A 72089-nucleotide genomic window follows, 5' to 3' on the forward strand; every position below is an offset into this window, starting at 1 on the left:
AGTGGTTGTGGCAGAGCCCTGTTTTATCGTAAAAATCGGATTTGTAGCAGAAATGTAAAAAAATGTAGCTGAATCCTGTGGAAAAGAGAGTTGCAGAAATTAGGCAACACAAATATATATAAAACATAAAAATGTATTTCAACGTAACAAAAAGTGACTTTTTTATATATTATTAATGGACAGCAAATTCTAAAGCAATTCTAAACTCACTTAATTTTCAGTATAGTGAACATCAATTTGACATATAAGTGGCATCTTTTTTCGTGATATTTTTACCCGCCCAGGATGCACCCAGCATCAGCTTGATTTATCTCTGGAATCCAGATGTTTAAAAAAATAATCACATATTTTTGCACAAAACAAACTCCATTCTCCTGCTGGCATAGGAAAAATAATAATTTATTTATTTAGCGCACACAGATTAAGCAGCGCTGCACAAAGCTTGCCAAATCAGTCCCTGTCCCCAATGGGGCTCACAATCTAATCAACCTACCAGTATGTTTTGGAGTGTGGAAGGAAACCAGATGACCCGGAGGAAACACAGAGATAATATACAAACTCTTTGCAGATGTTGACCCTGATTTTAAAAAGCTGCTCATAATTTTTGTAAAACATTGTTAAAAAACAATGGACTCAAATGGCACATTTAACATCCTCTGAGAAAAATTTTCCCACTGAAAAAATTGCAGATTAAGGGCCAACTTTATGGTGCAGGTGATGATTTTTTGGGGGCTTACTTACACAACCTTAAAGGGGGTCATAATCTGTCCGCACAATTTGTGGACAGCTAAAGGCCCCCGTTGAGGTATATGGCATCATGACATGTTGTGGGGAGCACACTGAGTTGTGTGCCTTCCACGCAACATATAGGACATGTCCTACATTTGGCCAGATTTGCAGTGAGGCCACTTGTTCTATCGAGGTGGTAGGGGTATGCTATGCTTGGTTTCCAGCCTGGAGAACATGAGGCCATCTGAATGTAGCATTAGGCAGAGGAAACTCAGTTAATGGTTACTGTATCTGTAATGAATAGTTTAGCAGTTTACCAGTAACTGTATGCAAAAAGTCTTTTATTGAGATTTATAGGACAACACAATCCTCTGGGGGCCAGGATCTGACAAAGAGGCTCTTGCCTGAGCTTTTCTTGATGTTATTGTTCTAATGGAGGCCTTCCCCTACCACTGAATGCGATCTTATTGTTGGGTTGTGAAAGCCCTGCCTTCCCTTGGAGAACTATGTTAGGCCACTAACTTTTAGGAATCCTAGCATTGTGAACATAAAATACACGCCTAGTTTCCTCTTTTAATTACCATGTTCCCCCTAAAATAAGACCACCCCCCAAAAAAAAAATTAGGGAAAAGTGCAATTTTTTTCAAGCTAAGAAATTTAAAGCGTAACTGTAAAGTTACTGACAAAAATCACAGCTGGAGAGAGCCTTTGATAACAATTCCAACGATACCTGTACAATGCTGCTGGCTTCTTCCTAGCCTGATATATATATCTAGTGTATTAACATTAGATTCAGATTGAACTATTCCTGATGTGCGTGGATACTTCCAGGTTGTGACATCAGCTCAGGGCAATGAAGCCAGAACAGGACAGCATGTTTGCAATTGGCCAATCTGAAGCATTTGATGAGTCATCTACAGGTTCTACAGCCTCTCTCAACAAGCCTCCTGTCATCTATATTTGTACTATATGGCTTCCCATAGCAACCAGAAAACTTGGCAAATGGCCTGAAGGGCAAGGCAAAACCTCTTCTAGATGCTAAACAGCTGCAGATAGCTAATTATTGTAAAATAGGGAATTGTTTATTTTTGCTTAGTACTGATTTAGGCAAAAGTTTTTAGTCCTACAATAACAACACATCAACAACAAATACAAGGACACAATAACACTGTCCACACCCAATGCATTTTTCCATATTATCTTTATTTATTTATTTATTAAATTATTCAAAAAGTTTAAAACACATTGCGCATCACATGACATCTTTACATGTACATAATAACTCTTACAAAAAAGACACTTTCATTACAGCTGTTCATTTTGTATATGAAATGTCGGGGAATCACTGCATGTCCCACAGCCGTCCTGTGGTAATGATTGCTGAAGCCAGGAAGTCAGGCAGGACTCAATAGCACATGTCTGGCCACCGCTGCCAGATTGTAAGGTGGTCGTATCCGAGGAAGCTATCACATTTCTAAGGGACAACATGGCTACGTTTATGAGAAATTATCTTCACACAGGAACATTTGTTTTAATAACATCTAATTGAAGAAATGTTTACATGTGGCAAATGAATAAAATAAAATGTGAATGCCCAGATGGGAATACCCCTTTAAGTTTATTGGGTGTGCTTAGTGCTATTGTGTACTTATTGTTAGTATGAAATTCAGACTTTCCAGAGTTATAAGGATATCAGAGAAATTGTTGACATAGCGGTTTTTAAATTAAAAAATGTACCATAGATTGTTGTACACGGCAATAGAGTCACAAGACAGTCTTGATGGTATTCAGATGGTTATGCTGATGTGTGTGATGTAATTTTTTTCAACAATAAATGTGAATTCTTGTTTAAGGACAACCTAGTGCTTTTTGGGAGCAAATATTAATATGTGACACGGTCTTATTTTCATGGAAACACAGTAGTTCACAGCAACAACACCAAAGGTGCAAATACTTTTAATTAAGGTGTAAATAAGTAATTTTTTTTACATCAGCACTTTTTGGGCACAGCATGCAGTAATTTCTGAAGAGCACACTTCATTTCATTATTTCTTATACTATAAATAAAAGGATTTAACAGAGGAGCCAAAACTGTATACAGCACAGACACTACTCTGTCTTGTTCTATCTCATACTTTGACTTTGGCTTGAAATATACAGAAAAAATTGATCCGTAGAACACAGAGACGGCCATTAAATGAGAGGTACAGGTTGAAAACGCCTTTTTCCTTCCTGTAACTGACTTGATTTTCAGTATTGTAGAGATGATTTTAACATATGACACCATTGTTAAAATGAATGATCCTATTATAACCAATCCACTTATAAGGAAAAGAGTAAGTTCATTTACCTTGGTGTCAACACATGCTAGTTTTAGTAAAGGTGGAATATCACAGTAATAGTGGTTTATGTTATTAGAGCCACAAAAAGGTAATGTGAAAGTAAGAGATGTGTGTATTACAGCATTGATTGCACCAATGAGCCATGAGCCAGCTACAAGCTGCATGCAGGAGACCTTGTTCATAATCATATTGTATAACAGAGGTCGACAGATCGCACTATATCTGTCATAGGCCATGCTGGCGAGTATGTAGAACTCAGTGCCAGCAAAGAGCAGCCCACAGTACATTTGTGTAACACAGCCATAGAAGGAGATGGATTTATTATTCCCGACTGAATTAGACAGTAGTTTGGGACAAGTATCTGAAACATAACATATTTCCAGGAATGAGAAGTTGGCAAGAAGGTAATACATAGGACTTTGAAGATTGGGACTATGCTTATACGCGATTATTATGGCAGTATTTCCAAGCACAGTTATCACGTAAATCAATATAAATATAACAATAAGAAAAATGTTCAGAGTTGGTGTCTCTGAAAGGCCGGCAAGAATGAAATCCTTAACTGTGGTCTTGTTGGTGCTCCTCATCTTATCTTGGACAAATAGTGATGGGGCTTTCAGGCAAGTGGCTTTCAAGGTAAAAGGAGTTTTGTTTTTATGAAACATTCATTACGAAAGCATCTTGTGACATTCAGGCATTTTTGACTATGAATTTTTTATGGTTATGTGGAGGTCTTCTCCTTAAGACTTGTTTTGAATAAAGAATAGAACAGAATATGGCTGTAGTATTTCTAAGATGTTCTGTACTTGGAGACAACATTGGAGAAGTATTATTTACTGCTCAATGTGACACCTCTAGGACTTTGAGAATGTGTCTTTGCTTTGAAGAATGCTGCAAATGACTCCTTTGAATACACAAAATACTTTCATGGTCAACTCATTCAACAAGATTTTTGTAGGACAGTTGAAGAAAGACTACTATGATTCACATCTCTGTCTATGCTCTGAAAACTGGGAATGAGCAATAAACAAAAGCATTCCTTTAAGTAGACGCTGAAGGTTATTTTTATTCAAGTGGCACAACAAATATAATGTAACTACATATCTATGGTCTGAGAACTATAAGTAGGTGAGATAAAGCAGACACATCTTAGCATAGTGGCTATTATAATGACAAACGTTCTCAGTCAGAAATAGGCGTAAAATAACAGCTAGCTAATGAAAATTTGGGAAAAAGTAAAATGTCCATAATATTCAAATTTCATTCAGAACTTTACTTTTAAATGCAAAAGGTTTCCAAAAAAACACTTTACAAATGAAATCTTATGAAATTAATTTTCGTTCTAAATAGTTTTTTTTTTTTTGGTGGTTCATTTCTCATGATCCGCAACACTGAATATCTAAAGTGACTGCTACAAATTTTTAATCAATAGTTAACTTTTTGTATAGATTTGAATTATTGAAAAACATAATTAAATGTATTGTTAGAGGATCATGTATATATGCTGCATGTCACCATAGGATTGTCAAAGAGGAAGGTTTTCCACACATGATTCCCCTCTGTAAGCTATAGTTAGAAAAAAGGAAAAACAATGGACGTTGTCTGTGATTAACACACCATCATCAATGAAGATTTTTGTGCAAGCGATAAGTGGTGAAGTAATTCAAAAATGTAAATAGCTGGTTATATTATTAACTTTACTGGTTTTCTGATCAGAAAGTTTCAAAAATATATTAGAGATATGTAAAAATTTAGGAACTCACTTTATTTTTAGATTTCAATTTCATTAAAGTTTTGAATATGTCTCAGAAGATCTTATTTGAAAATTTGTTTTTCAAGTATCGGCAACTGGAGTAAAAACCTTTAGTAAGTATCTTGGCTGACACGGCATATACTTATATCTCATAGAGTACCTTAGGGGCAAATTCCCCATGTTACCTCTGTAACATTAAATTTATAAAAATGGAAATAGGGAATAGACATTGCAAGTAGTTAATTTTCCCTTAGATATTTATTATGAGGCAATAGCTGAGAATCTCATGAGAGATAAAATTTTTTCTTGAACTATTGTAAGAATATGGAAGAACGAAAGGTGAAAGCTATGCATAGCCAAAACAATGTAATAGATCAATCAAAAGTATATGTTATGATGATATTATGTCTTCAGCTTTTATTAAAGAAGATCACCAATGGAAACAGTACTTTCCCTCCCAGCACCTCTCCACGGTTCTGTAAATCACGTTTGTACATTTCTGCATCCCCTGTAAAGTGTAAAAAAAACCCATTGGTGGCCGGGAGGGGACAAGTAAAAGAAAAACAAAACATATACTTACCTCCGCGGTGCCTCCCGGCGTCCTGCGCTACCATCTCACCGGTCCGTACCCCATGTCAACAATCAGGGGCACGGATGCCACTTTGTGCTCAGCTTACGGCCATGCCTACCTCTCCCGCATTATACAGCAAACGCAGTGCGGCTTCTATGCCCATTTGTTTACTTGTGGCACAGACCGGAGAAATGGCAGCACGGGACAACGGGAAGGACCATGGAGGTAAGTAAATGTTTATTTTTTTAAACAGCCCCCTCCCAGCCACCAATGGCTTTTTAACGCTCTTGGACAAGCACTTTAAATATTAAATCCTTCCTTTTTTTTGCTATCAATCCAAAGAGGTCCGAGTACAGCTGCACATGACCAGCCAAAATTAGAACCATCTCTACTAGCTAGGAGTGCCTATGATTTTCCTCTATACCTGTATTCTCTATAACAGAAGTATACAATCAGGATTTATTAATGTGTAATTATTATTATTAATTATAAAGGAGTTTCATCTTTTCCACCCATGCCATTACCCCAGCTTTAATGCAACAGGATCCAGTTTTTTAAATGAATGAAACCTTTTTTGTGTGACTACTATGATATTATACTTTGTGTATGTGATTACAATGATAAATATATGTTTATTAGGAAAAGCTGTACAATTTGAAGGGGGCTCTAGTACCCTGTTGGAGAGCTTAGAAGATTATCACACCAGCAATTTGGTAAGGCTATATGCACACTGCCGTGGGCAGAGGAGGGAGAGGTGAGCGCTGCTCACCCCGCCCCTCTCCATAGGGATGTATGGCGCACCGCGCCGTAATACGGGAAAAGATAGGACATGTCTTATCTTTTTCCCGGGTACGGAGTGGTACGGTGCTGCACGTGTGGGGCGTATATCAGCCGCATATACATCCCCCTTGCGGCAGTGTGAATATAGCCTTAGTGTCCTACTTCACAGCAAAAAGCCACATGGCCTCTTTGCTCGATCCTGATCATCATTTAATACATACAGAAGCTGAAGTATTTGCTTATAGTCATTTACAGGATCTGGTGATACTTATTTCGGGTCCTCAAAATTTAAACACGCTATACTTAGCTTAGCTCCAGCACTCTGGTTCAGCTTGCCATCACCCCTCACTGCCAGCCTCTATTTGTATACAGGATGTAGCAGGTAGGCAGCTGTTGACATGATGTCGCTGTTAAGCTTCTGTATGCAAACATAGGCCTGTAGATACAGGATTTATAGCCCTCAACCAGAACACTGAAGTGGGGTGAGTATATTTTTACAGCTACTGTGGCACACAAATCCCAGTTAACTCCTTTAAGCTTATGTGGTTCATGTCCATATCAGTCTTGGATTCTTGTCCACAATAGCCTGTAAACCAAGTTGATAGTGGCCCCATAACAATGAAAGGACACAAATGGGCTCTGAGCTGCATCTGGCAGGAACCTTTCGAACCACAGAGTTAAAATAGGGGAATCTATATCTATAGTGCACACTATATGCACAGGACACAGAGAGTAGACGTCTGGAGGCTGTGTAGGACCGGTTGGTGATGATTAGGTATTACCCCTCTCTATTTCTGCTCAATTTGAAACTGCATGGAGAGGTAAAAACTGTGCTGGCTTATTAACCTGCTTTGGAAGTGCGAGCAAAATTACTATTGTATTGAAATAGTCAAGAGCCAGAAACAAGGGTTTCTTGTAAAGTTGTCACTTGTGTCTGGATCGTTAATAACAAAACTTAGGAAAATACTTGTGCTTTACGTCATCTTAAACAATCCTCTTTCCCAGTGGTCTACCAGGGCCTTCCAGAACTTTCAGAGTAAAATTATTTAATATCCTCTATTAAGTGATTTATTCAATGGTCTTAATTTTCTCATTTGCTGGTTTCTTCATAATTCTGGCAAATCACTTGAACCCGAATTTAAATCTATGTCAGCCAGGTGCTAGCATTCATTTGAGCTATAACCTATGCCTGTTTTCTGCCTTGTTCCCCCCTGCATGACCCACTTTTCTCTAAAGTGCCAAGAGGCGCAAAAACACACAAAAAGGCCCAATTATTATGTCATGTTTTTAAATTGCGATATTTCCATGCCTGCTGCCAAAAGCATGCAACATATAGAAAAAGAAGATTCTACAACAAACACTGAATTTTAACACCACCATAGATATCAATTCTTGGGTTGGTGCAACTATCCGGCATATACGAGCTGTTCACAAATAATACACTAAAAACATCTACTTTTATAAATCAAGTTCCTGTTAGGTTTATGACCTAAACTTTAAAGGGGGATAAAACTTTTAACAAAACTGTATGAATCAATTTTTGCATATAATAATAGTAAACTTTGCAATAAATTTTAAGAAAAAAAAAAATCAGTTTTTGTGTCCTTCCTTTGCTTATTTAAGCAGTATAAAATATATTCGGTCTGCACTATCAGTATCGTTGGTACGTTTGATCAAGGGATCCAACCCCGTATCTAGTAAAGTACGTTTCGGACCATGCACTCAGTTGGGTTTCAATATGCGTTTTTTAATATCTTAAAGGTAGTAAATTACAGCAGTTAATTGTGTGACGTTTCGGCCCAAGGCCTTTTTCAAACACTGTGAATCGAACATATATACATTATTAATATCATGACAGATTATGTTTAGTGGATATAATATACATATTTACATATATACATCTCAACAGAACAAATCGATGTGAGACCAGTAGAGGCAGATTATAGCGTGGAATCCATCAGTAAGTTTCAATTCTATAGGCAAGTGTACTTCAAAGGAGCCTGGATAGGCTAAGTAGTACAAGGACAGACCAATCATAGATATCTAGAATCAAAGTACATGGGTTAATGCTTACCAATGCTGCACACAGGAAGATTTGCAAGTGAGTCTGGGCACGCGCCGGCTATTTAAACCGGAAGTATCGGCCAATAGGGTGGGATCAGGTGATGTGTGGAATGTGTCACATGGGTTCAGAGGCGCGTGCGCCACATTTGGTGGGACTGCGCCACGGGCTGTGCACATGTTTATGTGTCGCACCTGAAGAAAGTGGCGCATGCGCTGAATGTAATACCTGTTGAACAGTATATGTACCAATATGGTTAAATGGATATTAGAGGCCCAGAGTCGATCAGATATACTGAATTGGAGTGTACTCGAGTTATGTGGCGCCATATTGCTTAATCTATGTGTGGAGTCTTACCCAGTGGATAACAAGGAAGAAACTTAGGGTTTCTGTGGAGAGAAATAAAGAGTAACGTTACCACCAGGAAAATAAGGTACAACACAGTTAACAATCAATGCAGAAGTGAAATATCAAATCAGGTCAGATGAAACTGTGTAGGTCATATTCTCGGTTAAGACCCCAAAGTTCCAATGTTAGTAATGTGTGGAACTAGTATGCCTCAAGTATTTTAGCAGCTGGATCCTGTTGCCACCCCTTCTTGGAGGTGGCATATGTTCAATAACCTGGAACTTGAGTTGTGCCAGGTTCTGGTGCATAGCATGGAAATGTGCTGGTAGGGGTAGTAGAAGATTTTTATTCCTTATGGTGAACTTGTCCTGTCCAATCCGTTCCTTCACGCTCTGAGTCGTTTCACCTACATATAAGAGTCCGCATGGACATTTGATCAAATATACCGCGAAGTTGGTGTGGCATGTATAGTAGTCTCTTATAGGGAATCTTTTCCCTCTGAACATTTGAGCATTGCATACAAATCAGACACGGGAATGTGACCTTTCTGGGTGATCTGAGAAACTGTTGTCTCGGTACCTTGGAGCTAGAACCAATGATTGGTGAGAGTAGTTCTCTCAACAATCTTTTTTAGGAGCACGAGGACGACCAAGATCCCGCAGACGAGGAGGGGCCGGGGGTACAAGAACCTCTGGAGACCCGATGATGACCCGATCCCAGGTAGGACTGATTCCAATGACCCCGCACACTCCTTAGTGGTAAACATTTCCTTGTTCTCCCTAAATCTAGTCGAGTACTCCATCTTACACAAAGTTGTCTCCTTCCGCCACACTTATCAGTTGAATACCTTTCAGATGGAGATGGACTTACAAAGGTTCTACAGGAACCTCAGGCTAAAAGCCCATTTTCAGGGCTCTACAGAGACTCCTGCCACTACAAGCAGATCGGTATCTACGTGCATTAGCACCAGGGACCTTGGACTATGAACTAAGATGCATACATGCCTCCGAGGTCCAATGCTCCAGTGGAGACTTACATACAGTTGGTCACAAGAGACCTAGAGAGTTTAGACATGGCTTTCAGTTGGGCCAATATAAGACTCATTCCAACATGAGCGAATTGGATTACCAAGCCCTTAAGTCTCTTACCGACAACAAGAACTTGGTAATTAAACCAGCTGATAAGGCGGGAGCGTTAGTCATCGTAGACAAACAAGACTACATCAACAAAGCCCTAAGACAACTTAACGACACCAACGGATACAAGAGAATTCCAGGTGACCCCATTTTTAAGATCAGGGAAAAGATAGAACACACTATGAGACATAAGTTACAAATAGGAACCATTGATGATCCCACAGTCAAATTCCTCACTAACCCCCACCCAGTCACTCCTGTCTTCTATACACTACCCAAAATTCATAAAACATTAGACAAACCACCAAGTAGACCCATTGCAGCCTCCACGGACTCCATCCTATCCCCGTTATCCATAATGCTGGAAAAAATCCTCACTCCTCTCATTAAAAAACACATTCCTTCTTACTGGACACATCCGCTTTCCTTGACCTTATCAGATCCTTCAGGATCATACCACTCGACTGCCTACTTGTGAGTTGGGATGTGACGAGATTGTACACCTCCATACAACACGAAAAAGGTGTACAGGCTGTGTCAGACCTCTTTGGTAAAAACAATTTTGAACCAACACAAAAAGTCTTCATTCTTGATATACTACAGCTAGTCTTAGGTGAAAATTACTTCATCTTCCAGGACCAATTCTTCTTACAGCGACAGGGATCAGCCATGGGCTCCAACGTGTCCCCCCTTCATATGCTAACTGTTACATGGATGCTTTTGAAACCAAGTTCATACACAAAAATCCACTATTCACAGAGCATTCCATCATTTGTAAACAATATATCAATGATATATTCTGCATATGGGCAGGCTTATATTTCACCAGCACATAAATTCTATCTTTCCAGAACTTAAGTTCACACTCCAGTATAGCCACACTGAGATCAGCTTTCTGGACACCATGGTTTCCAAGAACCAAGGGGTCCTCTCCAAACTGAAATCTTTCGCAAATCCACAGACCGTAAAAGTCTGTTACATTTCAGTAGCTGCCACTCCCCATCTACACTCAACTTTATTCCCAAGTCACAATTTACTAGAGTAAGACGATTGGTATCTGATCCTTCCATATGCACACAAAGATTAAATAAAATGGCTGAATGCTTCAGGTCACGAGGGTACCCCGAGTGGGTCATACAACAGAACTTACATGAGTTAAGGTCACAAAACAACAGCAAACAACTCAAAACAAAACATATTCCATTTGTACACGCATGTCATCCTACAGCCAATAAAATACTGAACATCCTCAGAGATCACTGGCGCATACTTACCAAAGCTTTTCCACACATAGAAGAGTTTAGGACCCCACTTCTTCCATGCAGATGCCATCCCTAGAACTTGAGGGATAAATTAATAAGAGCAGACATTGGTTCTAGCTCCAAGGTACCGAGACAACAGTTTCTCAGATTACCCAGAAAGGGCACATTCCTGTGTCTGAATTGTATGCAATGCTCCAATGTTCAGAGGGGCAAAGGATTTTTTCACCCACATACATTGAAAGGATTACCTATAAGAGACTACTATACATGCCACACCAACTTTGCAGTATATTTGATCAAATGTCCATGCGGACTCTTGTAGGCGAAATAACTCAGAGCTTGAAGGAACGGATTGGGCAGCATAAGGAATAAAATCTTCTACTTCCCCTATCTGCACATTTCCATGCTATGCACCAGAACCTGGCCCAACTCAAGTTCCAGGTTATTGAACATGTACCACCTCCAAGAAGGGGTGGTAACAGGATCCAGCTGCTAAAGAAATGTGAGGCATACTAGTTCCACAAGTTACAAACATTGGAACCTCGGGGTCTTAACCGAGAATATGACCTACACAGTTTTATCTGACCTGATTTGATATTTCACTTCTGCATTGATTGTTAACTGTGTTGTACCTTATTTTCCTGGTGGTAACATTACTCTTTATTGCTCTCCACAGAGACCTTAAGTTTTTTCCTTGTTATCCACTGGGTAAGGCTCCACACATAGATTAAGCAATATGGCGCCACATAACTCGAGTACACTCCAATTCAGTATATCTGTTCGACTCTGGGCCTCTAATATCCATTTAACAACATTGGTACATATACTCTTCAACAGGTATTACATTCAGCGCATGCACCACTTTCTTCAGGTGCGACACTTTAACACGTGCACAGCCAAATAAGGTGCACACACTTCTGAACCCATGTGACACATTCCACACATCACCTGATCCCGCCCTATCCCCGATTCCTAACACCATATCCAGACACATTCCACAAACAGCCTTGGTAAGCATTAACCCATGTACTTTGATTCAAGATATCTATGATTGGTCTGTCCTTGTACTACTTAGCCTATCCAGGCTCCTTTGAAGTACACTTGCCTATTGAATTGAAACTTACTGATGGATTCCACGCTGGGGACCCTACATTATAATCTGCCTCTACTGGTCTCACATGGAAATTGTTGATACGCTTTGGATTTGTTCTGTTTAAATGTATATATGTAAATATGTATATTATATCTATTAATATTATTAATATTACATATTAATAATTGTGGGAGATTTGGCCCAGTAGAGACCGTGGTAGCGGGGTGCTGTGATGCAGTTCACGACAGTGACACCAAAGTACAGTCCAAAACAGGTCTAGCCTGTGTTTATTTCAGCAGGAACAAAATAAAACAGCCTTTACATTCAGGCATCAAAAACAAAATAATATCCTACCCGTCAGGGTGCTAACTAAACAATGGTTCTCTGACTCACCACTAACAAAAACACTTTTGCTGCTCCAGGCACAGAGGTCAAGGCTGCGTGCTCTCCAGCCTCCTTCCAGAGAGACCACACTTCCAGCTCTGCTCAGCCACTTTATGCAGACTGATTAGGCTGCTCCCACCACCTGTGTCCAAGGTGCTGGACACAAACCTCAGCACTAAGGCCTTGCATAATAGCAAAACCTAGGGGAAACATACCGCCCATCCACAGTTAACCCCTTCAGTGTCTCACATACCCTCCCCCTCTGTTTGACCCTGTGGGGGCGAACACTTTTGGCCATCAGACAGTGGGTACGAGACAGGGCATCGGCATTCCCATGCAGCTTTCCTGCTCGATGTTCCACCATGAACTTGAAATTCTGCAACATTAGGAACCACCTTGTGACCCTGGCGTTCCTCTCTTTGACCTGACTCATCCAGGTGAGGGGAGAGTGATCGGTCACTAGTGTAAACTGTCGCCCTACCAAGTAATACCTCAGGGATTCCAGAGCCCATTTTATCGCCAAGCACTCCCTCTCAACTATGCTATAGTTCTTTTCAGGAGGTGTGAGCTTGCGGCTCAGGAATGTCACAGGATGTTCCTCACCCTCCACTACTTGGGACAGGACAGCCCCTAAGCCCACGTCAGAAGCGTCAGTCTGCACAATAAAGGTCTTGGTGAAGTTAGGGGTGATCAGTACCGGTCCTTCGCACAAAACCGTCTTAAGTCGCTGAAACGCCCCCTCAGCCTCTTCACTCCACTTTACAATCACCGCCCTGCTACCCTTGGTCAGGTCAGTCAGGGGTGCCGCTATGGTAGCAAAATCGGGAATAAATCGGCAATAATAGCCCACTATGCCTAGGAAAGCCCTCACTTGCTTCTTGCTCATAGGTCGTGGCCACTGCTGGATCGCCTCTACTTTATTTACTTGGGGTTTGATGACACCTCGCCCAATACGGTACCCCAGGTAACGGGCCTCTTCCAGACCCAGTGCACATTTTTGGGGGTTCGCTGTCAACCCTGCTGCCCTCAGGGAGTCTACCACTGCTTGTACCTTGGCTAGATGACTCTCCCAATCGTTACTATAAACTATGATGTCATCCAGGTAGGCCGAGGCATATCTCCGGTGAGGTTTTAGCACGAGATCCATTAACCTCTGGAATGTGGCGGGAGCCCCATGTAGCCCAAAGGGGAGTACCACGTACTGAAAAAGCCCATCAGAAGTAACAAAAGCGGTCTTCTCTTTGGCCCTGTCAGTAAGGGGTACCTGCCAATACCCTTTCGTCAGGTCAAGGGTGGAGAAGAACCTAGCCTGTCCAAGTCGTTCTATCAACTCGTCAACCCTGGGCATGGGATAAGAATCAAATTTGGACACCTCGTTCAACTTCCTAAAATCATTGCAGAACTGTAGGGAACCATCAGGTTTGGGAATCAACACAATAGGACTCGACCAGTCACTTTTAGACTCCTCGATAACCCCCAGGTCTAACATCTGCCTGACTTCTTCGGATATGGCAAGCCGGCGCGCTTCGGGGACCCGGTAGGGTTTTTGGTGTACCCGGATGTGGGGTTCGGTTATGATGTCATGCTTGATGACTGAAGTACGTCCCGGTAACTTAGAGAACACATCCACATTTCGGAGCACAAACTCCTTCGCTTCCTGAATCTGGGCCCTGGAGAGGGACTCCGAGATCCGTACTTCAGGCACCTTGGCATCGGGTACACCTACCTCCGGTGTCCCCTTCTTGGGGACAGACGCTTTTTCTACTCCCACGGCCATCAGGGACTCTCTTTCCCTCCATGGCTTTAGGAGGTTCACGTGGTATATCTGTTCGGGTTTCCTCCTCCCCGGCTGAGATACCTTGTAGGTTACCTCCCCCACTTTCTCCATGACCTCATATGGTCCTTGCCATTTTGCCAAGAACTTGCTCTCAACAGTGGGCACCAGAACTAGCCCTCTGTCGCCTGGGTTAAAGGTCCTAAGTCTGGCTGACCTATTGTAGACCCTAGACTGGGCCTCTTGTGCCCTTGTCATGTGCTCCTTTACAAGGGGCATTACCGCCGCTATGCGGTCCTGCATAAGGGAGACGTGTTCTATCACACTACGGTGGGGGGTCCTCTCCTGTTCCCAGATCTCCTTGGCTACATCCAAAAGCCCACGTGGGGAACGGCCATATAACAGCTCAAAGGGTGAGAAACCCGTGGAGGGCTGGGGAACTTCACGTATGGCAAACATCAAATAGGGCAACAAACAATCCCAGTCCTTCCCATCTTTGCTGACCACCCTCTTTAGCATCCCCTTCAAGGTCTTATTAAACCTCTCGACCAGGCCATCTGTCTGAGGATGATACACAGAGGTGCGGAGCTGTTTAACCTGCAGTAACTTACACATCTCCTTCATTACCCTAGACATGAATGGGGTACCCTGGTCAGTCAAGATTTCCTTGGGGAGGCCTGTGCGTGAGAACACCTGGAACAGCTCCCTAGCAATATTTTTGGAGGAGGTGTTCCTTAATGGAATCGCCTCGGAATACCGCGTAGCGTAGTCCAGGATATCTAGGATGTATTGGTGCCCCCTTGAGGATTTGACTATGGGGCCAACCAGATCCATTGCAATCCGTTCAAATGGCACCTCTATGATTGGTAGCGGGACCAAAGGACTCCTGAAGTGGGAGACCGGGGCAGTAAGTTGACACTCAGGGCAGGAGCTACAATACCGGTTTACCTCCTCCCATACCCGGGCCAGAAAAATCGCTGCAGGATCCTCTCTCGGGTCTTCTCAGCACCTAAGTGCCCTCCCAGCACATGTTTGTGTGCCAACTCTAGCACCAGCCTACGGTGAGATTGGGGTACTACAAGTTGCTCAACCTCCTCACCCCGTATCTGGTCGACCCTGTACAACAGTTCCCCAACAATCACCATTCGGGGGTAGATTTTGTTAGCCCCTGGTAATTGGAGTACCCCATTTATCACCTTAACATTCTCCCGTGCTTTAAACATGGTAGGGTCCTGTAGCTTCGCAGCCCCAAAATTTTCACGGGAAATCTCAAGGTCCGGCATGTCGGCCACCTCCTTGTGGCCCTCGACCTCACCAGCTAGGACCTCTAGGGGAGAGAATTCATCACATGGGGTCACCCCTACTGCTGGTGTGGGTACATCGGCCTCAAAGGGTTCAGGGGCCAAGGCCGGACATACCTGATGTCCATTATCTGCAACAGCACCTGAGGTGGGTCTTCGTCTCCAGAGGTCCCAAAACACCGTTAAGTCTCTGCCGATAATAGCCTCATGAAACAGGGTCCCCACCACCCCCACTTCATGGGCAATAGTACCACAAGGGGTATGTAGGCTGATGACATCAGTGGGATATTCGCGAGTGTCCCCATGTATACACAACACTCCCACTCTCTGCCCACTGTATAGTCCAGGATCAACCAAAGTTCCCCGCACCAGGGTGAACAGACTCCCTGAGTCTAGCAAGGCTTCCACTGTGTGACCACCGATTGTGACCATGCACACTTGGGGTTCTGCTTCCGTTACTGACTCGGCCGCCAGAACCGGCCGGGCAAACAGTGACACTCGCCGGGTCTGGTTGCAGTCCATTGGCTCCACTGACAGTGGACAGTTGGCAGCAATATGGCCCATTTCATGGCACCGCCAGCACTGGATACGGCCATGACCTCTGTCACGAGCCTCACTGGGTTTCTGGGTATCCACGCCCCCCAATAAACCCCCTCCCAACCTGACATGTCTCCCCTTTTCCGCAGTAGCAGTCTTACCAGCTGGTTTGGTGGCCCTGTCACTCGCACTGCTTCGTGTGGGAGAGGTAAGTAGAAGGTCCTCCGTAGCCCGATATCTCTCTACTAGGGACACGAGTTCCTCAGCATTTGTGGGACCGGCCTGTCCAACCCATCGCTGGAGCCGAGAGGGCAGAGAACGGGTGAACTTGTCAATAACCACTCTCTCGACCATCTGTGCTGGGGTGCAGTCCTCGGGTTGTAGCCACTTCCGGACAAGATGGATCAGGTCATGCATTTGGGAGCGCGGGGGTATTTTTTCAGAGTATGCCCACTGGTGGACCCGGCTGGAACGAACTTGTATGGTGACCACAAGACGAGCCAGAATCTCCGCCTTTAGCTGGGGGTACTCACGGGCCTCTGTTTCACTCAGGTCAAAGTAGGCCTTCTGCGATTCGCCTGTCAGGAACGGCGCCAGGACATCTGCCCACTGCTCAGCTGGTAACTCCTCTCGCTCAGCTACTCGCTCGAACACAGTGAGATATGCCTCCACGTCGTCGGTCGCCGTCATCTTTTGTAAAGCCTTCTGCACTGCAGCCCGTGCGAAATGCTGGAGAACCGGGTACCCTTGCAAACCAGTATGGGACCCCTCAGTAGCCGTTGCTTGCGGTGCTGCCATAATGACGGAAAACTTTTCCATCATCAGCTGGAACATGGCTCGGGACTCTTCCTGCTGCTGGCGGGACCTCTCCTCCTGCTGCTGGAGCATGGCTTGCTGCAGCTGTCGATTAGCCCGGGACTCTTCCTGTTGTTGCTGGAGCATGGCTTGCTGCTGGCGGGATCTCTCCTCCTGTTGCTGGAGCATGGCTTGCTGCTGGCGGGACCTCTCCTCCTGCTGCTGGAGCATGGCTTTAATAAAGTCCTCCATCTTAGCTTTATCCTGCAATTTGCCTTCTGCTTTCACCCAGGACATGCAATGTTGCAGGATGTAGCAAGCCTTTCAGGTGTGTGTCTTTTGAACAACCCGCATCCTCCACCATATGTGGGAGATTTGGCCCAGTAGAGACCGTGGTAGCGGGGTGCTGTGATGCAGTTCACGACAGTGACACCAAAGTACAGTCCAAAACAGGTCTAGCCTGTGTTTATTTCAGCAGGAACAAAATAAAACAGCCTTTACATTCAGGCATCAAAAACAAAATAATATCCTACCCGTCAGGGTGCTAACTAAACAATGGTTCTCTGACTCACCACTAACAAAAACACTTTTGCTGCTCCAGGCACAGAGGTCAAGGCTGCGTGCTCTCCAGCCTCCTTCCAGAGACCACACTTCCAGCTCTGCTCAGCCACTTTATGCAGACTGATTAGGCTGCTCCCACCACCTGTGTCCAAGGTGCTGGACACAAACCTCAGCACTAAGGCCTTGCATAATAGCAAAACCTAGGGGAAACATACCGCCCATCCACAGTTAACCCCTTCAGTGTCTCACATAATGTATATATGTTCGATTTACAGTGTTTGAAAAAGGCCTTGGGCCAAAAAGTTAGTGATGTAATTTACTACCTTTAAGATATTAAAAACACATATTGAAACCCAACTGAGTGCGTGGTCTGAAACTTACTTTGCTTATATGCATCATATTTTTCAGGTACCTTGTTTTCAATGTCATCACATTTTCCAGATTTATTTATTAAAAATAATTGTACCCATAACATCAGATCTGAAGGACAAAATGTGGTATTGGTTTTATTTTGTAAAAGTTGTAAACTTTTATATTGTGAAATGTGACTTATTATGTAAGTCTGTTATTGAGTAGGCAGTAATCCCAAATATTTGACATTTTTCAAAAATAATTGAAATTTTTTTTTCAATTTACTCCTTTTAAATATTCTCCTATATTTCTACCAAATGTCCATCTTGTTGCTTCTATTTTCGTGTATTGTATTTCCTCTACCTTTCTTTAAATTTTTACTATATTCAACCTTTTCCTTCTACTTCTCTGTCTTCTCTTTACAATGTTTCTGTTTTATTGGGCTTCTATTCACTTTTTCAACATAGAGGGGCAGATTTACTTATCTGGTCTTGTCACGATCCCACAGTGCATTGTCCGACGAGGATTCGGGTCTGCCTCGATTCACTAAGTCCAATTTCCTGCATGTGTTGCTTCCGCGCTTAGATCCATCGGAGTTCACCTTCTTCTTCCTGGTGCATGTGAGTGCTTGATCTTGTAACACAATTTCGTTTTTAAATTCTGCGGTTTGTCCAAATCAGTCAGGTTGTCCAACGACACACACACCCCGATTTCTGTCGCATGCAAGCCAGCGCCGATGCGCCACAATCCGATCGCGTGCGCCAAAAACCTGGGGCAATTTGGCACAAAACGGAAATATTCTGGAAACCCGACAGAATCGCGGTCCGCGGACCTTTAGTAAGTGAGGTATGTTGAGTTTTTTTTATTTATCTCTAAATAACTTAATAAATCAGGAATTATTTATTTACATCTTATGCACAATTTTTTAACAGCACATTTCACTTCATTATTTCTTAAACTGTATATAAATGGGTTCAACAGTGGTGCAATATTAGTATATATAAGTGACATAAACTTATCAATATCTGTACCATAACTTGACTTTGGCCTCAGATACATTACAGTACCGGACCCATAAAATAAAGTCACCACTATTAGGTGAGAGATACATGTAGGAAAAGCTTTCTTTACCCCAGTTGCAGAATGATGCTTCATAATTGTCCATATAATCTGTGTATAGGAAACCAATGTCAATAGGAAAGAACCTACAACAACATATATAATAATTATAAAAGGGGCAATTTCATTAAATTGTGTGTCAATGCATGCCAAAGCCAGTATAGGTGGAATGTCACAGTAAAAATGGTTTATTTTATTGGGTCCACAAAAGGGTAAAGAGAAGGTAAGGGATGTCTGTATTATAGCAACCATCAAGCCAATGATCCAAGTGGCCAAAATAAGTGTAAGACAAGTGCCTTTACTCATAATGACAGTATATAACAATGGCTGACATATGGCGTTATATCGATCATAAGCCATGGCTGCCAACATGTAACATTCTGCACTTCCTATTTGTAGGAAACAAAACATTTGTAAGGCACAGCCATAGAGTGTGTGTCATGGGTGCTCCCGCGATCCCTGTCTCGGATCGCGGGCGCATCCGTGCACCCCCGTTTGCCCCCGCTGCAGGCCGGTCGCTGAACTCACCTCTCCCGGCTCCTGCTCTCCTCCTAGGGCGGCTCCTGCCGAAAATTTAAAGGGCCAGCGCACCGCTAATTGGTGCACTGGCTGAACCTCCCCTTTAAGAATCCTGCCTCTTCCTGTGTCCCCTGCCGGATCTTTGTGCCTCATAGCCTTAAAGAAAGCTTCCTAGCGATTATTCCCGCGTTCCTGTGTATTCCTGCGTTCCTGTGTATTCCTGCGTTCCCGTGTATTCCTGTGTGTTCCCGCTCCTGTGTCCTGTGTTACCCGAGTTCCTCCGTGTTGCTGTGTTCCCGTTCCCACCTGCCTGGACCTCCTGTTGCTGACCCCGAACTTGGACCTGACGTTGCACCTCTGCCGCCTGCCCTGACCCTGTGCCTGGACCTGTCTACGAGATTGTCATCCGCTAAGGTACCTCGACCTCGGCTGCCACCGTGGGCTAGTCACACCTGGGAACGACCTAGTGGTATCCTGCCGCAGCAAGTCCAACCCGCTTTGCGGCGGGCCCTGGTGAATACCAGGTGCCGCTAGGCTCTGGTTCCGGGTGTTGGCTAGTTACATCTCCCGTGGTGGTCCAGAGGATCCACTGATCCTAACAGTAAGATCCGGCCATGGATCCCGCCGAGGTTCCGCTTCCCACTCGACCTAACTTTGCCGCCATAGTGGTCCAGCAATCCCGGGAGATTGCCGCTCAACGCGAACAGCTGGATCAAGTCACCACCATGCTGCAACAGCTGCTAGCCGCCCAGCAACAGCAACAGGTTCCCGTGTCTGCTCCCGTGGCTCCTGCAACCCCGGTCTGCCTTCCTGTTGCTGAACCACGACTACAGCTGTCTATGCCCAGCAAATTTGACGGAGACCCCAAACAGTGCAGGGGTTTTATTACTCAATGCTCCCTACAAATAGAACTTATGCCTACGCAATTTGTCACGGAGCGTTCCAAGGTGGCATTTTTCATCAGTCTTCTCTCTGGGAAGGCCCTGGCCTGGGCCACTCCTCTTTGGGACAGAGGCAACCCGGTCACGACTACTCTTGCGGCTTTTCTGGCGGAGTTCCGGGCCGTTTTTGAGGAACCAGCATGGGCTTCTTCTGCCGAGACTGCGTTGTTGAATCTGCGCCAAGGCAACTCATCTGTGGGAGAGTATGCTGTTCAGTTCCGCACCCTGGCCTCTGATCTTGCCTGGAACGATGCAGCTCTCATCGCCACCTTTAAGAAAGGACTCTCGCCGCAGGTCAAAGATGCGCTGGCGGCTCGGGATCTACCGTCAACTCTGGGTGGTCTCATCACACTGGCCACTCGGATAGATGTCCGGTTTAAGGAACGCGCTGAGGAACTTCGCATCTGAGCATCCTCAAGCTCAGGTAAGACATTTTCCTCGCCTCGCACCTGCCTTCCAAAGACCGCTCCAGCCTCCGCCTGTATCGTCTGCTGAGGAACCCATGCAGGTGGACAGAATCCGGCTCTCTCTACAAGAGCGTTCCAGAAGACGACAGGAGAACCTTTGTCTGTATTGTGCCAGTCCAGGGCACTTCATCGGGACTTGTCCTGTTCGTCCCCCACGTCCGGGAAACGCCAGCACCTAGGGCTCTTGGGAGAAGCGTCCCTAGGTGTGTGCCAAGCTTCTCCACGTCTGATTATTCCTGTGCTCCTCAGCGTAGACACCGGCACCCAGATTCAAGTTTCTGCTTTCCTGGATTCGGGCTCTACAGCGAACTTTATGGACGCAGCCCTGGTCTCCCAGCATCACTTCCCAGTGGTTCGTCTTGAGAAACCATTGTCCATTGCCTCAGTCAGTGGCCAGATTCTTTCCGTGCCCATCCGGTTTCGCATGGAACCCCTGTCCTGCAAGTTGGAGCCTTGCATAAAGAAAGACTTTCTTTTTTTGTACTGCCCCAAAGCACTTCCACCCTCCTGTTGGGTCTCCCCTGGTTACAGCAACATGCCCCTGTGCTGGACTGGTCCTCTGGGGAGATTCTCCGTTGGGGCCCGGCTTGTTCTTCTCATTGTATGAATGTCCCTCGTCCGCTCCCTGTCTGGACTTCCACCTTGTCTCCCAAGCCCCTGGAGGGGCTCCCCGCTCCATACTTGGATTTCGCAGATGTGTTCTCCAAAAAACAGGCAGAGACTCTTCCTCCACATCGTCCCTATGATTGCCCCATCGACTTGCTGCCCGGCTCTTCTCCTCCACGGGGTCGGGTGTACCCGCTCTCGGTACCCGAAACAGCCGCCATGTCTGAATATATTAAGGAAAATCTGCAAAGAGGTTTCATACGTAAATCCTGCTCTCCAGCTGGCGCAGGTTTCTTTTTTGTCACCAAGAAAGATGGCTCTCTTCGCCCCTGTATAGACTATCGCGGTCTTAAGTCACGTTAAGAATCGCTACCCCTTGCCGCTGATCACGGAGTTGTTTGATCGTCTACGGGGCGCGAGAGTCTTTACCAAGTTGGATCTTCGTGGTGCCTACAATCTTATTCGCATCAGGAAGGGTGACGAGTGGAAGACTGCCTTTAACACCCGTGATGGGCATTTTGAATATTTAGTTATGCCCTTTGGACTTTGCAATGCACCAGCCGTTTTCCAGGAATTCGTTAATGATATCTTCAGGGACTTATTGTACAGCTGTGTTGTGGTTTACCTGGATGACATCCTCGTGTTTTCTGCTGATCTCGAGTCCCATCAGTCCCATGTATGGCAAGTGCTCGGTCGCCTCAGGACTAACCATCTCTATGCCAAACTGGAAAAATGCCACTTTCATCAAAGGAGCCTTCCATTCCTTGGCTACATTATTTCCGACAGAGGCCTGCAGATGGATTCTGCTAAACTATCTGCAGCTCTTCAGTGGCCACGCCCAGTGGGACTGCGTGCTATCCAAAGATTCCTGGGCTTTGCCAATTATTATAGGCAATTCATTCCACATTTTTCTTCCCTGGTAGCTCCACTGGTGGCGCTAAGAAAGAAAGGTGTCAATTCTCGTCTCTGGCCCCCTGCTGCTGAGGAGGCCTTCACGAGATTAAAGACGGCGTTTTCCTCTGCATCTGTTCTTACCAGACCTGATACCGAGAAGCCATTCTTTCTGGAAGTCGATGCCTCTTCCGTAGGAGCTGGAGCGGTTCTTACCCAGAAGGGGCCTAGAGGCCGAACTCTCTCCTGTGGCTTCTTCTCCAAAACATTTTCATCCGCATAGAGAAATTATTCTATAGGGGATCGTGAGCTTCTGGCTATCAAGCTTGCCTTGGAGGAATGGCGTCATCTGCTGGAGGGAGCTCGATTTCCAGTCAGTATTTTCACGGACCACAAGAACCTCCAGTACCTGCAGACAGCTCAACGGTTGAACCCACGCAGTGGCGTAACTAGGAGAGGCAGGGCCCCATAGCAGATTTTTGCATGGGGCCCCCCTTCCCCTTAAAAATATTCACACATACACACATGTTTATACAATCACACACATTTATACACTTAAATACACAACATAACATTCTACACTCACTTTTATATACTCGTCCACACATACATACGTATACACTCATATATACATCTATACACTAATACATACAGTATATACAAACTCACTGTATATACATACAGTATATATACATACATATAGCATACATACATCATATTCTTTTACATACGGTATACACCCAATGTGTATACATATACATGCAGTATATACACACAGCAAACATACAGTATATACAGCGTTTACACGCATACATACAGTATATACAGCGTTTACACGCATACATACAGTATATACAGCGTATACACACACATATATACAGTATATACAGCGTATACACACACATATATACAGTATATACAGCGTATACACACACATATATACAGTATATACAGCGTATACACACACATATATACAGTATATACAGCGTATACACACACATATATACAGTATATACAGCATATACACACACATATATACAGTATATACAGCATATACACACATATATACAGTATATACACACATATATACAGTATATACAGCATATACACACATATATACAGTATATACAGCATTTACACACATATATACAGTATATACAGCATTTACACACATATATACAGTATATACAGCATTTACACACAGCAAATACACACATATAGCATACATTAATTAACTATACATACATATATAGGGACTTACATTTCTTGCAGTGGGGTGGGTCAGTTAGGTCTCATCCTGCGAGCCCAAGAAGTGTGTCGGCCAGGCGGCCGCAGCAGCTACATGGCGGGTGGCCGTGGGAGCAGTGTGGAGGGCAGACGACCGCTGGACCGAGGTGCCAACCGGGCGGCCGTGGGACCGGGGACCGCTGGAGCAGCGTTGAGGGCGGGCAGCTGCGGGAGTAGTGGGACTAGGGACCAAGGTAACGGCCGGACACCCGTGGGAGCAGTGCTCAGAACAGGCGGGCAGCTGCGGGACCAGGATACCGGCCGGGCGGCCTCGGGACCAGTGTGCTGGCCGGGCGGCCTCGGGACCAGTGTGCTGGCCGGGCGGCCTCGGGACCAGTGTGCTGGCCGGGCGGCCTCGGGACCAGGGTACCGGCCGGGCAGCCGTGGGACCAGGGAGTTTGCTTGAAGGCCGTGGAAGTAGCATGCCTGCAGGGCACGCTCCCAAGCAGCGCTGAGTACAGGTGGGCAGTTGCGGGACCAGGGTACCGGCCAGGCAGCCGCTGCAACAGAGTGGAGGGCGGGCAGGCAGTTGCGCTACCAGGGTACCTGCCGGGCAGTCACTGTAGCAGAGTGGAGAGCCGGCGGGGCGGGCAGCTGTGGAACCAGTGTTCCGGCCTCGGGCACAACATGCTGGCCAGGGAGCAGCGGGGCGGGACAGAAACACTGGGGCGGGCTTGACAAAGAGGGGGGTATTTGGTATTGACCTTAATGCGCCGTATAGCAGGGCCCGGGCGGCGGTCTGAATGGGTACAGAAATGCAGCGCTGTCAGCAGACATTGTGATTGTGCCGCCGTCCGGGCCCCTGATGCTCACGGGCCCCGTAGCAATCGCTACGGCTGCTACGGCGGTAGTTACGCCACTGAACCCACGTCAAGCCCGGTGGTCCCTATTCTTTTCCCGTTTTGACTTCCAGATCCATTTTCGCCCAGCCGAGGAAAACATCAAGGCTGACACCCTGTCACGTGCTTCCGATGTTATGGGGGAGGACTATGCTCTGAGACACATCATTCCTCCAGAGCGGCTTGTGCTGGCAGCGCCGGTGGACCTTCGGCAATTACCTCCCGGCAAGACTTATGTACGACCTGGACTTCGAAAGAGGATCCTGACCTGGGGACATTCTTCTCGAGTGGCTGGGCACCCTGGGGTGCAGCGCTCTGTGGCCCTGATTTCCCGTTTCTATTGGTGGCCTGATTTGGTCAAGGATTTTGTGCGGTCTTGTGCCTCTTGTGCTCGCAATAAGCCCTCACGACAAAAACCAGCTGGTCTTCTGTTGCCGTTACCCGTGCCTACCTGCCCGTGGTCTCACGTGGCTATGGACTTCATTACTGATCTACCGCCATCATCTGGCAATACCGTTATCTGGGTGGTAACAGACCGCTTCTCTAAGATGTCCCATTTTGTCCCTCTACCAGGTTTGCCTTCAGCCCCACGTCTTGCCAGTCTCTTCTTCCAGCACATCTTCCGGCTTCATGGCCTTCCCCGGCACATCGTTTCTGATCGAGGTGTTCAGTTCGTGTCCAAGTTCTGGAGATCTCTGTGCAATCAGCTGCAAGTGAAATTGGATTTTTCCTCTGCCTATCATCCTCAGTCCAACGGCCAAGTAGAGAGGGTGAATCAGACTTTGGGATGCTATCTCCGCCACTTTGTGTCCGCTCGTCAGGATGACTGGGCTTCTCTTTTACCATGGGCGGAGTTTTCCTACAATTCCCTGGACTCCACTTCTGCTGGTTCTGCTCCCTTCTTTATTAATTACGGACTGCACCCACGGCCTCCTCTTCCGTTACCTGTGTCTGCAGATGTTCCTGCTGTGGAGGACTTGGTACAGGATCTAAAAGCCATCTGGGAACAAGTCCGTACCTCATTGCTCCAAACCTCTGCCAAGACCAAGCATCAAGCGGACAAGAAACGTCAGCCTTTTCCTGTCTTAGCTCCTGGTGACAGGGTCTGGTTATCCTCAAGGTACGTCCGACTGAAGATCCCTGGCTACAAATTGGGACCCCGGTTCTTGGGTCCATTTGGAATCCTCAGTCGCATCAACCCGGTAGCCTACAAATTGCGGTTGCCTCCTAGAATGCGCATACCCAACTCCTTCCACGTTTCCCTCCTCAAGCCAGTCATCTTAAACCGCTTCACCCAACAAGTTCCTCTCCCTCTGGCCCCACAAGCGGACTCTACTGATGTCTTCGAGGTGAAAGAGATCCTGGATACTAAGACAGTGAGAGGTAGGCGGTTGTTTCTGGTAGACTGGAAGGGATTTGGTCCTGAGGAGAGATCTTGGGAGCCAGAGGATAACATCTTGGACAAGAGCCTGCTCCAACGTTTTCTCAGGCCCAAGAAGAGAGGGAGGCCGAAGGGGGGGGTACTGTCACGGGTGCTCCCGCGATCCCTGTCTCGGATCGCGGGCGCATCCGTGCACCCCCGTTTGCCCCCGCTGCAGGCTGGTCGCTGAACTCACCTCTCCCGGCTCCTGCTCTTCCCCGGACTGCCGTGCGCGCGCGTCCCCGCCTCCTAGGGCGCGCGCGCGCGGCTCCTGCCGAAAATTTAAAGGGCCAGCGCACCGCTAATTGGTGCACTGGCTGAACCTCCCCTTTAAGAATCCTGCTTCTTCCTGTGTCCCCTGCCGGATCTTTGTGCCTCATAGCCTTAGAGAAAGCTTCCTAGCGATTATTCCTGCGTTCCTGTGTATTCCTGCGTTCCTGTGTATTCCTGCGTTCCCGTGTATTCCTGCGTTCCCGTGTATTCCTGTGTGTTCCCGCTCCTGTGTCCTGTGTTACCCGAGTTCCTCCGTGTTGCTGTGTTCCCGTTCCCACCTGCCTGGACCTCCTGTTGCTGACCCCGAACTTGGACCTGACGTTGCACCTCTGCCGCCTGCCCTGACCCTGTGCCTGGACCTGTCTACGAGATTGTCATCCGCTAAGGTACCTCGACCTCGGCTGCCACCGTGGGCTAGTCACACCTGGGAACGACCTAGTGGTATCCTGCCGCAGCAAGTCCAACCCGCTTTGCGGCGGGCTCTGGTGAATACCAGGTGCTGCTAGGCTCCGGTTCCGGGTGTTGGCTAGTTACATCTCCCGCGGTGGTCCAGAGGATCCACTGATCCTAACAGTGTGATGGTTTTATTCTCTGATTTACCAGCATTTTTGGTGTAATTGTCGAAATGTACAATATTTCCAAAAATGAGAAATTGGCAAGAAAAAAGTACATTGGGGTGTGAAGGTTTGTGCTGGATTTATAAAGGACAATTAAAAACTTATGTGAAAACAGAGACATATTGAAGATAAAAAGAAACATAGCAAATAGGACATACTGCAATTCTGGGACATCAGAATTTTTTATATTTTTCAAAATGGCAAAAAAGGCCCATGTTCGACTTTGGGCGCTATTTTCCGTTACAGGGTTAAACACAGTTTAACATTATATTTTGATAGATCGGGCATTTTCTGACATGGAGATACCTAAAGTGTTTATGATTATGTGTTTATGAAGTTTATTTATATTTCTATGACTTCGATGTTAAGGGGGGGTGATTCGAATTTTTAGATTTTTAAATATTTTTTTTAAACTTTTTTTTATTTTTCAGACCCCTAGGGTACTTTAACCCTTGGTTGTCTGATTGATCCTACCATATACTGCCATTTTACAGTAAGGCAGTATACAGGGATTTTCCTCCTAATTCATTACAATGTGAAAAAATCACACATTGTAATGAATTGGTTAAAACGAGACTGGGTCTTCGGAAGACCCAAGGCTGTCGTGGCAACCAATCGCCGCTCCCCGATGATGTCACGGGGAGCGACGATCTTCACTAAGATGGTGGCGCATTGATGAAATGGACGGGACAACACCAGCGATCGGTGCTAGCACCAATCGTTGGTGTTACCGATAAGTGTTTGCTGCAATATGCAGCAAAGACTTACCAGCTATGGAGAGGGTTCAGCCCGTGAACCCTCTCCATGCACCCACAGCCGGCCCTTGACATAATAGTACTCGCAAGTCAATAAAGGGTTAACCCATACATGCAAATCGACAGCACTGTACGTCGTGGTGGCAACTGCTTTAGCAAATCACAACATACTTTATTGCTGTTGTGATCGCAGGGGTTCAAAAGCAGAACCCATGCATTCAGAGGTGGAGCCCATCGGTCATTAGTGACAGCAAAGTCCAAAATGTTCTTGAGGACTTTGTCCCTGCAACAGGTCAAATATACTTGCTGACAGGTATGTGCTAAAATCCAGAATTCTTCGCAATACAATTGTATTCGGCTAAGTTCAAACTTCTGTTCCTTACTTCTGTTAAAAAAGGTAAAGTGCAGTTCTGTAATGTATCAATTAAAAATCCATTTGACATAAATTTAAATTATATCATCTGTTATATTCAGTTTGGCAAGCATCTGTTATGCATGCATTTTTTAATGGAAAAAATTACGGAGGCTGTAGTACTTTTTTTACAGTTTAAAAATCATGGATAGCGGATGCCTGCCTAACTAACCATAACAGACGACATAAAATTTTTATTGGTGTCAATGGGATTTTATTTATTGATACTGGTTTGAACATTTTGATACTGATTTGAGTATTGACGGTGTAATCAAAGTATTGGGCCTTCTAGTACCCTCTCGACAAAATAAAAAAGTAAAAAAAATGTTTAAAAGCATAAAAAACTGCATCTTGGGCAGTGTTCTCGTGTCATCAGTTTTTCGAGGCAGTAGTGTGTGAATGTCAATGACACATGGACCTCAAAAGACAGAGGCAGAAAGTACATGTTTGTGTGCAGGTAGTTACCCAGAGATAAGCCACATGAGCTGCTTCAGACTCCCTATGAGCCTCTTCCCATCTGGACAGTGGGGGTCATTTACTAAGCCCCCGAATCCCATTTTTCCGTCGGGTTACCCGAATTTTACAGTTTTGTGCCGATTTTCCCTAAATTACCCCGTGTTTTTGGTGCACGAGATCAGATTGTGGAGCATTGGCGGTAAGAAAACCCGAAGGATTCGGAAAACTGACGTATTTTTAAAAAAAGTGTCGCTTGACACGCGCTTACTTGCACCCACGATAGCTTGGTGAACTCCAGTGAACTCCGACGGACTTCAGCGCAGCAGCGACACCTGGTGGACATCAGGCGCACTACCTTAGTGAATCGCCGGAAGACCCGAATCCTCCACAGAGAAGGTGCCGCTGGATCGCGAATGGACCTGGTAAGTAAATCTGCCCCAATGTGTCATTTAATTTGGGAAAATACACTTCACATTAGAAGTCTATGTGCACTGAAGCTGGGGTATACAAATGTGGGTGGGGGAAAAAGTAGTGAAAATGACAGGAAAATAAAAAAGAGACTGTAGCCAGATATCAAAGGAAATCAAAATGAAGCATGATAAACCAGGGACAATTACTCGTAGCTCCAGGCACTGTGACTGTGCTTAACTTCTTACATTTGACATCCATGGCTAATGAGCCAGTAGGGCTCTGTGGATGTTACCAGAGCCCCTTCTTGCTGTCGCTTTAAAGGCTTTAACACTGTTTCCCAGCACCCTCCCACGCAGCTTTCTCCACTTCCCCCCTTGTTCTACCTGCTAGCTATTGGGCATTTTTCTGTAGAAAGAAAATTGTTAATCAGTTTCTTAGAATTCTGTTTTTTTAATGGAATATACTGTATATATTCGAGTAGAAGCCATCCCGAAAATATAACGAGACCCCTAATCTTACCACCAAAACTGTGACAACCTATACAGCCAGCCAGCCCCCAGAAGTATACAGCCAGCACCCAGTAGTATACAGCCAGCCCCCAGTAGTATATAGCCAGCCAGCCCGTAGTTTGCCAAGCACATAAAAAAACAAATATATATACTCACCTTCAGGCAGTCCCGATGCTTGGCGTGGCTCCCGATGCGCTGGTCCCCCCTGCTCCTCTTCTTTCTTCTCTTTGCTGTAACAGCTGGCAGAGACGCATCCACGCCGGCCAGCAGATCGCATGGACGCATCTCTGGCTAATACAGCACAGAGAAGACAGAAGAGGAGCCATGATGAGCATCGGGGCGCCAGAGGGTGTGTATGTAAGTTTTTTTTTTTTTTAATTGACATGTGTATAAGCCGAGGTGAGGTTTTTCAGCACATTTTTTGTGCTGAAAAACTCAGCTTGTGCACGAGTATATACAGTAAGTTAATGTTACTAAATGGATAAAAATGGATCTAGTATCTCTTACAAGACACCACTTTGATCATATGTAAAATATTGGCCCATTATTTATCAAAAGTAGCGCAAACTGCACTACATGCAGCAGTCGAGTGTGCAGGGGGTGTCTGATTATACTAAAGTGCCACATGCTCTTCATTAAAGGTGCAATTAATGCTCTTCATTAATGGCAGCAGAGAGCTGCCCTCCACTTCACCTCCTGATGCCAGAGTGGAATTTATGGATTATATCCGTATCCATTTTCTACGAGTTTGAACAGGCGTGCAAACACCGAGGTTGTGCGTTCCTACAGTGGATCTGCACCCCAATCCACTCAATCCACCCTCAGCTCCTGTGGTCTCTCCCTCCCCCCATGTTTCTATGGAATATGATTCTGCAGGCTCAGATGATGACGATGGGCCTCGACAAAAGAAAAGGAAAACGTACGGAAATTTTTGTGGAGGAGATATTATTTTGTTTGCTGTAATCTTGTAGTTGTCTCTTTTTTTCCCCTTTATTATTTTGTTAGTGGCAGCTACTTCAACAGAGTTGTATAGTGTTTTTGTGGGGTTATTGCTTAAAGGGAACCTACCAACACATATATACCTATAAAGTTAGATTGGGTGGTAGGTACATCTATAGGACGTTATGATAGCCCTTTTAAGAGCTAATCCTCATGTCCCCACAATCTTTTGCCAACTTTTATTTGGCAAATATGAAAATTTTCTAAAGCGACTACTGGGGCGTGGAGCAGCCGGGACTGGGGCTACACAGCGTGGGCCATCCAGCCTGGTCCTGCCCCAGTATATAATAAACAAAACTCAATACTCACCTTTCCGTCATCCCCTGCAGGTCCTCTTCTTTCTTCCTGTGCTCTGGCAAAGGCAAGCGGCTGACATCATAGCGTGCATGCGACTAGCGTGCATGGACCTGCTGCTTCCAGAAGAAGAAAGAAGACCTGTTGATGGTTTTTATGGAATATATAATGTTTATTTTGGGGGGATTGGCTGATGATTTAATTTTTATGTATTTATAAACATTTTATAAATGTTTATTTTTTTAATTTATTCCTGTCATTGCTGCCTTGACTAGATCATGCAGAGATCAATTTTGGTGGGTATTTGTTCCCAAGAAAAGTGGTTAGGGGCAACAAAAATGCCCACATGTCTACCCCCTGCAGCTCATGTTTCTAAAAGATATTATGGAAACTGCCACATGTTTTTTGTTCTACCACACTTTTACAACTTAGTTCATGCTAAAGCTTCAATATTTGTAATTTTGATTTCCCTTTACAGCACAACAGAGATGGAAGTTTCAAGTAGCAAGTCTAGCTCCCCATCTTGCCAAGGTACCTGTTCTAGACACTCAGAGCGCCTTGATGAATGTCTTGAGTTCCCCCCCAATGATCCCACAGAGATTTTTAAAGACATTGAGCATTTCCGCCTCTATGGCACAGTTTGTCTCCCCCAGGGTGCTCCAAATCTCCAGGCTGCTCCAAATCCCCAGGCTGCTCCAAATCTGATGGCACATCCCAACCATTCCACATGCTTCAGGGAACCTCTATCGTCACTAGATACTTCCTCTGCACCATGTTATGGCTCACAAGGCTACTGAGGTGGTGGGGATATATACCGGCACAACAGCATGCACGTTATATGCCCCAGCAAGGTGGTAGCTATACAATGGCCATGCAACAACCAAGACAGCAACATCCCCATCTAATGCGCCCACAGCATCTGCTGCCTCCTCTTCCCCAACAGCCTCTGCCCAAGATGCCAAGGCAGCATGCGCCGCAGTTTCCACAGCAACAACCCCACCTACCTAAGACACCATCTTAGAATCAAAGTATGAACACACAGCTGACTTGGAATGAAGGAGCCTCTGACCTAAAAAATAGAGCAAGTCCCACTATTCTCCTAACAATTGTTTTGCAATAGGAATTCAGTCCGAGCTCAACCTCCTCCAGATTTTTTTTTTTTTAATCAAGGATAAAATCAATACATACTCCAAACAGTTTCCTCAAAACAATAGGATATAGTTAAGATCAAATAACTCTATGTTCTTAATCCAGCATTCTCTCCTCCTTCACCTTTGTGTCTTTGTGTCGATGATTAACAATCCAGACACCAATGTTTCATCACACTAGAAGGATTTAGGTGAACATAGTGCAGGTAACTCCAATAAAAAGTGGCGTATTTTATTAAAATTGTACGCAAACATTCATTAAAAGTTTGCATTTAGTATTAAAAGTCCGGACACCATGCCAAGTCTGTCAGCCGACCATGTGTTTCACCTCATCCCAGCACCAAGCCCACCAACCACAGCGTCGGCAGGGACCAAGACCCGGTTGCCCCCCAGCACCCATACTGGCAGGCATTTCCCCCATGGCTCCGGGCCCCGGGCTCCCACCAGCACCGTACCACAGAAGTGGCGGACGCCATGCAATACCGCACTATGTGTACAGGAAAAAAGGCTCACCATGTGTGAACAGGTGTTGAATACTCACTGTTCCATGTGGTATCAGACACTAACTGAGAGGAAGTAGGCGGCCCCTATATGCAGTCTCCTGCTAATTTAAAAACACCTGGGTCGAATGGGGCGGAGTGCTGGTACAAGGAAAAACAAAATAAATGAAGGGATAGAATGTACTAAACCAACATGGGGAGAGAAAAAGAACTGGACCGCACATCCACACATCACACAATGATCTACTGCCGCTAGGCTACATTATATAACGAACTCAAGGTTCTTAGTAACATTTACTAGGTTCTTTAGTTACTTTTACTAGAGAGGCCCTCCAAACTTATCAAATCTACTATTCATAACTTCTGGTTCACAAAAATCATAATTCCTACGTAAAGAATGTGTATGTTGTTTATAGATACCGTTTATTCTACCATGACCTCTTTACTCATGTCTTTATCCCAAAAAACTTTTTATTTCAAAGTCTATGTTCAGACTAGCCGGCTGTAAACAGCCCAGATGGTAGATCCATTGACTTTCCCTTTGATTCAGTTTTCTTTTTAAATCTTCTCCCCTCCAGTTAGCCTTTGTATATGTGGGGTACATTAAGAGGTTAATCTAAAGCCAATGTAATGTCCCGGAAGAAGCTGGAATGAGGCGAAACCCAAGATCAGGCTGACAGACTTGGTGTGGTGTCCAGACTTTTTGTCACAACCCGTCCAGCAACCATGCAACCACAACAAGGCTTGGTGCCTTCTGTCAGACTAGGTAAGTGGTGGCAAAGTCACACTGCAACTTCCATGCGGGCGAAGGCCCTGTCTGCAGCAGATAAGCCGCCCTGACAAGGGCGAACCCAGTATCAGGAACCTAACTAAGGGTCCCTGAGTGACCCTACAAGGTGATAGGAAGACTTGCTTTGTCTGGCAGCTGCTGGATGAAGGAGCGGACAGGTAAGTGGAATAAAGATACAGACCAGTGTTCACACTGGTACACAGAAACCAGCACAAGTCTAAGACAGGAAAGTGGGGTCACACTGAGAGATAAATGACACTAAGGGACAAACAACAAATACAGACAGACAGGCGGAGGCTAACAAACTGGATCAAAACCAAGATGGCAGCAAAGGTAGTATAGCAATTAGAATGGTAAATAGCCAAAGCAGAAGTCAATACACAGAATAGTAAACACCCCAACAGCAAGGGCACTGGAGAACACAGGAGACTGAATAACCAGCACCCAATGAAGGGGCTGGGCAGAATATAAGGCAGTAATGGACACTACCTCCAGCACTCACTGGCTCAGCCGTCCATCACTCATCCATCACTCAAACTGCAGCTGCAGAAAAACAAGTTCAAACACACACCCAGCTTTCCCAAGATCAGAAAGGGAGCTGTCAATCACAGGCAGCTATGGGTGTGGTTTTCAGACACAGAAGCCTGAAACCTGATCGCAATTTGCGAGTTCTGACACTTTTAATACTAAATGAGTGTTTGTGAGGATAATTTTAATAAAATATGCTTCTTTTTATTGGAGTTACCTGCACTATGTTCCCCTAAATAGTTCTAGTGTCACAAAACGTTGGTGTTCAGATTGTTAATCATCGGCACAAAGACACGAGGTGAAGGAGGAGAGAACGTTGGAGTAGGAACATAGAGGTATTTGATACTCTCTATTTCCTATTGTTTAGTACTCTGGAGTAGGAACTGATCTTATTCTTGATAAAAAAAAAAAAAGTTTTTTCTGGAGGAGGTTGAGATTGGATGTAATTCCTATTGCAAAATACCTAAGACAACGCCCAACCAAAAGAATCCCACAATGGAGCAACAGATGATGCACCATCAAGCAAATATTCTATCATCTCCGGAAATTTCTAAAAGCTATGAATGTTTCCTTAGTGTGTCTGTAATTGGTTGGGTTGTGATGACCACATCACTTACAGTTTTGCTGTTTTCAACAGATAAAGTTTTGGTGTTGTGGCATTGTGCATGTTTTATGTCTATTTTTGTTCTTTAGACAAAAGATAACATAAGGATGAGTTCACAGCCACAGTATGGCTATACAGTGGGATACGTCCCCGGGGAACCCACCCTACCCCCTGAACGTGGAGGGAAGGAGTGTATATAGACAGCAGCCAGTGATTGAACAGGGTGTTCCCTCAGTGATGGCACTGTCCTATTATGGACTGTGACATCACTGGGTCCTCCCTCCTCTCCAGCAAAACGCTTTGAATAAATGTAACGCTCACAAGGGTATGTATGCAGAAAAGCTACAATGAATGGTACATTGCCTTTCAAAATACAAAGAAACACACAACAGACAACATGAATTTATTAACTTGCTCCATGTTTAGTCTTATGGGGTCTTGGTTTGAATAAATTATCCTTGTGCAAAAATGCAAGAATGTGACCCAAAAATTACTGAGCACTATCAGCCTGCCATGGAACAAATCCCTCAGGTGACAAAAAATAATTACAAAAATGGGCCCAAGTCTGTAGGCCCGAAGCATGCGGTCTCTCTGTTTGTATAGACAAAGGAGCAGACATTAAAAAAGATAAAGAATCTTCATGAATGTCATTGCTGCCATCATACATGCAACAAAAATTATGGAGAAAGACTTCATCACTGCCACCACATTATCCGGTTTCATCTGGATGGTAGTGTGGAAGATCAGCCATTTGTTGGCCAATTTGCTGAAAGCATACCGCTGGGCATGGGAAAGATGGTAGTTGAATATGCACAATAAGAAAAGACATGCGCCATATAGCAAACTAGAAAATCTTTATAAATGCAATATACAAAAATACATAAATATGTACATCAGACAAAACAAATATAAAAACAATTAAAAAGGAAAAAATCCTTAAAAAGAACCCGTATGAGGATTTGGGCATTAGACAAAGTCCACCATAATCCAATACTATTATCATCGTACGGCACAACACAGCTGAGCTTATTCATCCTTTTGTCTTTTCTTATTTTGCATAGCTTTTTCATGTGTTTAGCACATAACATAATTCAGAATTGTATGTGATGGTCCTCTATAATTACTTTGGTAGTTGAATATGCGTCTCCAAGTGTCAAGGCCACAACAAGAATAAGGACACAACACCTGGTTTGTGGTTTGTGGAGCAAAATGCCTCATCTGCTACTAAAACAAATGGGATAGCAAGACCAGGAGATCCAGCCAGGGGATGAGGCTGAGGGACAGCAAGCTGCCCCGACTGATGAGACTGACTCATTCTGGAAGCCGAAAAGATGCCGGCATCAGCATAACTTCCCTAGGCCCCAATATCTATAAGTACAAACCAGTAGTTACTATCAGCAACAACCAACAAAACTACAGAAAATTCCTGTTAATAGTTGAAGTAACGGGACTTTTAGTGAGGTGGCTTCTTCACACGGATGTGCTCGCCCTCCATGGCACCAATACAGTTTGGAAACTGTGCTTTGGCCCAAAAATCAGAGGCTAATGCAAGCCATTGCACGATGGTTGATGGCCTCATCACCAGGGGATGCAGATGAGTCCAGATAACATCCCACTTATAGTGGATGTGCCCAACAAAAATCAAAATAAAGTGACAGAAAGTAATTTCTTGTGGCAGGCAACCTAAAGAAAAAATGAAAAAAATTTAATAAAACACATATATGTATATAAATAAAATTTTAACACTTAGCACAATGTCACCAACAAGCGCTCTTTAGCTGAACTATTATCCCTGCAGTGTTAAAGGATGTATGTAAAATCTCAAGTAGCTGATCAAAGGTGGAGATTAACAGGTGACAAAAAGCAAAAAAAAGGATCATTATGCTGCCTTAGATCTCCATATAAGGTATGAAATTGCCCTTTCCAGGGGTGCTCTTCAACTATTGGGTGACCCCACGAGTGCGGACATTGACTGTCAGCTTCGGCCAAATGCCACAAAAATGACGCAAAAACCCACAAAAATGTGTAGTCCTTTACATGTGGAGAATACAAGTAGCAACATCCCTGACTGTGCGCTCTTCGAAGTCAGTTGTGGTGTGTGTATTGGATCTAACAACAATAAATGAGGGCACTTCCAATATATCCATTTTCCACCTTAAAGGGGTATTCTCGTCTGGGCATTCACATTCAGTTTCACTAATCCTCCATATATAAACATTTCTTCAATTGGATGTTATTAAAAAAAATGTTCCTGTGGGAAGATAATTTCTCATAAATGTAGTCATTCTGTCCCTTAGAAACGAGATGGCTTCCTCGGATACGACCACGTCACACTCTGGCAGCGGTGGCCAGACTTGCGCTATAGAGTCCTGCGGGACCACCAGGATCAAGTAATCATTACCACAGGACGGCTGTGGGACCTGCAGTAACTCTAGGACTCTTCATATAAAAAACCTTTTTGTTTATTTGTGCAATCTCTCATGCAGAGGTGGCCGTATCCGAGGAAGCAATCTCGTTTCTAAGGGACAAAATTACTACATTTATGAGAAATTATCTTCACACAGGAACATTTTTTTAATAACATCTAATTGAAGAAATGTTTATATATGGCAGATTTATCAAACTGAATGTGAGTGCCCAGACGAGAATACCCCTTTAACATCAAGCAGAAAATGAGTGCCTCAACTTCCCATCCCAAAGTTAAAGATGTTGCGTTGTGTACAGACATTCCATGCTGTCCTTCGCTCCTGTCGGAACAAAAAAACAAAAATGGGTTTCTTCTTTGCATTAGGCTGGAATATAACCCCTTACTGACCAGGCCCTTGTTTGTTTTTTCATATCCATTTTTCACTCCCTACCTTCAAAAATCTATAACTTCTTTATTTTTACACGTAAAGAGCTCTGTGATGGCTTGTTTTCTGCGTTACAAATTGCACTTCAAAGAGATGGTATTTAATATTCCCTGCCGTGTACTGGGAAGCCGGAAAAAAATTACAAATGCAGTGAAAATGGTGGTGGAAAAACCACATTTGCGCCGTTTTCTTGTGGGCTTGAATTTTACTGCTTTCACTGTGCGCCCCAAATAACATGTCTACTTTATTTGTAAAGGTTTTATAATGTTTTCATACATTTACAAAAATAAAAACCCCCTGTACTTAAATGCTAAAAAAAAAATTATTTTGCCATCTTCTGGCACTAATAACATTTTCATACTTTGTTGTACGAAGTTGTCATTTTTTGCGACTTTTGATGACATTTTCAATGCTATCATTTTTAGGACTTTATGACCTTTTTATCACTTCTCATTGTATTTTTATATTTTTCAAAATGGCAAAAAAATGCCATTTACGACTCTGGGCGCAATTTTCCGTTAAAGGTTAAATGCAGTGAAAAACATCTTATTGAAACTGTAAGCCAATAAAAAGAAATATATTTACCAAAAATACTATGGAATTTATTATCATTCCTGTCAGGATTGACACGCATAATAATTATGTGCAGCAAGGCACTAGTAATACAAAGTTAATAGTGGGAGTATTTTGGGTGGCTATCCTTGATAACTTAAAAAAAATTCTTCTGTGACTGATCTTCAATGATCTGGCCCAGTTGATTGTGAGGCTCTACTGGCACCACACCTTGATGGGGGATATGCTTGTTCAAATCCGGGGCCATGTTGATTTGTAGCTTGTTGGCTGTGGCAATGTAATGCAGTTTGGCAATATTAATTTTACAGACAGTTGGTGGGCTGTACAACACTGCTCATCCTGAAAAGTCCAGGCACCTTAAACTGCTTTTGAGCAGGCCAAAAGTGTGTTCAATGGCACGACGGGTCTTATTGCCACAATTAGATCTCCGTTCCTTAATGTTGCTGGGATTCAGGTAGGGAGTCATAAGCGCCGATGTCAGTTTATATCCATTGTGACCTAAATGTAGGGTACAAAATTTAGTCAAAATTAGTCTAAAAGTTAGAAAAGTGAGTTACATAGCATCTATTTATTTTATATCCCCCGCACAACCCCATGTGTTAGGGTTGTCATCAAGGGAGACCTGTATATTGGAGAACAGTAGGTTCTGGAAAGCAGCTCAAAGTTTATTCAAATGAATGTTTGTTTTATACCCATTGGTTACTCATTTTGCGACTTCACAATCATTGGTCTGTTTCATTGTGCTATGAGGTAACTGATGAACAATTAGCAGGTCATAATGACAAATTTGTTTTTTGGCTACAATGAAATAAAAAGTAATAATAAAAGTAATTATAGCCAGGTCATACTGACCTAGGAGAAACAACTTATTGATTATGTCATTAAGTACCAGATTCTCAACTTTGATAACAATCTTTTGTTCCACAGTCTTCAGCATTTGTATGATTATATGACAGATCAAAGTTCTTTCAACCATTCCACATGAATCATATTTTTCACAAACTTAGATAAAACACCCTTATTGTGCTAAGTCATTGCAAGTAACTTAAAATAGTTTTCATATAAGAAGAAAAAATGGAATTTATCCCCATGACATGTTTGCTCGGTATCAGATTAGTCTGGAACCTACTTTCACATCTCAAACCATTTTTTTGTGAATGTGAATGTAAATGAAGTATTATATGCACACCTGTTATGTAATTAAGTGGACACTTCAGCCCCAACTCTGTACATTGGGACAGTGGGTAAGGAAAGTATTCAGACCCCTTTCAATTTACTGCAGCCAATTGGTAAGATCAAAAAAGTTCTTTATTTTGCTCACTAATTTACACTCTGCACCCCATCTTGACAAAAAAACAGAAATGTCGATATGTTTGCTAATTTATTAAAAAGAAAAACTGAAATGTCACATGGTCAAAATTATTAAGCCTCTTTGCTGTGATACTAATAATTAGCATACATCCTGTCTATTTTCTTCTGCACCTCCTTGTGATGGTTCTACTCCTTCATTGGAGTACAGCTATGTTTAATTAAACTGATTAAACTTGATAAGGAAAGGCACACACCTGTTTATATTAGACCTCACAGCTCTTGTCAATGTCAGAGCATATGAGAATCATGAGGTCTAAGGAACTGCCAAACTAGCTAAGATACAGAATTGTGGCAAAGCACAGATCTGACCAAGGTTACAAAAAAGATTCTGCAGCACACAATGTGGCAGATTTACTTACCCGGTCCTGTCGCTATCCAGCGTCACATTCTCTGTGGAGGATTTGGGTCTTCCGGCGATTCACTAAGGTAGTGCGCCCGATGTCCACCAGGTGTCGCTGCTGCGCTGAAGTCCGTCGGAGTTCACTGGATTTCACGGCGGTTTTTCCAAATCTGTCATGTTTTATGACAGCAACGCCCCCTATTTCTGTTGCATGCGTGCCGGCGCCGATGCGCCACAATCTGTTTGTGTGCGCCAAAAACCCAGGGCACTTCAGGGAAAATCCGCAAAAATACGGACTCGGGCACTTAGTAAATGACCCCTAATGTTTCAAAAAGTACAGTGGTCTCCATAATGCTAAAATGGAAGATTAGGATGACCACAACTCTTCCGTGACCCGGCCATCCAGCCAAATTAAACAATCATGAGAGAGGTAAAGAAGAACCCCAAGATGATGTGGCTTGGTGTGAGGATGCCGACAGAAGCCTCTCCTCAGTGCAAGACATATGAAAACCTGCATACAGTTTGCAAAAAACACGTGAAGGACTCCCAGAGCATGAGAAATAAGATTCTCTGGTCTGATGAGACAAAGAATAAGTTTTTGGTTTATAATTCTAATCGGTATGTGTAGAGAAAACCAGGCACTGCTCATCAACTGCCAACTACAATCTCAACAGTGAGACAGCATCATCATGCTATGATGGGTGCTTTTCAGCTGCAGGGACATGACAAGTGGTTAAAATTGAAGGGAAGATGAATTCAGCCAAGTACAGAGATATCCTGGATGAAAACTTCTTCCCGAGTGCTCTGGACCTCAGACTGGGCCAAAGGTTCACTTTCTAACAAGACAATCACCCGGTGCAAACAGCTAAAATAACAAATCAGTGGCTTCAGAACAACTCTGTGACCATTCCTGACTGGCCCAGCCAGAGCCCGGACCTTAACCCAATTGAACATCTCTGGAGAGACTTGAAAATGACTTCTACCAACGTTCACCTTCCGACCAGAGGGAACTAGTGAGAATCTGCAAGACAGAATGGCGGAGGATCTCTAAATCCAGGTGTGAAAAACTTTTTGATCTTACCAATTGGCTGCAATGAAACAAATATTGAAATATTTAAAGGGGTTTGAATACTTTCCGTACCCACTGTATATTGCTTAACCTGTTTCGGAATGCCGTTGACTTTATATGTCACTGCAGTTAGCGCTAGCCGCAGGAACAGGACCTGGTCTCCAGGTGTCAGAGACAGGTGGCGGTTTTCCTCTGTAACTTAGGGGAATTAGACCCCAGGGGTCTTTTATGACCTAATGGGGGAAATATTAAGTAAGAAAACAGATACACAAAAAAATATTAATTAAAATTCATAGAAATCCATTCACATTCATATAATTAAAAAAATCTGCCGCTACAATACAAAAAACTTAGCTATAGGCATCTTGTTTGCCAGAGACTATACATATTGCATATCTAAACAACCAAAAGAAAATATGGAGTTCATTAATAGTGTTCATTTTTAGTTAATTTGAAAATTAAAAAAAAAATATGTACTATAAATTACAAATAAAATACTTTTTTCTACTTTTAACCCCAATTTTTTTAACTTCAATTACATTTTAATTAGCTCTACATGTCCCGAAAAAAAACACTGCAAAAAATGTTAAGGTAGCATGCAAAAAGTTATGTCCCTTAAACTACCTCTTACAAAAATTCGCTAAAATGCCCAGTCATTAGGGCTTTTACTGGCCGTGTTACTAAGGGGTTAACAGTCAAAGCTACAGATCACACACAAAACAATCATTACACCGTGCCTTTCCATTCATTTCGATATAGCACACGTTTAAGGAAAGAGGATTGGGTTGTATGTACTTAATGCATGTGTTAACATGTGTGTTATGTCAAGAGTTTATACACTTACCAAGCAAAAAAGAATTCCTAGAGTATCTACTTTGTCAGTGGCGTAACTAGGAGAGGCAGGGCCCCATAGCAGATTTTTGCATGGGGCCCCCCTTCCCCTTAAAAATATTCACACATACACACATGTTTATACAATCACACACATTTATACACTTAAATACACAACATAACATTCTACACTCACTTTTATATACTCGTCCACACATACATACGTATACACTCATATATACATCTATACACTAATACATACAGTATATACAAACTCACTGTATATACATACAGTATATATACATACATATAGCATACATACATCATATTCTTTTACATACGGTATACACCCAATGTGTATACATATACATGCAGTATATACACACAGCAAACATACAGTATATACAGCGTTTACACGCATACATACAGTATATACAGCGTTTACACGCATACATACAGTATATACAGCGTTTACACGCATACATACAGTATATACAGCGTTTACACGCATACATACAGTATATACAGCGTATACACACACATATATACAGTATATACAGCGTATACACACACATATATACAGTATATACAGCGTATACACACACATATATACAGTATATACAGCGTATACACACACATATATACAGTATATACAGCGTATACACACACATATATACAGTATATACAGCGTATACACACACATATATACAGTATATACAGCATATACACACATATATACAGTATATACAGCATATACACACATATATACAGTATATACAGCATATACACACATATATACAGTATATACAGCATATACACACATATATACAGTATATACAGCATTTACACACATATATACAGTATATACAGCATTTACACACAGCAAATACACACATATAGCATACATTAATTAACTATACATACATATATAGGGACTTACATTTCTTGCAGTGGGGTGGGTCAGTTAGGTCTCATCCTGCGAGCCCAAGAAGTGTGTCGGCCAGGCGGCCGCAGCAGCTACATGGCGGGTGGCCGTGGGAGCAGTGTGGAGGGCAGACGACCGCTGGACCGAGGTGCCAACCGGGCGGCCGTGGGACCGGGGACCGCTGGAGCAGCGTCGAGGGCGGGCAGCTGCGGGAGTAGTGGGACTAGGGACCAAGGTAATGGCCGGACACCCGTGGGAGCAGTGCTCAGAACAGGCGGGCAGCTGCGGGACCAGGATACCGGCCGGGCGGCCTCGGGACCAGTGTGCTGGCCGGGCGGCCTCGGGACCAGTGTGCTGGCCGGGCGGCCTCGGGACCAGGGTACCGGCCGGGCAGCCGTGGGACCAGGGAGTTTGCTTGAAGGCCGTGGAAGTAGCATGCCTGCAGGGCACGCTCCCAAGCAGCGCTGAGTACAGGTGGGCAGTTGCGGGACCAGGATACCGGCCAGGCAGCCGCTGCAACAGAGTGGAGGGCGGGCAGGCAGTTGCGCTACCAGGGTACCTGCCGGGCAGTCACTGTAGCAGAGTGGAGAGCCAGCGGGGCGGGCAGCTGTGGAACCAGTGTTCCGGCCGCGGGCACAACATGCTGGCCAGGGAGCAGCGGGGCGGGACAGAAACACTGGGGCGGGCTTGACAAAGAGGGGGGTATTTGGTATTGACCTTAATGCGCCGTATAGCAGGGCCCGGGCGGCGGTCTGAATGGGTACAGAAATGCAGAGCTGTCAGCAGACATTGTGATTGTGCCGCCGTCCGGGCCCCTGATGCTCACGGGCCCCGTAGCAACCGCTACGGCTGCTACGGCGGTAGTTACGCCACTGTACTTTGTAGTTTTTCATGAAGGGAGCAATTCTCAAAGCTAAATGAGCAATGAATTGACCCGAGATAGTTCTCCACTGCATCTGTAATAATCATTTTGTGGTTTAACGTCTCCTGCACAATAATTGACTGAAACATATTCGTGTTCAGGCAGACGACCTCATTAGAAGCTCAAGGCACCAAAGCCACATGGGCACAATCAAGGATTGGCAACATATCCATGGTCCTATTTCTAAAACATAGTTGAGTCAGTCTTTCTTCAAATTCCAACTCACTACACTTAACAATGTTGTGTTTGTATTGTCTTACCTTAGCCAAAGTTGGTATCAATTTGTTTGCAGGTTCTTAATTTCACTCTTCAATCTCCGCCCTCTCTCTGTCTTTTTTTCTCTCTTTTTCTCAAATGTTTATTTGTCCACTCCTTTATAAAATATTTTGGTGTTTGTTGACCACACACCATCCATTGTTAATATAGCTTTCCAATGAACCAATCTTTTCTTGCATCAGAAAGTGGAACACAGAAAAAGTGGCGATACACAAGCACAGAAGTGCAACAAGACAAGAGCTAAAATCTGCCATTCATCTATTTCTGCTGTTCCCTGCAGCGACCAGAGGTGTAAAAAAATTAAATTTTTTACCTACTTGTGGTTCTATGAGCTACAGAATGGGACCTGCAGCTTGCATTTCTCACAATGGGGGACATTTACTAAGGGTCTGCGGACCACGTTTCCGTCCGGTTTCCCGACTATTTCCAATTTGCGCGGCATTCAACATGGGTATTTCAAATAAAACAGGACATTTTAAAAAGGGCATTTTATACCCTACTTGGGGCACTGGTAGTTTAAACCTTTAAGGACACAGGCCTTCTTTTGCATTTCCATTTTTCACTCCCCTCTTTCAAAAATCAATAACTTTTTAATTTTCTGTGCTCTATGGGGTTTGTTTTCTGCGTAACAAATTGTACTTCCTGGTGTTGGCATCCAAATTCAAACAAGGAAATCCAGCATCCAGGCGAAAAAACATGTTAAAATATTACAAGCATTTCCTTTAATGATTCATTTTTTAAAAATGGTGCAATTTAGATTTTTTTAAAATGAATCATTAAAGGAAATGCTTTGAATAATTTTTGACACTTTTTTTGCCTGAATGTTGGAATTCGGACGGTAGATACTGGATCAGCCCAGATTTCCATGCATCGGCAATCTCAAAGCAATCATTAGAAGCAGGTGAGCCGTGACACATATTTTTCTTTTTGAATATTCCTAGTGATGGTATTAAATAGTCCAGGCAGTGTACTTGAAAGTTGGAAAAAAATTCCAAATGTGGTAAAAATGACGTTAAAACACATTTGCCCTGTTTCTCCGACATTCACTGTGTGCATCTGTTCTTTATTGTTTAGTTCAATACAATCACCTGAATATATAGGTGTATATTAATTTTGCCATATTCTGAGGCCAATAATCTTCTCATACTTCAGTGTACAGAGCTGTGTAAGTTGTCATTTTTTTGCATGAGATGAAGTTTTCATTGCTGATTTTGTGGACTACATGATTGATCTTTTGATCACTTTTTATTAAAATTTGTATGTGTTGCAAAATCATAAAAAAGTGGTGTTTCGGATATTTGGGCTCTATTTACTGCTATGGGGCTAACCAGGAATAACCATTTGTATATATATTTTGCTACATCGGGCAGCACTGATTGTAGGTGTTTGCTGCATAATGCAGCAAACACCCAGGGTTTATGAAGAAGACATATTGGGGGTCATTTACTAAGGGCCCGATTCACATTTTCCCGACTTGTTACCTGAATATTTCCGATTTGCGCCGATTTTCCTATTTGCACGCGACAGAAATCGGGGGGGGGGGGGGGGGTGGCCGAACGAAAACCCGACGGATTCGGAAAAACTGCCGCATTTAAAAAACAAAAAGTGTCGCGGAGCTTGCACTTACCTTCACCGGGAATAGGCCGGTGTACTTGAGTGCATTTCAGCGGACTTCAGCGCAGCAGCGCCACCTGGTGGACGTCGAAGGAACTACCTTAGTGAATCCCGGCCGGACCCGAATCCACCGCAGAGAACACGCCACTGGATCGCGAATGGACCGGGTAAGTAAATCTGCCCCATTGTGTTAAGGGGTTAATGGGGTAAAATATTATGACAGGTTCCCATAAAGAAGGTTTATAATATACAACATGTGCTCCATATACAGGAAAAGATACTTTACATTATGGAGCAATTTTTCTATTACACCTTCTAACTGCAGATATCACATCATTATTCCTTAAACTGTATATAAAGGGATTGATAAATGGTGCAAAAACCGTATACATGAGTGATATAAACTTGTCCTCACCCATACCATAACTGGACTTGGGCCTCAGATACATAACACTGCCAGATCCATAGAACATGGTCACCACTAAGATGTGAGAGGTGCAGGTAGAGAAAGCTTTCTTCCTACCTGATGCTGAATGTTTTTTAATAATTGTCCATATTATAAGGGAATAAGAAATAACCGTTAATATAAAGGAGCCTACAACAACAGACAATGTGAAAAACATTGTTGTAATCTCATGAATGTGGGTGTCAGCACACGCTAGTGCCAGAACAGGAGGAACATCACAGTAAAAATGGTTGATTATATGTGACCTACAGAACGGAAGAGAAAACATCAGTATGGTCTGTACTATGGCAACAATTGCCCCTATGAACCATGAACCACATATGAGTTTCATGCACGTGACTTTATGCATAAGAATATTATACAACAAGGGGTTACATATGGCGTTATAGCGGTCATACCCCATTGCCGCTAGCATGAAGCACTCTGCATCAGCAAACAAGAGGAACATAAACATTTGTGTGGCGCAGCCATAAAAAGATATTGTTTTTTCGTCAGAGAGAAGATCTCGTAACATTTTAGGACTTATAGTTGATATTAAACAAATTTCCAAAAATGAAAAATTAGCTAAAAAAAAGTACATAGGGGTTCGAAGATTTGGGCTGAGTCTGTACAAGAGAATCAGAAACATATGAGCTGCGAGAGACATTTTAAAGATACCGAGAAAGACCACAAATAGGATATACCGGAGCTCTGGAACCTCCGAAAATCCCACAAGCAGAAATCCTGTCATTGTATGGTTGTTTTCAATTATTGTAGACATGTTTAATAAGATATTAACAGTACATGAAATGGGTCGTCTTTTTCTGGATAATCTCTCTTTATTTAAAGTTCCTCAATGATGAGACTTAAGCAGGGGTTCACTTAATGAGAAGCACCTCCACACAGTAAGTGAGGCCTTACATACTGGCTGTTGAATTTAATGGAATTGAAAGCCAGTGATATGCTCGGGGTCAGTGATCCAAATTTTCCCAGGAATAAAACTTAATTGATTGAAGTTGTTACTGCAGTAGTTGTTGACCTATCAATATGTGGATTCATGAGCAGAAGTATAAGGATAAAATGTTTCAAAAGTTAATGCCAATAATTTTAGTATTTGTATGAGACCCAATGTGCACTAAAAATAAGTTTGTGACACAAGCTAAATAACGGTCCTTTTACAACAACTGCATAACCAAAGGTGCAAAACAAATAAAACAATTGTTACATGTGAGATATATCTTTAAAATAATTTCCTGGTATAAGATGTTTTTTATGATACTTTAGTTCACTATTTCTAAACCATTTTTTCTTCCACTGTTATAACCTCCAAGTCTCCTGCACATTATTACACAAGTTCCTGGGTTTTAATCCAAGTAAGGTCAACATTTGCATGGAGCCTGAGCCCAGACTGTGCACTAATATAGTCTCACAATTCACAAATATACTCTTAGGTTAATTCTTTTTTGTGTATGCATCTGTAATATAAATATGAACTCAAAGAGGACGTGGTCTGTGTGAATAATGATAATTTATATATAGTACAGGACTATGGAATCGTGGTTCCATATAAAAAGGGGAAACATCAAACATCCTGGATTTAGAGACTTGCCTGTAATTCTAGTTGATGGTTTGTAGCAAGAATTAGAATGAATCACAGCAGGCAAATTGTTGCATCGCTTAATGGGGTAAAGTAAAAACATTGTGTTCTGGTGGACGGAGATTACAGACTCAAGTCATTATACAAAAGCCTTTATATAGCCTTTACATAGGGAGAAAAACAATACAGTACATTTCTGTAATTATTCTCATAGGTTAAAAACACCAGGGTGCAATTCTCTAAGCGATGATTAAAATATTAGGAATAAAATAAATCCAATTTAAAGTAATTTACACAACGGAATATGTATTCTCAACTGGGGGGAATTGGCCTAGGAGAGACTGAGGTTTGTGGTGCAGTTCAAGACAGTGACACCAAAGTTCAGTCCAAAACAGGTCTCACCTGCATTTATTCAAACAGCAGGAACAAAATAATAGTCTTCAAATTTATGCGTAAAACATAAAAAAAAGTCCTACCCGTCTGGGTGCTAGCTAAGCAAAGGGTTCCCCGAACTCACCACTAAGACATGTAGTCACTGTCACCCGTGCTCCGCTGCCTGTCGGTCCCCGTCCCCCTGCCCTCACTTACCACTCCTGGCTCCTGTCTGTGCTCCAGCTCCCGGCGTGTAGGTCGCACGCCTCCTTGCCTGCAGTCGCACGATCTCACCACTAGAGGGCGCGCGCGTGGACTTCTCAAGCCTTAAAGGGCCAGCGTCCTCCTGATTGGCTCCTGCTAATCCGGCTCGCCCTAATATTCCAGCACCTCCCTTCATTCCCGGCTGGATCTTCTCCTAGGATTTCCTATGGTTTCCATTCCAGGCTTCCCTAACCCGTTCCTGTGGAAGAGAAAGCCCATTAGCATTTCCAGACGCTTTCATGTGTTTCTGTGTGTCTCGAGCGTTCCCATACCCTCCTGGTGTGTCCTGTCTTCCAGCGTTTCCAGACGCCTCCGTGTCTCCCTTCTCTAGCGTTCCAATATGCTTCCTGCTGTGCCGTCCAGGGTTCCAGTCCAGGGGTGTCTGCAGTCCGTGCCAGCGTTCCCAGTGTTCCTCTGTGTTGCTGCTGTCATCCCAGGCTTGGACTGTTTCCTGCACTTCCCTGTACCTTGGCCGCCACCGCAGGCCTCATACCATCTCCTGCGGTGGTCCAGAGGGTCCACTGGTCCACAGACTCCTCACTCCGGACTCTTTCCATAGAGACTTTTAGTTCTCTTTTGTTCTGTCTGTGTGACCCGTTACAGCAAGATCCGGCCATGGACTCCGCCAAGGCCATGGATCCAATCATGGACTGTTCCAAAGAACCATACCAGTTACTGACAGATGTTCTCGTCCAGCAATCTCATCTGATTTTTTCATGGGGAGAGGATCTCAGCAGGGTTGTCACCCTGTCTCCAACAGCTGCTAGACTCCCGGCTACCACAGGCTCCATTCCTGCAGCTTCCCAGTGCTGCTCCGGCTTTCCAAGAGCCACTCCACCCTGTCTCCATGCCTCAACAGCTGTTTGATTGCCAGCAACCACAAGTCCGGCTTCCGTGTCAGCCTCTCTTGGCTCCGGTGTTCCAAAAGCCGGCCGCCGTGTTTCCTCAGCTTCCAAGCTCTAATCCGGTTTTCCAAGAACCACTCCAGCCGGCCGCCATGCTTCCACAGCTTCCAAGTTCTCCTCCGGCTTTTCCAGAAGCCGCTCCAGAGCCTCCGGCCTTCCCAGAGGTCGCTCCAGTGTCTCCACCGGCCTTCCCAGAGGTCGCTCCAGTGTCTCCACCGGCCTTCCCAGAGTTCGCTCCAGTGTCTCCACCGGCCTTCCCAGAGGTCGCTCCAGTGTCTCCACCGACCTTCCCAGAGGTCGCTTCAGTGTCTCCACCGGCTTTCCCAGAGGTCGCTCCAGTGTCTCCACCGGCCTTCCCAGAGGTCGCTCCAGTGTCTCCACCGGCCTTCCCAGAGGTTGCTCCAGTGTCTCCACCGGCCTTCCCAGAGGTCGCTCCAGTGTCTCCGGCTTTCCTAGAAGCCACTCCGGCCTCCGGTTTCCAAGAGCCGCTCCAGCCTCCGCAGCTTCCTAAAGCTGTTCCAGCTTTCCAAGAGCCGCTCCTTCCTCCGCAGCTTCCCAGTGCTGCTCCGGCTTCCCAAGAACCACTTCAGCCTCCGATTGTACTGCTTGCAGAGGAGTCTATGCAAGTTTGTCCTGTTTCTGCTTTTCTTCTTAGGTGTTCCATCACCAAGATGAATTGGAGGAGGCGAAAGAAAAGGCTGAAGAAGAAGAGAAGAGGGGCTCTAAAGGGGGGGTACTGTCACGGGTGCTCCCGCGATCCATGTCGCGGATCGTGGGTACACCCGTGATCCGCTGCCTGCCGGTCCCCGTCCCCCTGCCCTCACTTACCTCTCCTGGCTCCTGTCTGTGCTCCAGCTCCCGGCGTGTAGGCCGCACGCCTCCTTGCCTGCATTTGCACGCTCTCACCACTAGAGAGCGCGCGCGGACTTCTCAAGCCTTAAAGGGCCAGCATCCTCCTGATTGGCTCCTGCTAATCCGGCTCGCCTTAATATTCCAGCACCTCCCTTCACTCCCCGCCGGATCTTCTCCTAGGATCTCCTATGGTTTCCATGCCAGGCTTCCCTAAGCCATTCCTGTGGAAGAGAAAGCCCATTAGCGTTTCCAGATGCTTTCCTGTGTTTCTGTGTGTCTCCAGCATTCCCATACGCTCCTGGTGTGTCCTGTCTTCCAGCTTTTCCAGACGCCTCCATGTCTCCCGTCTCCAGTGTTCCCATACGCTTCCTGCTGTGCCTTCCAGGGTTCCAGTCCAGCAGTGTCTGCAGTCCGTGCCAGCGTTACCAGTGTTCCTCTGTGTTGCTGCTGTTATCCCAGGCTTGGACTGTTTCCTGCACTTCCCTGTACCTTGGCTGCCACCGCAGGCCTCATACCATCTCCTGCTGTGGTCCAGAGGGTCCACTGGTCCACAGACTCCTCCCTCCAGACTCTTTCCATAGAGACTTTTAGTTCTGTTGTCTGTGTGACCCGTTACAGTCACCCTGCAGGGTTATCACCTTTCCTGTGTGGACGTCAGCGCTGTAGCACACCTTGTCAGCTTCCTTTCAGTCTCACTCCTGCTCAGCAGATTTATGCAGCCTGTCCTAGCCTGAGAGGGAGGTCGAATGGACCTCCCCACTACCTGCATATGAATCCATATAAACCCGGCCCAGGAGAGTTTTAAACAACTGTTCCAACAAATAGCTTGTTCGAGCTATACTTCCCGGATTTACAGTGTTTGCAGCTGGACAAACACAACCTTCGAATTAAGGCCTTGCATAATATAATAACCCAGGAGAAACTTACTACTTTAGTGTCTCACATTATTTACTGCATTTACTTTTACAATAGTTGTTATAGCTGGACACAAGTTCCCTGACTGAATTTAATATTATCTTTCTTTTACTTAACAACCAGTAAAAATGTCAATGAGAAGACTATCCTTCATGGAAAGGATTGTTTGATACATGTTGAGCATGTATTATCAAGTGTACAAGTAATATTATATTATATGTTTGTGATTGGTTTCATAAGTCTCAAACATTATATGTTTTATAAGTTCTACATAGTGATGAGAGGACCTAAGACTGAACAAGCGCTGTTGTTCAAGATTTGGGTCCTTGTTCGGGAAAAAGTGGAAAGCTGCTTCATTGGCTGCAGAAGCAGTCAATTAAGCAGCTTGCAATCTCTTAGCAAACAAAAACATGTCCTTTGTAGGCATATCTGTGATTGCCCAGACTGGACATGTGACTCTGATTATACAGGAATTTACAACAATATATGGAAAGACCAGACAGGAATATTAGTATTTACTGCATCATCCAGCAAGATCTTGAAGGTCCTATCGGTAAATACTTTGCAGTGCTATGTACTGATTAAAGGTAACAAAAGTATAAGAAGGAGGGTAGTGTAGACTCCCTACCAAATCCGTGAAAGTCAAAAAAACATCAAAGTACAAATTGGTGGACTGTTAAGCCAAAATCATGCTATATATGGTAAAAATAGTAGCTCCAAACGGAGCATTTGCACATGCATACCAGCAAAAACCAGAAAGTGTGCTCATTTACAGGGGTGCAGACTGCTAATCATTCTTTACCTCAATGTGCATATAAAAATGTATGTGCATTGGGCCACATACTTGTCCATATGTACTGTGGGCAACTGGAGTGTGCCTCGGAAATGTGAATTCATCAGATGTGGACATAAGGTATGGACCTCAGTTAAAACCATTAAGAGGCAGGAGAAAAAGATACAGAGTAGATAGAAAAAAAAAAATGTTAGAAGTCCATATATGGATAGTAATACTGAACAGAAGGAGATGAATAGGGGAAGAGGGAGCACTCTTTAATGCCTTGAGTGCGGGGTTGCCCTACAACTCAGATCAGTTAGGAGAGGTCCTGGTCCACCCTATTAGCCTCAACATGAAGCTGCAGCCCTAAACAGCTGCAACCCCGTCTGGAACCTCTCCCTAATTTGGGCCCACCGTCCCTAGTTACAGGGAAGGGGGGAGGAGATTATATATGAGTTTACGATTATGAAAATGCTGTACCACAGAGAAATGATATAGTGTCATAGGTATAAGGGAAGATCCCAGACAGGTGGTAGTAATGGGTTCAGGCATATATGAAGTAGATAAATAGGTTTCTTTGGTCACAACCCAATCAAAACCCTACATGACATGTTTCGCCTATAAACTTTATCCTCATCAGGGGCATAATAAACCTGTAAAACAGTAAGATCCGCATCCAATCTAGCAGCGGTGTGTCAGCAGAGGATGAGGAAACAATATCAGATGGTCTGAAAAAAGTTGTAGACAGTGGCCAAACAAAAGGGTCCATTCAGATTAGATGCCGAATCGGATCTTGCCTGGTTATGGCGCCCATGTGAGCTGCGTTATGCTGATGTGTAAGTGGGACACTATATGAGGCACATGATAACCTCTCGGGATCTTCCCTTATAGCTATGACACTTTATAATTTCTTTGTGGTATAGCGTTGTCATAATTGTATACTCATATTTAATCTCCTCCCCCCCTTCACTGTAACTAGGGACAGCGGGCCCAAATTAGGGAGAGGTTCCAGACGAAATGGCAGCTGTTTAGGGCTGCCGCTCAGTGTTGAGGCTAATAGGGTGCTCCCTCCACCCTATTCACCTCCTCCTGTTCAGTATTACTATCCATATCTGGACTTCTAACACTTATTTTTGTCTACCTACTCTGTATCTTTTTCTCTTGCCTCTTGGCAGTGGTGTTGGTGGTGATGAAACTGGTGCTGCAGGGAAATGACATGTTCCATCTCTGCGTGCTTCCACTGGTACAAGTAGGCACTAGGGTGTGCAGTGTATACTGGTAGGTCCCAATAGGCCACATGAAGTTGAGACATTGGGGCAGATTTATCAAGCAGTCTGAAAGTCAGAATATTTCCAGTTGCCCATGGCAACCAATCACAGCTCAGCTTTCATTTCACCAGTGCTCATGAATATTTTAAAGGGGAGCTGTGATTCGTTGCCATGGGCAATTGGAAATATTCTGACTTTCAGACACTAGATAAATCTGCCCCATTGTTCTATTACTTGGCAGACAGTGCCTCAACTTCCATGGGATTATCTTTGCCACACCCATCTTCCTCAGTTGGAAGTACATAGCTCTCCACCTCCCCCTCCCTTCCATTAGCCTTGGACCATCTACCTGCCCCTGCCACCAGTAGCAGACATAAAGTATTTTAATTGGAAGATGAGGTTGTGGACAGCGGGCCATCAGATTATAAGACCTGAGTTAAGATTAAGAGACCTTTGATTATGAGACACAGAGCTGCCAATAGCTGTGACTTTCTGGTAGAAGAAGTGATCGGTGTCCTAGACCCAACATGGGTGGAAGGCAGGATACTTCAGATGAAGAGGTGGTGGTTAGAAAGGTCAGGCCATAGCCAGATAGTCGCTTGCTGCTGCCAATGCCCAAACAACCAGAAAAAAGGGCCTGGCCAACTATGCAGACCTGTTAGAGCTGCTAGTGTGTGCCATGTGTCGAAGTAGTGACCAGCAGCCCTTCAGCACCAACAACTGGGCCTCCACAAGAGACATTTGTTCAGTAGTGCACTGCTTTCAATATGCCACCTATTTGGCCAGCGCCAATGACTCCACCATCCCCATCTTTCGCCTGCTTGAAAAGGTGTCAGGCTAGTCAACACATGGCTCTAAAAGGGGTTATTCGAGTTAACTAATAATTTAGGACCAGACTGGGGTGGGCTATTTAAAAATAATAAACGGGTACTTACCTCCTCTGGCGCCACCGATGTCCCGAGCTGAGGTCTGTCTGATCCATGCCCCTGTTTGTTTTCAGGGGCACAGAAGCCGCGCACAGGGAGCTTCCAGCCGGCGATGTGGCTGGCTCCTCCCATCCGTATTTATCTCTCTGCATTGTGAGCGCTGGGAGCTTCGGATGTTGGTTTCCGGCTGGCTGAAAGCTCCCTGTGCACCCGTGTAATCAAATCGGAGCACAGATCAGATGGACCGCGGTGCGGGACATCATCAGTGCCAAAGGAGGTAAGTACACATTTATTATTTTTAATTAGCCCGTCCCTGTCCTAAATTATTAGTAAACTCAGATAACCACTTTAAGGTGTCTTCCTTGACCAGTAGTGTTCTACTGCACTGTGCGGCCAGTGAACAGTTTTGGAGCCAAATGATAAGGAGTTGGGTGACACCCAGAGCAGCTCATGGGCGTCACTGGTTCATGGCTTGGGAAATGCAGAGAAGGAGACACCTCCCACTGAGGACTGTTTGTCCTTGCCTCTGGGCAGTCTGGCCCGAATGAGCCTCTATATGCCTCACCTTATTTGCCCAAATACTCAACATTGATAAATACTGGGCAACCCTTACTGGCCACTCTTCTGAACCCATGCTACAAGGATAGTTTAGCAATCTCTATTTCAACATTGGAGTGTAGAACTAAAATGAGGAGTACAGCATACACTTCTGGCAGAGTTTCCATCTGACATTAAAAGCTCAGTGGCAGCACAAGGAGTAAGCAGGCAGCACATGGTGAAGGATCTGTCCACACATCTCCTGGCACTAAAGATTGGTTCTTCTCTATTCAATTTCTGGGTGGGTAAATTTGACACATGGCCAGAGATCACCCTCTATGCCTTGTTGGCGTGCTGTCCTGCCCTGGGCAGCTTTTAGTGGCACATTAAAGATTAGATCTACAGTTGTAAATTAACTTGGCATTTCTTGAAAGGGTCAGGGTATCTAGCGTGAGGGTGGGTAATACAGAGTTTATACCAGAATACAGAGACCTATACTTAAAAAATATACATAAAATGAGCATCATAGGCCTAATACCTGCATACACGAGATGGCTCTTATTAATGTGCAACCTAGACACACTGATACGACATGTATGCCGATAGAATGTATAGTATCATTTAAAGATATTGGACAATCCTTACAGCTGACCATGACTTGACAAAACAGTTGACCCTCAAACCTTTGGGTTCAAAATTACAAAATTTTCTTCTACATAGCCATTTTTGTGACACATACTTACTAGAGATGAGCGAACATGCTCGTCCGAGCTTGATGCTCGGTCGAGCATTAGGGTACTCGAAACTGCTCGTTGCTCGGACGAATACTTCGCCCGCTCGAGAAAATGGCAGCTCCCGCCGTTTTGCTTTTTGGCGGCCAGAAACAGAGCCAATCACAAGCCAGGAGACTCTGCACTCCACCCAGCATGACGTGGTACCCTTACACGTCGATAGCAGTGGTTGGCTGGCCAGATCAGGTGACCCTGGGATAGACTAGCCGCTGCCCGCGCTGCTCGGATCATTCTGTGTCTGGATGCCGCTAGGGAGAGAGCTGCTGCTGGTCAGGGAAAGCGTTAGGGTGTTCTATTAGCTTACTGTTAGGCAGGAGTGATTCTCAAAGAACCCAACAGCCCTTCTTAGGGCTACAATAACGTTCTACTTTTTTTATTTTAATTTGCATCTAGTACCATTTTGTGAGGAATTAGCAGGGGGACTTGCTACCGTTGTGTTTAGCTCTTAGTGGCACACATATCCATAGCAAAGACCGAAGTGGGAAAATTTAGTAGGGGTTGGATTTCAATTAGGCACTAACTCAGTGTCATCTCATCTGGCATAGTAGTGTGCTTTGATACTTGGCTAGAAAATAGCCATAGGAGAATACAAAGAGCTTACTTACGCCTACAGTAGCGTTCTATATATTTGATTTCTGGTTGATCTGCTGGTGGCTGTACTTTCTGCAGTGCATGTACTAGCCAATTCTGAGCAATTTGTAGTGAGACTTGCGACCGCTGTGTTCTGCGCTTAGTGACGCACATATCCATAGCAAAGACCGAAGTGGGAAAATTTAGTAGGGGTTGGATTTCAATTAGGCACTAACTCAGTGTCATCTCATCTGGCATAGTAGTGTGCTTTGATACTTGGCTAGAAAATAGCCATAGGAGAATACAAAGAGCTTACTTACGCCTACAGTAGCGTTCTATATATTTGATTTCTGGTTGATCTGCTGGTGGCTGTACTTTCTGCAGTGCATGTACTAGCCAATTCTGAGCAATTTGTAGTGAGACTTGCGACCGCTGTGTTCTGCGCTTAGTGACGCACATATCCATAGCAAAGACCGAAGTGGGAAAATTTAGTAGGGGTTGGATTTCAATTAGGCACTAACTCAGTGTCATCTCATCTGGCATAGTAGTATGCTTTGATACTTGGCTAGAAAATAGCCATAGGAGAATACAAAGAGCTTACTTACGCCTACAGTAGCGTTCTATATATTTGATTTCTGGTTGATCTGCTGGTGGCTGTACTTTCTGCAGTGCATGTACTAGCCAATTCTGAGCAATTTGTAGTGAGACTTGCGACCGCTGTGTTCTGCGCTTAGTGACGCACATATCCATAGCAAAGACCGAAGTGGGAAAATTTAGTAGGGGTTGGATTTCAATTAGGCACTAACTCAGTGTCATCTCATCTGGCATAGTAGTGTGCTTTGATACTTGGCTAGAAAATAGCCATAGGAGAATACAAAGAGCTTACTTACGCCTACAGTAGCGTTCTATATATTTGATTTCTGGTTGATCTGCTGGTGGCTGTACTTTCTGCAGTGCATGTACTAGCCAATTCTGAGCAATTTGTAGTGAGACTTGCGACCGCTGTGTTCTGCGCTTAGTGACGCACATATCCATAGCAAAGACCGAAGTGGGAAAATTTAGTAGGGGTTGGATTTCAATTAGGCACTAACTCAGTGTCATCTCATCTGGCATACTAGTGTGCTTTGATACTTGGCTAGAAAATAGCCATAGGAGAATACAAAGAGCTTACTTACGCCTACAGTAGCGTTCTATATATTTGATTTCTGGTTGATCTGCTGGTGGCTGTACTTTCTGCAGTGCATGTACTAGCCAATTCTGAGCAATTTGTAGTGAGACTTGCGACCGCTGTGTTCTGCGCTTAGTGACGCACATATCCATAGCAAAGACCGAAGTGGGAAAATTTAGTAGGGGTTGGATTTCAATTAGGCACTAACTCAGTGTCATCTCATCTGGCATAGTAGTGTGCTTTGATACTTGGCTAGAAAATAGCCATAGCAATAGGATAGCATTGTTTGGTTTTAAAAACTCAAAAAAAAACAAAAAACACAAAAAAAAACAAAAAACACAAAAAAAAACAAAAAAAAGTTAAAAAAAAAGTAAAGTTATAACTCTCATTTTAAAAATGTTTAACCCGAGGGCTAGGGGTAGAGGACGAGGGCGGGGACGTGGGCGTCCAACTACTGCAGGGGTCAGAGGCCGTGGTCCTGGGCGGGGTGAGACACCACCTGCTGATGAGGGAGCAGGGGAACGCCGCAGAGCTACACTCCCTAGGTTCATGTCTGAAGTTACTGGGACTCGTGGTAGAGCACTGTTGAGGCCAGAACAGTGCGAACAGGTGATGTCGTGGATTGCTGACAATGCTTCGAGCAATTTGTCCACCACCAGTCAGTCTTCCACGCAGTCCACCCATGTCACCGAAATCGCCACTCCTCCAGCTCCTGCACCTCAGCCTCCTCACCCCCAGTCTGCCCCCTCCCAGGAAAATTTGGCATTTGAACCGGCATACTCTGAGGAACTGTTTTCTGGACCCTTCCCACAGTCACAAACCACTTGTCCGGTTGCTGCTGAGCAATTTTCCGATGCCCAGGTTTTCCACCAGTCACAGTCTGTGGGTGATGATGACCTTCTTGACGTAGTGGAAGTGTGTAAAGAGGTGTCCGACGATGAGGAGACACGGTTGTCAGACATTGGGGAAGTTGTTGTCAGGGCAGGAAGTCCGAGGGGGGAGCAGACTGAGGGATCGGAGGATGATGAGGTGACAGACCCAAGCTGGGTTGAGAGGCCGGGTGAACACAGTGCTTCTGAGACGGAGGAGAGTCCTCGACCAGAACAGGTTGGAAGAGGCAGTGGTGGGGCCAGACGGAGAGGCAGGGCCAGAGCTGGTGCATCAGCGCCAAATGTGTCAACTAGTGAAGCTCCCGTGGCGAGGGCTCTTGCGGCGAGGGCTAGATCTTCAGAAGTCTGGAGGTTCTTTAAGGAAACACCGGATGACCGACGGACTGTGGTGTGCAACATTTGCCAAACCAGGCTCAGCAGGGGTTCCACCACTACTAGCTTAACTACCACCAGTATGCGCAGGCATATGAATGCTAAACACCCCACTCAGTGGCAACAAGCCCGTTCACCTCCGGCCGTGCACACCACTGCTCCTTCCCCTGTGTCAGCTGATAGTCAGCCCCCTGCCCAGGACCCTGCCACAAAAACCCCATCGTCGCCTCCACGATCCTCCACAGCATCCACCAGCGTTCAGCTCTCCATACCCCAGACGCTGGAGCGGAAACGCAAATATAGTGCAACCCACCCGCACGCCCAAGCCCTTAATGTGCACATCTCCAGATTGCTTAGCCTGGAGATGCTGCCCTATAGGCTAGTAGAGACCGAGGCCTTTCGCAACCTCATGGCGGCGGCCGCCCCTCGGTATTCGGTCCCCAGCCGCCACTACTTTTCCCGATGTGCCGTCCCAGCCCTGCACCAGCACGTGTCAGACAACATCATCCGTGCCCTGACCAACGCCGTTTCTGACAAGGTCCACCTGACCACGGACACGTGGACGAGTGCTGCCGGGCAGGGCCACTATATATCGCTGACGGCACATTGGGTTAACTTGGTGGAGGCTGGGACCGAGTCTGACCCTGGGGCTGCTCATATACTGCCGACGCCGAGGATTGCGGGGCCTACCTCGGTCCAGGTGTTTCAGGCCTACTATGCCTCCTCCTCCTCCCACCCCTCCTCCACCTCCTCCTCCGAACTACCATCCGTGGGCACGGCGCCATCAGTCGGTAGCTCTAGGCACAGCAGCAGTGCCGTCGCTAAGCGACAGCAGGCGGTGCTCAAACTGCTGAGCCTAGGCGACAAAAGGCACACCGCCCAAGAGCTATTACAGGGCATCACGGCGCAGACTGATCTGTGGCTGGCACCGCTGAACCTCAAGCCGGGAATGGTTGTGTGTGACAACGGCCGTAACCTGGTGGCGGCTCTGCAACTCGGCAGACTGACACATGTGCCATGCCTGGCCCATGTGTTAAATCTGATAGTTCAGCGTTTCCTCAAGACATACCCCAATCTGTCTGATTTGCTCACGAAGGTGCGCCGCATCTGTGCGCATTTCAGGAAGTCCAGCCCAGATGCTGCCACTCTCAGGGCAGCGCAGCGCCGCCTCCAACTGCCCGCTCACCGACTGTTGTGCGACGTGCCCACGAGGTGGAATTCAACACTGACCATGTTATCCAGAGTTTACCAGCAGCGCAGAGCGATTGTAGACTGCCAGATGTCAACTTCCACCAGAACTGGTAGTCAGGTCAGTCAGCTTCCTCAAGTCTACAATGAGGAGTGGACGTGGATGTCTGATATCTGTCAGGTGCTGAGTAACTTTGAGGAGTCAACACAGATGGTCAGTGGCGATGCCGCCATCATCAGCCTCACCATCCCGCTGCTTGGCCTGTTGAAAAACTCTCTGGTCAGCATGAAGTCGGAAGCTTTGCGCTCGTCACAAGAGACAGGGGAAGAATATTCCCTTGTTGATAGCCAAAGCACCCTCAGGTCTGTTTCTCAGCGCATATCGGAGGAGGTGGAGGTGGAGGAGGATGAGGAGGAAGAGGAGGAGAATGTTGGCGAGACACAAGAGGGGACCATTGTTGAGTCCTTCACTGTTCAGCGTGTATGGGCAGAAGAAGAGGAGTTGGAGGAGTTGGAGGAGGAGGAAATGGACAGTCAGGCCAATGAGGGGAGTGAATTCTTACGCGTTGGTACTCTGGCGCATATGGCAGATTTCATGCTAGGCTGCCTATCCCGTGACCCTCGCGTTCAAAGAATTTATTCCAGCACCGATTACTGGGTGTTCACTCTCCTGGACCCACGGTACAAGCAAAATCTTCACACTCTCATCCCTGCAGAGGAAAGGAGTGTGAGAATGCATGAATACCAGCAGGCCCTGGTGCACAAGCTGAAACAGTATTTCCCTTCTGACAGCGCTAGCGGCAGAGTGCGTAGTTCTGCGGGACAAGTAGCGAGGGAGAGTAGGCGAGCAGGCAGCTTGTCCAGCACTGGCAAGGGTACGCTTTACAAGGCTTTTGCCAGCTTTATGTCACCCCAGCAAGACACTGTCACCTGTCCCCAGTCTCGGCAGAGTAGGGCTGATCTTTACAGAAAGATGGTGAGGGAGTACGTAGCTGACCATACCATCGTCCTAAATGATCACACAGCTCCCTACAACTACTGGGTTTCAAAGCTGGACATGTGGCACGAACTGGCGCTGTACGCCTTGGAGGTTCTTGCCTGCCCTGCCGCTAGCGTCTTGTCCGAGCGGGTTTTCAGTGCAGCTGGTGGCATCATCACCGATAAGCGTACACGCCTGTCGACTGACAGCGCTGACAGGCTGACGCTTATTAAAATGAATAAAGGCTGGATTTCTCAGAATTTCCAATCTCCACCAGGTGAAGGAAGCTCAACCTGAATAATTGATCCACTCCTCCTCCTCCTCATTTTCCTCCTTCTCCTCCTCTTTGTACAGTAAAGCAGAGGAAAATGGCTATTTTTTGACAGGGCCCACTGGCTCTTGCTATAGTACTTCATGCATTTAATTTTTCTGGAGGGCCACCTACCCGGTCCTCTGTTTGAAACAATTTTTGTGAGTGCCACATACAGGCACTCAATCTATTCCATTTTACTGCAGGGCCACCTACCTGCTCCTCTGGTTTGAAACATTTTTGGGACTGCCACATACAGGCACTCAATCTATTCCATTTTACTGGAGGGCCACCTACCTGCTCCTCTGGTTTGAAAAATTTTTGGGACTGCCACATACAGGCACTCAATCTATTCCATTTTACTGCAGGGCCACCTACCTGCTCCTCTGGTTTGAAACATTTTTGGGACTGCCACATACAGGCACTCAATCTATTCCATTTTACTGGAGGGCCACCTACCTGCTCCTCTGGTTTGAAAAATTTTTGGGACTGCCACATACAGGCACTCAATCTATTCCATTTTTCTGGAGGGCCACCTACCCGGTCCTCTGTTTTAAAAAATTTTTGGGACTGCCACATACAGGCACTCAATCTATTCCATTTTACTGGAGGGCCACCTACCTGCTCCTCTGGTTTGAAAAATTTTTGGGACTGCCACATACAGGCACTCAATCTATTCCATTTTACTGGAGGGCCACCTACCTGCTCCTCTGGTTTGAAAAATGTTTGGGCCTGCCACATACAGGCACTATCCAAATTAAATTGTCTCCATAGCAGCCTCCACACGTTGTCTCCATTGCTACCTCCAAAAGTCGTCCATATAGCTGCCTCCATACATCGTCCCTTTATCAAACGAGGTGTGTCAGGCAGAAATTTGGGTTGTTTTCATGGATTCCACATCAAAGTTGTTAACTTTGTCGCCACCCTGCTGTGTTATCCACAAAATATACTGGCAAACTTTTACCATTTAGGGATATTATTTCAGCGCTTCTTGCGCATCTGTTTACATTCCCCTCACCCGGCATATCCTAAACTTATAAGAACGCTACTACACTTGATCTTATACAAAAGGTTCTTAGAAGTGCTGTTTGGGGAGTAGCCTAGAGACAGGGGCTTGGATTGGCGAAAGCTCGCCTGGCAGCGGAGCGCCAGCTCCATGCGCATCATGCGCTTCTTGCGCATCTGTTTACATTCCCCTCACCCGCCATATCCCAAACTTATAAGAACGCTACTACACTTAACTTGGTGCAGGCTGGGACCGAGTCTGACCCTGGGGCTGGTCATATACTGCCGACGCAGAGAATTGCGGGGCCTACCTCGGTCCAGGTCTCAAAGGCCTACTATACCTCCTCCCACCCCTCCTCCACCTCCTCCGAATTACCATCCGTGGGCATGGCGCCATCAGTCGGTAGCTCTAGGCACAGCAGCAGTGCCGTCGCTAAGCGACAGCAGGCGGTGCTGAAACTGCTGAGCCTAGGCGATAAAAGGCACACCGCCCAAGAGCTATTACAGGGCATTCCACATCAAAGTTGTTAACTTTGTCGCCACCCTGCTGTGTAATCCACAAAATATACTTGCAAACTTTTACCATTTAGGGATATTATTTCAGCGCTTCTTGCGCATCTGTTTACATTCCCCTCACCCGCCATATCCTAAACTTATAAGAACGCTACTACACTTGATCTTATACAAAAGGTTCTTAGAAGTGCTGTTTGGGGAGTAGCCTAGAGACAGGGGCTTGGATTGGCGAAAGCTCGCCTGGCTGCAGAGCGCCAGCTCCATCCCAAGATCCAACTAACATAGTTGCAGCACCTTTAATCTACTACTAGTTCACTGCCTCCATAATAATAATAATAATAATCTTTATTTATATAGCGTCATCATATTCTGTAGCGCTTTACAAATCATAGGAAACAAATACAAATGTAATGTAACAGAGCACAACATTTGTATGGAACAACAGGAGTGAGGTCCCTGCTCACCAGAGCTTACGGTTTATGAAGATGATGGGGTAACACGAGGTAAAAGAATATTTAATGGTCAAGCCATTCTTCTTAGGGAATAGAAAAAAATATAATAAATGGAATTGCTGTCGCTTGAACCACTCAGCCGTCATCTTATATACCAGGTCCAGGGTGAATGGGACTGCAGAGAAGTCTGGTGCCTGTTGGTTGCTGGATAACAGATGGGAGGACGACACAGGACGGGTTAGTAGAAGAGTTAAAACTTCATGCAGTTAATGAGTGTTATAGGCTTGCCTAAAGAAATGGGTTTTAAGAGCACGTTTGAAACGTTGGAGGTTAGGTATTAGTCTGATAGTCCAGGGCAGAGCATTCCATAGAATTGGTGCAGCTCTAGAGAAGTCTTGGAGACGCGAGTGGGAGGTCCGCACTAGGGTAGAGGTTAATCTAAGATCACTGGCGGATCTAAGAGCACGGGTTGGGCGATAGATTGAGATAAGAGAGGAGAGGTAGGGGGGTGCAGCATTATACAGAGCTTTATGGATGAGGGTTATTATTATTTTAAACTGTATTCGAAAGGAGACTGGCAGCCAGTGCAGCGACTGGCATGAACTGTAAGCATACATGGTCCCCTTATCAAACGAGCTGTGACAGGCAGAATTTTGGGTTGTTTTCATGGCTTCCATGTTAACTTTGTCGCCACCCTGCTGTGTAATCCACAAAATATACTGGCAAACTTTTATCATGTACCGATATTATTTGAGCGCTTCTTGCTCACCTCCTTTGGTTCCTCTCTGACACCCATTGGTTTGAAGCCTGAGTCCAATTAGGGTATATCGCCATGCCACTCTCTAGCCTGCTGCCGCTGCCTCTGCATGCCGTCCCCTATAGTGTCAGGGTCAATTATTGGATGTTTTAGATGCTATCTAGCTTCATTCTGTCACTCTGTCATGGCCATGCTGTTGCCCATAATTTTGGCATAATGGTGCGATTAGGCAGCCTCAGAGGCATCCATGCATGCTGCCCCTGCTGTTTCCTGTCCATTTCCGTGGTGTTTCCATCCTTTTCTGAGGTTCCCAGGTGTTTGGCCAAGCTTCCCTGTGCAGAGCCTTGGTCCCCTTGAAAAATGCTCGAGTCTCCCATTGACTTCAATGGGGTTCGTTATTCGAGACGAGCACTCGAGCATCGGGAAAAGTTCGTCTCGAATAACGAGTACCCGAGCATTTTAGTGTTCGCTCATCTCTAATACTTACCTAATAATAACCAAAGGATCCAGATTTCAGGCTCTTTTCCATGTAGTGCATGCTCATTCTGGCCACTGATGCCAAGAACAAAATCATTTGTGAATTCGAGCCTTTTTTTAACTGCAAGAGTACTGCTGTAGTACACGTGGCACAATGCACTTACCCACATATTTACGTGGGCAAAACCATACAGCAATTGCGAAGGAGAATATGGAGTCATGTCAGATGCCATCTTGATCGCAACACAGGCTCTTTGAAGTTCTGGACAGTAAATCTGGTAGAAATTGGACCAAGACAAGGCAACATTGATCATAAACATCTACAACTTGAAGTCAGATGGATTCATCATCTGAAATCCTTGAACTCAGTGGGCCTGAATGAGGATTTCACCTTTGCCACCTTCCTACGATTTGTAAAACATGTAGTTTCATCTATGAATATCCACCTCATATGAGTACATATATTAATATTTTCTACTTAAATAAAATTTATTAAGGTTGCTCGAAAACTTGATTGAGACCACCTATAATTTTTTTTAGATTATTATGGTACTGTACCCATTACTTTAATGATTTGATAGTGATAAAAACTCCTTCAGGAGATATCATATATCTAGTAGTAACTCATTAAATATTTGTATGTTTATGAATTTAATATATAGCCGATGATGGCCTTTTGACATATTCTTGTGTAATACATAGACACAATTAGGGAACATTGTACATATTTTCTTGTGCCATGGTAGCATGATGGAAGTCGAGGATCCCTGATGATTGGACCATCGAAACGGGTGGATGTGCAGAGAGTGATTTGTGACAAATGTGGGCACTGCTCATTATACGATATGCTGACATATGCTTTTGGATTATCAGCACCCATTGGTAAATCTTCCTGAGTGAGTATATTGTGGCCATCGTTCTTATTGATTACTTATCCCGAATATTAGGAGTGGCTTAACCTTTATAGCCCTGGCGTTGTCATGCCGAAACTAGTAATAGCCCAAGCCCCTTATGAAGCCAGTTCACTGGCGAATTATGGTCCTTGTGTATTTTAACCAGCACTGTTGATCCCCTTTATTCCTCAGTCATATGTATCCACTAAAATGTTTCTAAAGTGTTGAAAGAAACACGTTAGAGGCTAATTGATCTATTAGTTTACTAGCAGAGATGTGATACAGAGAAGATAGTATATAGTGTCAAGCTAGTTAGACTACTGAAGTCTACCTTGTATATTAGAACAGCTAGACAGCTGTGACTGCTAGGGCGGCCTAAGAGGTCCTAGCTCCTACCTTTTGACATTGCGGTACCTTATATACATAGACAAAATACTGTAGAACTGCTAAAACATAGAGGCCATAGTGTACTGTGTTTTTAACCCCTTATCAACACATGAGGTAATACTACTTCACATGCCGGGTGCGGGTGCATGTAGAGGGCTCATGGGACGAGGGCACGGAGGTGCCAATCGTTACCATGGCAACCCTGAGTTCCAATAAGGACCCCAGGGCTGCCTATAGTAGCTGCCTGCTAGGATGGTGCACTGTGCACGATCTAACAGTGCTGCTGTCCGCCTATGCAGAATGCATAGGCTGACTATGCAATATGCTGCAATACATTAGTATTGCAGTATATTACAATGAACAAGGTAACTTGTTCATGTCCCACCCTGGGACAAAATAAAACAGTAAAAAAAAGTTTTAAAAAAAAGTGCAAGTAAAAAAAAAATATTAAAAAAGAATAAAAGTCCCCTTAAGTCCCCATGCAGTAATCAAATAAAACATAAAAAAGTGAAATTCCATAGTCCATAACAACCCGTACAATAAAATAAAATGGTCACTGAACCCGTACGGTGAACGCAAAATAAAACAAAAAAAACTCACAAAAATTATTAAAATTTCACATCTGACCGTATAAAAAGTGCATAAAAAGTGATCAAAAAGTAAAATTTACCCCAACATGATACCAAGAAAAAGTACAGCTTGACCCGCAAAAAATAAGCTCTAAACCAGCTCTGTAAACAAAAAAATATAAATGTTCTGCCCGTTGTTACATGGCGATACAAAAACAAGCTAATTTCTCATAAAATGAATTCTATATTCTGCAAAACAAGTTAACCATAAAAAAGCCATATAAATGTGGTATCGCTGTAATCGTGATGACCCATAGAATAAAGATAACACATTATTTTTAAGGTACGGTGAACATCCGGGGAAAAAAATGCTAAAAACCATAAACAAGAATTAATGATTTTTTTTAACTACCACCAAGAGTTAATAAAATCTGATTATTAACTATTGAGCCCCCCCGTAAATGATGTACCTGAAAGGTGGATTTCAGCCACAAAAAAATAATCCCCCATATGTCCAAAATATAAAAATATAAACATTTTATAGTCTGTAAAATATGACATTGCAGATCTGCAATACTTTGTGACGGTTTAATTAAAAATTGATATATTGTCTAAAAAAAATTACAGCTTGTAAAATACACCTCCATTTTGTTTTAACCCCTGTGAAGCATCTAAAGGGTAAATACACTTCTTAAAGTTGGGGGTGTAGTTTCTAAAATGGCATGATTTATAGGGTTTTACTGCTGTTTAGGCCTCTCAAAGTCACTCAAAGCTGAGAAGGTGCCTCTAAATAAGGGTTTTGGCGATTTTCATCAAAATGAGAAAAACTGCACCCAAAATTCTGAACCTCCTAACAACCTAAAAAAGAGAGAGGATGCATAAAACCCTATGCCGATATAAAGCAGACATTCCAGAAATGTTCGTTATAAAGTTACTTGGGCGCAATGATTATCTGCCTGAAAAGCAGAAAATTTTGAACTTTGAAAATGAATAATTTTTAGAAATTTTTGCCAAATTTCAATTTTTTTCATAACTAAACACAAAAGATAGCATCAAAATGTTTCTATTACTTTGAAGTACAATGTGTGATGGTAAAACAGTCTCAAACAGTCTCTTGGATATGTTAAAGCATCACAAAGGGGTCCTAAAGGTCTAAAATGGCTTAGACACAAAGGGTTTAAAGCATTTTTCCCACATTTAGGAAAAACATCACCCAGCAATTTATTGCAATGTTGCAAATAAGCAATAACAATTGGATAATGAGCTGCGCCTGTGCCGGTCTCTTGTGTATACAGTATTATCTTAATAATAATCACAGAATATTGAACCAGCTGCTCCAAGGGATTTTCAGTAATAGATAAATCCCTGAAGTATATTTTACCTTCAAATAACCATTGTTTATACTGTGTGTATATATATATATAGCACTTTTGCCTTATTGTTTGACCATTGACCTTTTTTGGAATGTACCATTGAGATCATATATATATATATATAATGTGTAGTACATTGAGATAAAGAGGGTTATCCATAGTGTCTCCTATATTTACTTAATAGTTCAACTTTCTGAGGGCCAAATATTTTATATTCTATGATATAAAACCGCCATGGTCACAATGTGGAATGCTATGTTAACTTCTGATCAACCTCCACCACCATTGGATGGGACACATAATACCAGGAGGCAAAATGTGAATCATACAGTGGAGGATTATTTGTCCACACATCTCATGGTACAGAAGGATGGGTCCTCCCCATTAAATTTCTGGGTGGGTAAATTGGACATGTGGTCAGAGCCTGCCCTCTATATCTAGTAGGTGCTTTCCTGCCCTGCAGCTAGTGTGCTGTCAGAGCATGTGTTCATCATCGCCGATGGTGCCAATAGTGACAAGAGGATCCACCTATCTACATGCAATGTGAATATCCTAACATGCCACATTCCCGAAATGCCAATTTTTCAGAGCGCCACTTTCAAACTTTTTAGTTCCACTGTGAAGGGGAATATCTGTACATGAGCTTCTAGTTTAATATTTTTATACTTTTATACTTTTATATAGCTGGCAAATACTAAAGTTTTTCCTCCTCAGCAATATGCTCAGATATATTACTTAAGATGGCGCCGGCATCCACACAGCCAGCACCCTATTTCCAGGAATAGAACAACATTCCTGATTCCAAGAAGGCTTCATCACTCATATCGAAACTCAACGCCCAGGACATTATCTGCCCAGATACTGGAACTGACCAACCAGGGCACATCGGATGCTAGACACATTTGCTTAACCCTTGCCCATTATGATGCTGCATGACACATAACCACACCTTTCTCTCTTTTGTATAAAATCTACGAACACGGAAATAAAGTCTTATCTTTCTGTCATGAAAGCTGGAGTGCGGAGCTTGTTTAAGATTAAAACTGAATAATCTTATCTCAGATTTTATCTTGAAAACGTGCACATTTGCTCTATCTGATTTGAGGTGACTGACTGGACCGGTTAATTGTCGATTACGACCCTGACACCACATTTCCAGAATGTCAATTTCAAATTTTTCAAATCCGCATTCCCAGCACCTCAATTTCAAATCTTTTACATCCTCATTCCGGGAAAGTAAATTTCATACTTTTCAGATCTGCATTTATGGAACATCATTTTCAAATCTTTCAAATTTGCATTCCCGCAACAAAGTCAATTTCAAATGATTCAAATCATCATTCCCAGAATTTCAAATGCAGTGAATGGTGTCTGGTTTTCCATTGCCACATAAATCCTCTATGTAAATAAGTGGGTATGAAAGCCCAGAGTGTGTTTAACCTCAGTGAGCTGAAGGGTTTGTGGTTTTCTCATTACCGTATATACTCGAGTAAAACCAAGCGAAATATTAGCCAAGGCCCCTCAGTCACCTTTCAGGCGCTCCCTGCGGGTCTTCTCTTCTTTGGTCCATGTGACGGTCCAGCCCACAAGCTGTGATGTCAGCTGCTGTGCATGGGCCTGCCACTTCTGGACCGAAGAAGAGTAGACCTGCAGGGGGTGAGTTTTGACTTTATTTTTTTTTCTTGACTTGCGTATAAGCTGAGTGTTTCAGCACAGAATACCTGCAGTGAGAGGAAGGGTTTTTGGTTACCCATTGCTTCTTATAACACATAGAGAACACTAGTTGGGTCTGAACACCCAGAGCGCCTCTAAACAAAGTGAGATGAAAGGTTTGTAGTTTTCACATTGCTTCTTTTACCGCTATTAGAGTGACTGTGTCTGAATACTCAGAATGCCTTTAACCGCTGTGACATTTCTTTTTTAATAAAATTTTTTTTAATGCTATATTATTATCTTTGTGGGCAGCGCAAGAACCCGCTTATTTCCACCATTTTTTAGTCCTTACTAGTCTGTTTTACAGCCATTTTTGGCTCAAAGCCTGTTGAAAGCAAATTTCGACCAAACCGACCATCTCAAGAGTTATTAACTGGTAAAGAGACTTGTCCGATTTAAAATATGAGGAGGGGACCATATAGTACCTAATCAGCAAAGGCTAAGTGACCATCAGTGCTATTGGTGTATATATATATTTATTATCCATTCCCATGTATGCAAGTCTAACTTCTGGTACGTTTCCATTATTTAGAACCCCATCTCTACCTGAGCTGAAAAGACAGGTAGGAAAAGAACTTGCTTTTTACAGTTAGGTCCATAAATATTTGGACACTGACACAAATTTTGTTTCTATTAACCGGTTACTGAAACATATTCAAGTAATAGTTATATCATGGACATGGACACTTTCAGCTTTCATTTAAGGGTATCCTAATTAATATTGGATAAAGGTTTTTGGAGTTTCAGCTCCTTAACTTGTGCCTCCCCAAAAGCTAACTGTTATCTGCGGCACAGGTAGTCGCCTCACAGCTCGATGCATGAGAGTAATGGGGCCGCAGAGCCTAAAAAATGGCTGTGTGTGAAGCCTAATGCTCATATTATTATTCTAAATATTATTAATGCTTTAAAAATATATTAAAACACATACTAAAAAAAAGGCATGAAAAACATGTTTAAAAAAAACACACACATGTCCATGTTTTGCACCACTGATAATGAATTACAATAGTATTTTTGAACTGTGTATTTGATGCATTTTTGGCACATTTATAGGTAACATCACCCATCTACTTATTACAATGGATAAAAGCTACGATTAAACAATAACAATTGGATAATGAGCTGTGTCTCCTGTGTATACAGTATTATGTTATTTATAATCTCTGGATATTGAACCAGCTGCTTCAGGGGATTTTCAATACCAGATTAATCCCTGAAGTATATTTTACCTGCCAATAAGGCACAATTGTTTATTTCTGCTTCTATATAAATATAATTTTATGTTAACATTGGCCTCATTATAATTGTACCATGGAGATCATATATATTGGGGGGCGGGGGAGAGTCACTGAAGTAGTATTTAGGGATTAAAATATAACTTTTATTTATACAAATTAAAAATAAAAGCCCCCAAGTTTAAGATATCTGGTAAAACTTGTGTGTTGTTTGAATCTTTGTTGCCAATCCACAAATATTTATAAGAGCTCGCTCATCAGAGTTAGACTAGTCTTATCCTATGTTTGTTCACACACAGGACTAGTCAGCATTATTGGTCAGCAAACGGTGTACTATGCAGTGATTCCTGATCCCAGTCAGCTATATTATCAGCAAGACCAATGCGATCGTACAACCCCTTGTCTGACTGTAATAATAAAATGGTCTAACTTCTTGCCCTATATTGCTACCGATACATGGTCTGACGTTAAACCACATATCATTTCTCTCAACATCTCTATTATCCCTATGCGTTTTGCCCCCACCATTTTAATATTACAGCCAGACAAGGGGTTGTACGATCACACTGGTCTTGCTGATAAGAGTTTAGTTATGTTTTAATTCCTAAATACTACTTCAGTGAATCCCTTAGCAGATAAGAGTATCTGGGATATTTTATCAATAACGCTCTTAAATTAATCTACCAGATCATATGTTTTAAATGGGTTGTTGAAAAAAATAAATAGCTGGCCTGGGGGCAGTGGAAAAGTAAGATCGCGTGCGCCCGGGGCAATTCAGGGAAAAACGGGAAAATTGGTAAAATTCGGGTAAAACAATGTAAAAACGTGATTCGTGCCCTTAGTAAATGACCCCCATTGTTCTTATCAGTGCATTGACCACACTGTGAATGTGCGCAATTTTGTTTGTAAGGCTAACTGGCACGCCTGGCATGTACATGGGGCCTAACTCCTATGCAGATGTCTAAATCTCCTTTCATTCATCTACAAAGCATGTCCAACACTTTTGTGTTGCAGCTGCATTATTACTTGCTCAACACAAATTTCTGCACTAAAAGGGACGTGCACCACACCATGCCCTGTGTAAAGTTGGTGCACTCTGTTGGAGCAGTGCAAGGAGTGCTAGATTCATGAAGAACGAGCACCATAATTCCTGAATCTGGCACCTATACAGGCAAACTGTCATTATTAGGGCCCATTGTGTGCAAGATATTTTTGACCGCTAATGTGTCAAGTTCTGCCCTTGTTCACACAACCTCAGGTTCTCTAATTACTGATAAAATTCACAGAGTTGAGCTCAAAGAAAATCACACCAAAGAGAGTATGGCAGTGATGGCGAACCTTTTGGATACAGAGTGCCCAAACTACAACTAAAATACACTTATTTACCGTGAAGTGCCAACATGGCATATTAAGCAGTAACTTATTGCTACCTGTTCTTCCACATCTTTCAATCGTATTGGCCCCCTGAGGCCATCAATACAGTTGAAAGAAAGAGGGCAAATTCAGACTCTCGTTATAGCTTCTCTCCAGGGTCTCTCTGCAGAGGAAGAATGGTGGGTCCAGAATGAGGACCTATAAAGGTATTGCAGTTCAGTCAACACCTTCTCCCTTTCACCGCAGTTCCAAACAGCCAATGAAGTGCCACTTTGAAATAGTGCTGAGAGCAGCATCTCTTAAGTTGCCTGGGACTGCAGGAAGATTTGGTGGATTTGGACCTATTAGGGGAACTCTGTCATGGGGTGATGGCCTGAGTGCCGACAGAAATGGCTCTGTGTACCACTTCTGGCACCAGTGCCATAGGTTCGCCATCACTGGAGTATGGTATAATATCTCAATCTCTGTCGACACCTGATGCTATGTAAGGCTAGGCAGATGTGAGAAACTTTATTCACGTCATAAAGGATTTTACAGAAACCTTTAGTGGGCTGGGCTTGGCTAGCCAAAGATAAGAAGTAATATCCATAGTTCATTGGTTAGTAAATCATAGGCATTGCAGAAACAAAAGCTCTGTTCTTCTTAGCGTGGGTGGTATTGTAGATCAGCCAAAGCCCACATTCTTTAACTGCACAGGAGTCTGTTATCAATCTTCATCCACAGCCTGGTATCATCTTAGTTTTCAGCATTTAGCAAGCATATAAAATAAAAAACATTTTCATTAAACATATAACAATACTTCACAAATGCATCTTCATTTCAAAGATGGATAATTTTCTATAGCCTCTCAACTACTAAAGAGTAAGAAAGATTGTCCATCCTTATTAATGTAGTCATCTTTGAACCCTCTAACACTTCTTTACCTTTTTGGAATGTGAACCTTAAAACTAGATTTCATAATTAAATCTGGTGTTACAATGTATTTATAAAGAGCCAATATTACCATTGTCAATACCATTGGTATTTCATGGTACTGACATGTGGGAGGATGCGGAAGAACAAAACATGTTGTTATTATGTCTACTCAGACAAAGGCTATTTCATAGTATACAAACAACAGAAAAATTAATGGCTTTATAGAATTGTACCTTGATAGGATCTAGTCAGAAAGGCATAATGATACCAGAACAAAGGATTTCTTCCACACTTGACTCAAATATCAAACGTCAAATATATATGCAGTAATGACTAACTTTGAGCATACAGAGTGGTGCTACAGC

General features: G+C 44.1%; 3 protein-coding genes and 1 long non-coding RNA gene across 10 annotated transcripts in view; all 4 read right to left on the reverse strand.

Moving 5' to 3' along the window:
• Nucleotides 1-2577: 2577 nt before the first annotated feature.
• LOC140065914 (olfactory receptor 5AP2-like) lies at nt 2578-10230 on the reverse strand. The gene is made up of 3 exons (XM_072113473.1): nt 10213-10230; nt 2743-3640; nt 2578-2618 (listed from the first exon to the last, which is right to left on the reverse strand). The coding sequence occupies exons 1-3, from the start codon at nt 10228-10230 to the stop codon at nt 2578-2580; spliced, it is 957 nt and encodes a 318-aa protein (XP_071969574.1).
• An 8449-nt stretch (nt 10231-18679) lies between these two features.
• Nucleotides 18680-19321, reverse strand: LOC140065696 (olfactory receptor 10A3-like; the record flags this gene model as incomplete). The annotated part of the gene is made up of 1 exon (XM_072113273.1): nt 18680-19321. A coding segment is annotated over one exon (642 nt), but the record flags the coding sequence as incomplete, so codon positions are not given.
• A 25903-nt stretch (nt 19322-45224) lies between these two features.
• LOC140065915 (olfactory receptor 5A2-like) lies at nt 45225-46163 on the reverse strand. Its single transcript, XM_072113474.1, has one exon. It carries the CDS (start codon nt 46161-46163, stop codon nt 45225-45227), a length of 939 nt encoding a protein of 312 aa, XP_071969575.1.
• A 25131-nt stretch (nt 46164-71294) lies between these two features.
• Nucleotides 71295-72089, reverse strand: part of LOC140135097 (uncharacterized) — an 85151-nt gene continuing 84356 nt past the window's right edge. For all 7 annotated transcript variants that reach the window (XR_011856466.1, XR_011856461.1, XR_011856467.1 and 4 more), the window contains one exon: nt 71295-71543. This is a non-coding gene — a long non-coding RNA (uncharacterized lncRNA). The remainder of the gene's footprint in view (nt 71544-72089) is intronic.

This window comes from Engystomops pustulosus, chromosome 6 (genome assembly GCF_040894005.1).
Source record: "Engystomops pustulosus chromosome 6, aEngPut4.maternal, whole genome shotgun sequence".
Classification (NCBI taxonomy): domain Eukaryota; kingdom Metazoa; phylum Chordata; class Amphibia; order Anura; family Leptodactylidae; genus Engystomops; species Engystomops pustulosus.

Bases quoted from the DNA above. Each gene is read 5' to 3' on its own strand.
- LOC140065914 (XM_072113473.1), bottom strand. The intron at 2,619-2,742 runs ATGCTGTGCCCA...AGACCGTGTCAC, and splicing joins TGCTCTTCAGAAATTACTGC to ATATTAATATTTGCTCCCAA.
- LOC140065915 (XM_072113474.1), bottom strand. From the start codon at position 46,163: ATGTCTACAATAATTGAAAACAACCATACAATGACAGGATTTCTGCTT.